This window comes from Mobula hypostoma, chromosome 5 (assembly GCF_963921235.1).
Source record: "Mobula hypostoma chromosome 5, sMobHyp1.1, whole genome shotgun sequence".
Lineage (NCBI taxonomy): Eukaryota > Metazoa > Chordata > Chondrichthyes > Myliobatiformes > Myliobatidae > Mobula > Mobula hypostoma.
In genome coordinates, this window is record NC_086101.1 from 41,186,011 (window position 1) to 41,258,099 (window position 72,089).

Below are 72,089 nucleotides of genomic sequence, written 5' to 3' on the forward strand. Positions count from 1 at the left end.
ATTACCACTCTCTGAATTCTCCCACAAAGCCAATTTCTAATCCAATTTACCAGCTCATCTTGAATGCTGATCAGCTGAACCTTCTTGACCAACCTCCCATGTGGGACCTTGCCAATTTGAATTGACTTTGAGTTGACATTGTTTCTTACATCCTTCACATACATGAGGAGTAAAAATCTTCACGTTACATCTCTGTCAAGTTGTGCAATATGCAATCATAGTAAGTTATAAATAATTAGAACAGTCAATGTAATATAGAAATACACTCAAATCAGCGTGAGTTAATCAGTATGATGGCCTGGTGGGAAAAGACTGTGGGTCCTGGCTTTTATGCTGCAGTATCTTTTCCCAGATGGTAGCAGCTGAAATAGATTGCGATTGAGGTGACTCGGGTCCCCAGTGATCCTTCAGGCCATTTGTACACACCTGTCTTTGTAAATATCCTGAGTCATGGGAAGTTCACAACTACAGATGTGCTGGGCTGTTAAATGCCTTGCTAAAGTCCATGTAGACAAAATCCACTGCCTTGACTGCATCAACTTTCCTGGTAACTTCCTCCAGTCTGTCCTGACTGAGCACTGCTGTTGTCACTTTCCCTAACTGGTAACACCACACCCTCCTCGTTTAACCCCTCCCACTCTGTTGCATCTAAAACAGTTTACCTCTGAATACTGAGTTACCAGTCTTGCCCCTCCTGCAAACAAGTCACACTAATGGTGACAATATCATAAATCCATGTGTTCATATGTTCACCTGCCTTTCCTACAATACATCTTGCCTTAAAATATACACAGCTCAGGACATAGTTGCACCATGCTTAAACTTTTGATTCCAGACATTGTCTGAAGTCTCCACAACATCTCCGTTAACTGTTCTGGAACTCTGGTTTCCATCCCCCTGCAACTCTAGTTTAATACCCCTCCCACCCCTAAACAGCACTGGCAAACCTTCCTGCTCGGATCTTAGTCCCCCTCCAGTTCAGGTGCAAACCATTTTTTCTGTACAGGACCCACTTTCCCTGAAAGGAACCCAATGATCCAAAAGTCTGACTTCCTCCCTCCTAAACCAACTCCATGGCCACATGTTAAACTGAGCGATCTTCCTATTTCTGGCTTCACTAGCATGTGGTATGGGTACCATTCCTGAGATCACAACCCTGGAGCTCCTGTCCTTTAACTTACCACCTAACTCCCTGAACTTACTTTGCAGGACCTCAGTGCTTTTCCAACCTATGTCACTGGCACCGACATGGACCATGACCTCCGGCTACTCAGAATGTTGCGGACTCAATCCGAGATGTCCCGGACCCTGGCACCCGAGAGGCAACATGCCATCCAGAAATCGCATTCTTGTCCCCAGAACCTCCTATCTCTTCCCCTGACTAATGGAGCCCCTATCACCACAGCTCACCTCTTCTCTCCCCCTCGCTTCTGAGTCATCGAGCCGAGCTCAGTGCCAGAGACCTGACTGCTGTGACTTTCCTCTGCTAGGTGATACCACCCCACCCCCAACAGTATCCAAAGTGATATACCTGTTGTTGAGGGGGATGGCTACAGGGGTACTCTGCACCGGATGTTAAATCCCTTTTCCCTTCCTGACTGTCATCTAGTCCCCTGTGTCCGCCACCTTGGGTGTAACTGCCTCTCCATACGTCTTATCTATCATCCCTTGAGCTTCCAAAATGGTCTGTAGTTCATCCAGTTCCAGCTTCAACTCCTTGACATGGAGTATTAGAAGCAACATACATCAAAGTTGCTGGTGAACACAGCAGGCCAGGCAGCATCTATAGGAAGAAGCGCAGTCGACGTTTCAGGCCGAGACCCTTCGTCAGGACTAACTGAAGGAAGAGTGAGTAAGGGATTTGAAAGCTGGAGGGGGAGGGGGAGATGCAAAATGATAGGAGAAGACAGGAGGGGGAGGGATGGAGCTGAGAGCTGGACAGGTGATAGGCAGAAGGGGATATGAGAGGATCATGGGACAGGAGGTCCGGGAAGAAAGACGGGGGGGGGTGACCCAGAGGATGGGCAAGAGGTATATTCAGAGGGACAGAGGGAGAAAAAGGAGAGTGAGAGAAAGAATGTGTGCATTAAAAAGAGTAACAGATGGGGTACGAGGGGGAGGTGGGGCCTAGCGGAAGTTAGAGAAGTCAATGTTCATGCCATCAGGTTGGAGGCTACCCATACGGAATATAAGGTGTTGTTCCTCCAACCTGAGTGTGGCTTCATCTTTACAGTAGAGGAGGCCGTGGATAGACATGTCAGAATGGGAATGGGATGTGGAATTAAAATGTGTGGCCACTGGGAGATCCTGCTTTCTCTGGCGGACAGAGCGTAGATGTTCAGCAAAGCGGTCTCCCAGTCTGCGTCGGGTCTCACCAATATATAAAAGGCCACATCGGGAGCACCGGACGCAGTATATCACCCCAGTCGACTCACAGGTGAAGTGATGCCTCACCTGGAAGGAATGTTTGGGGCCCTGAATGGTGGTAAGGGAGGAAGTGTAAGGGCATGTGTAGCACTTGTTCCGCTTACACGGATAAGTGCCAGGAGGGAGATCAGTGGGGAGGGATGGGGGGGACGAATGGACAAGGGAGTTGTGTAGGGAGCGATCCCTGCGGAATGCAGAGAGAGGGGGGGAGGGAAAGATATGCTTAGTGGTGGGATACCGTTGGAGGTGGCGGAAGTTACGGAGAACAATATGTTGGACCCGGAGGCTGGTGGGGTGGTAGGTGAGGACCAGGGGAACCCTATTCCTAGTGGGGTGGTGGGAGGATGGAGTGAGAGCAGATGTACGTGAAATGGGGGAGATGCGTTTAAGAGCAGAGTTGATAGTGGAGGAAGGGAAGCCCCTTTCTTTAAAAAATGAAGACATCTCCCTCGTCCTAGAATGAAAAGCCTCATCCTGAGAGCAGATGCGGCGGAGACGGAGGAATTGCGAGAAGGGGATGGCGTTTTTGCAAGAGACAGGGTGAGAAGAGGAATAGTCCAGATAGTTGTGAGAGTCAGTAGGCTTATAGTAGACATCAGTGGATAAGCTGTCTCCAGAGACAGAGACAGAAAGATCTAGAAAGGGGAGGGAGGTGTCAGAAATGGACCAGGTAAACTTGAGGGCAGGGTGAAAGTTGGAGGCAAAGTTAATAAAGTCAACGAGTTCTGCATGTGTGTAGGAAGCAGCGCCAATGCAGTCGTCGATGTAGCGAAGGAAAAGTGGGGGACAGATACCAGAATAGGCACGGAACATAGATTGTTCCACAAACCCAACAAAAAAGCAGGCATAGCTAGGACCCATACGGGTGCCCATAGCTACACCTTTAGTTTGGAGGAAATGGGAGGAGCAAAAGGAGAAATTATTAAGAGTAAGGACTAATTCTGCTAGACGGAGCAGAGTGGTGGTAGAGGGGAACTGATTAGGTCTGGAATCCAAAAAGAAGCGTAGAGCTTTGAGACCTTCCTGATGGGGGATGGAAGTATATAGGGACTGGACATCCAAGGTGAAAATAAAGCGGTGGGGGCCAGGGAACTTAAAATCATCGAAAAGTTTTTTGTTGGGTTTGTGGAACAATCTATGTTCCGTGCCTATTCTGGTATCTGTCCCCCACTTTTCCTTCGCTACATCGACGACTGCATTGGCGCTGCTTCCTGCACGCATGCAGAACTCGTTGACTTTATTAACTTTGCCTCCAACTTTCACCCTGCCCTCAAGTTTACCTGGTCCATTTCTGACACCTCCCTCCCCTTTCTAGATCTTTCTGTCTCTGTCTCTGGAGACAGCTTATCCACTGATGTCTACTATAAGCCTACTGACTCTCACAACTATCTGGACTATTCCTCTTCTCACCCTGTCTCTTGCAAAAACGCCATCCCCTTCTCGCAATTCCTCCGTCTCTGCCGCATCTGCTCTCAGGATGAGGCTTTTCATTCTAGGACGAGGGAGATGTCTTCATTTTTTAAAGAAAGGGGCTTCCCTTCCTCCACTATCAACTCTGCTCTTAAATGCATCTCCCCCATTTCACGTACATCTGCTCTCACTCCATCCTCCCACCACCCCACTAGGAATAGGGTTCCCCTGGTCCTCACCTACCACCCCACCAGCCTCCGTGTCCAACATATTATTCTCCGTAACTTCCGCCACCTCCAACGGGATCCCACCACTAAGCATATCTTTCCCTCCCCCCCTCTCTCTGCATTCCGCAGGGATCGCTCCCTACACAACTCCCTTGTCCATTCGTCCCCCCCATCCCTCCCCACTGATCTCCCTCCTGGCACTTATCCGTGTAAGCGGAACAAGTGCTACACATGCCCTTACACTTCCTCCCTTACCACCATTCAGGGCCCCAAACAGTCCTTCCAGGTGAGGCATGACTTCACCTGTGAGTCGACTGGGGTGATATATTGCGTCCGGTGCTGCCGATGTGGCCTTTCTATATATTTGCAAGACCCGAAGCAGACTGGGAGACCGCTTTGCTGAACACCTACGCTCTGTCCGCCAGAGAAAGCAGGATCTCCCAGTGGCCACACATTTTAATTTCACATCCCATTCCCATTCTGACATGTCTATCCACGGCCTCCTCTACTGTAAAGATGAAGCCACACTCAGGTTGGAGGAACAACACCTTATATTCCGTATGGGTAGCCTCCAACCTGATGGCATGAACATTGACTTCTCTAACTTCCGCTAGGCCCCACCTCCCCCTCGTACCCCATCTGTTACTCTTTTTAATGCACACATTCTTTCTCTCACTCTCCTTTTTCTCCCTCTGTCCCTCTGAATATACCTCTTGCCCATCCTCTGGGTCACCCCCCCCCCGTCTTTCTTCCCGGACCTCCTGTCCCATGATCCTCTCGTATCCCCTTCTGCCTATCACCTGTCCAGCTCTCGGCTCCATCCCTCCCCCTCCTGTCTTCTCCTATCATTTTGCATCTCCCCCTCCCCCTCCAGCTTTCAAATCCCTTACTCACTCTTCCTTCAGTTAGTCCTGACGAAGGGTCTCGGCCTGAAACGTCGACTGCGCTTCTTCCTATAGATGCTGCCTGGCCTGCTGCGTTCACCAGCAACTTTGATGTATGTTGCTTGAATTTCCAGCATCTGCAGAATTCCTGTTGTTTGAGTATTAGAAGCTGCAGCTGGGTGCACTTCTTGGAGGTGAAGCCATCAGAGGCACTGGAGGTCTCATTGCCTTTCCATATCCCACAAAAGGAGCATTCAACTATACTGTCTGTTCTAACTGCGTAAATATAAAGAAGGGAAACAATAAATAAACTGGGGGAAAGTCGAACCTAATCTTTTGCCTTCTGTCACTCAAGCCTCTTCTCACCGACGCCTCAAAGAGATAAAGCCGCAACAATCCCCACTCTAACACTCTCCACTCCAACAATGGCTGCCTTATTTTGATTTGTCCACACCAACCAGTCCTGATCGCCGAATGGCTGCTTCTCAGAACACCAAAGTGCCACGATCTGATACCTCATGTACTCATTTGGTGAACCTGAGTGAGCTACATCTTCTCAAACTTCAGATCACTGATTGGCCACTGCTCAAAGAAGTTGCAGAGAAGACTCACCGGGATGCTGCCTGGATAAGAGAACTTGGCTTATGCGGGAAGGTTGAGTGATCTAGAACTTTTCTCTTTGAAAAAAAGAGGAAAGAGAATGAGAGCCAACATGGCAGAGGTGAGTAAGATTATAAAACTGATTATAATACAAGATTAATTATACAGGGCAACAGTGGATAATACCAGAGAACATCCTTTCAAGGTGAGAGGAGTGATGTCAGAGATAGTTTTTTTCACACACAGAGGGGTAAGTGCCTGGAGTGGTGATAGAGGCAGATACATTAAGGGCATTTTGGAGACTCGTAGATCGGCACATGGATGAAAGAATTATGGAGGGCCATATGAAAGGGAAGTGTCAGATTGATCTTCAAGTAGGTTAAAATGTTGGCGTAGCACTGTAGGCCGAAGGCCTGTGCTTTGCTGTACATGTTCTATGTTCTATGATCTATGTTGGTTCTTTAAGGCTGGGAGGGTTGGAACGTAGTGGGATTAAGCTCAAGCTACCTATTAAATGCTCCCGATCGTGTGCGTCTCAAATGGCCTGTAATAACCCAAAGACTAGCTCCTGGCCTTGACGTGTGGCTTAGCTATTAAGCCCAGCAGATCTGTTTCTACTGACAGGAGAAGGCCAAAGGTGGATTACTGGTGCCTTAAATTCAGTCACTTCAGACTAATGGGGCTCATCAGCCGTGTTTGGTAGCTCATCTTGCAGAAGGAAAATTCTGATCTCGAATCTCCGCTCCCTTCCAGCTACACCCACCTAAGGGGAAAGCTTCAGGAGTAAACCCCAAGGAGAAATCTGGAACTAGAATACCTAAGGCAGTCGTACATTGAATTCAGTGATGACTGGCAACTCCTGCAATGTTGCTGGTGACAAACTCTGCTGTTCCTTTGGATTCATCAGCTGTGTGGAGAGGGGAAGTCTGTTACATGGGCAACAGCTTGCTCTCCATATCATAGTGCCCTGGCTTGCATATCACATAAGACAGCTGGGACACAATATCCATGGTTGACCTCCACCACCACTTGTCACAGTGATACACGGCACATTGGGGCTCACTTCCTTAAGATAGACAAAAAGATAAAAGTGGAAATTCTTTTTGAATAATCCACAGGGCCGCATACAGAGGCAGGATTTTCCTAAATGCCTTCACTTTAGTTGCCATGGACACAATGGGGCAAATTCTGTTCAATCATTCTCTATGATTCTGTACATGATTCTACAAAGGTGAGGAAGGCAAAGCTTAAGGACGTACCAGCAGTACAAGTTGCAGTTATTAGGACACAAAATGAACAAAATCTGGCATATTCTAAGAATGAATTAATTTAGATGTGCCCGAGTAAGCTGATAGTGCAGACAACCTGAGTTATGAACTCAATAAAAAGAACCACATTGTGACTTGGAAAATGGGGACAATTCCAAGTGGATTGAGTAAAACAGGCAACCAGAGCTCCTCTAGACTTCTAGGCTCCATGCTTAATGATACAGTGAGAGCACGTAGACAGGTTGGATCACAGGCTAGCTGGATGTCAGTTGCTGTGAAAATGAAACTCGCTGCCTGTGTGGAGGATCCCAATTGCTCCTGAGATAAAGGGCAAGCAGTTGAGGAGATGGCTGCAAGAGCAGGTGGTACCACACTTATGAGAATCAGAAGTGCAGGACGTCTGGACCAAGAAGCATCAAATACTGAATTCTTCCAGTATTTGCCAGGCTACAACTCTGGAGAGAGAAAAATTATGTAAGCATTTCTGGTCCGAGACTAGGAAAATCGGGGGCTATATGGCACGGCGTCCAAGCTGGGCCCTAGTATTCACTTGGCAGAAGCCAAACTGTACTGGGGTCAACTGCAGATTTCTGCAGCATTCATGGACTCAGGATCTGGACCATTTTTTTTGCATGGTTGTATTTTACTGTTATCTTACATGTGCTTGTTATTTTGTATGTGTTAGGTATGCTTTGTACTGGGTATTACCATTGGTACTGTGCTTTGCACCTTGGCCCTAAAGTAGCACTGTCTCATCTGACTATATTCATGGGTATTCATGTATGGCTGAATGTCAATTAAATTTGAATTGAATTGAAGTTAATTGTCAGTAGCAGAAATTGGGAGAGGAATGGTTAGAACATAGGGAGCGTCTGAGAGGGTAATTCCAAAAGAGTTAAGTTGCATTTAGACTAGTAGTTAGGATCAGATTAATATTTGCGGATATTGGTTTTATTATTGTCACGTGTACCAAGGTACAGTGAAAAACATGCCTTGTATACTGTTCATACAGATCGAACCATTACACAGTGCATTAAGATGGGTAAAACATTTATCTATGTAATATGCTGCTAGTGTTAAGGGACATGTCCAGCAAGCCTGACTGAATAGAATAGAAAACCGTAAGTGATAACATCTGCAGAGGAAAGATAGATTGTGATGGAGTTGCCTGGGGAACAAGGGCCCTCCTGGAATGAATACAGAAAATTGTTTTTTTTTATTTCTCATGATTGATTATCCACAAATATTACTGTGATCTGTACTGGTTACATTTAAAAAAAACTGGACTCATGCTGTTTCATTAATAGATTATATTCCTCAGGAAAATAACACCACCCATGGCTTGTTGAAAGAGAGGACACAGGTGCAAGTTATGATATCAGTAAAAAAATTTCTGTACATTTGAATAGGGTGCTCATCTCATCTCCACTTAATCAATCCTAACTCTATTTCCAATACAATTTCCTCTGTCTGCAATAAAGTTGAGCTGTTGTTTACATCATGAATAGGTCACAAGCCTATCAAATAAACATCTGCACAATATTCTGAGAACTAACTGGTTGGTAGGAATGCCAAGCAAAGAGCTTTATCTGAGGACAAGCACAATGATTGGGCTGGATCATGTCGGACTTGGCTCGTTACTTGTTTCCTTTAATAAGGGTCTGTCCACATTCACGCCTCCTTTTAGGCTGCATGTTTCCCATCATCTAACCTACCTGAATTCTGTAGCTGCTCTTTCAGGCAGACCCATTAGAACCCGTAACTTAGCTACAACTAAGGAGCTGTCACTGGCTCATCTCATGGCCTTCTAACAGCTATGGATAGAGCAAAAAGAATTTGAGTTTTTTCTTTGATTTCCATATGAACAAGAACTCCATTGCACCTACATGAAAAATCTGAGGTAATTTCATACTTTTTAATTAAAGATGGAAAATAGAGCTCCAGACTACAGAGAAGAGTGAAGAGTGACCAAAATAAGAGGTTTTTAAAGTTATAGGCCTTGATGGAGTCAACTCACCAAGAGAGTTTCTATCTACATGAGGTAACAAGTTAGACAACATCAGTTTAAGAAATTTTCCATGTAATTACATGGGTAATTGAGATGATATGATGGACTCTTTCTATGGAACTTAACACCACATGAGCTATTGAGGTGAATTATACCTAGTATTTTAACAACAGTTTAAAGGAGATATGTGGGGAAAGGTTTTACACGGAGAGGTAGGTATCTAGAATTGGCTACCAGAGTGGTGTTGGGACCAGATATGATAGTGACATTTAAGGAGGCTATTAGGTAGGCATGTGAACATGCAAGGAATGGAAGGATACAGGTAGTTGAGATTTAGTTTAATTAATACACACAAAATGCTGGAGGAACTCAACAGACCAGACAGTATCTATGGAAAAGAGTAAACAGTCAACGTCTCAGGCTGGGACCTTCCTTCAGAATTTTCTCTTGTTAGAGATTTAGTTTAGTTTGGTACCCTATTTGGCACAGGTATCATGGGATGAATGGCCTACTCCTGTCCTGTACTATGCTCTATGCTGTGATGCTCAGTGACCAAGAATTTTCCACAGAAAGTAAATTAACGGTGATAGTGCTTCTGTACAACAAAAAAACAATTGACTGACAACCAACCAAGCACCAACAACCATAAATATCATCCACTGATATGCAGCATCATGAAGACTGTGTTCATTTAATTCCGATACAGTTACCAATCTTGGTCTGCAATGTAATTTTTGCGAAGCTAACCTCAGCTAGCTCTTTAAGCTGATCCTTGAATCAAAATAACAATGATTTTGTTTTCTTTTACTTACTGCTGAGCTATTTTCCAAAAGGGTCAGGAGTATAATGTGGATCCTTTAAAATGCAAACTTGCAGGTGTCCCTTCAGTTATTACCTTGTCATCAGAATAAAATAGTAATAGCTAATTCAAAGAGAATAGTATCTATAACATGAGTGGCTTTATGACAGATAATTAACTATTACCACATTATCACCTTAGCAACAAGCTAAAGCTATTGTGTGATTATTATCACAGTATAAAAAAAAACAATTGTTTCTGAGAATCTTATATAAGAAATCATTTTGTACTGTTACATTATAAAACTGATTATGAACGTTGGGTCACTATTGTTATCCTTGTGAATTGCCCTGAAAAGAGTCTGTAAATTGGTATTTTTATATCACTGCAGCCAAGAAAGAGGCCATTCAATTTAGTCTTCAGCAACATTGCAGAGTGACCCAGCCAGTTTCAGAGCCAAATTGCCACCTCTGTTTCTCTCTCCACTGAAGCTGATTGGTTTGTTGAGCATTTCTGATTTTATTTGAGATTTCTAGCATCTGTAATATTTTTCAATTTCTGTCAGGGACACTTGTGTGTTAGTATATTCATTGTATTTTGGTGGATACCAGCCTTGCATCCGAATTGACAAGTTTTAGATTCAGAGCACAATTCAACACCAACATTTTGGCCAGAGTATTAATGGGGTGCTGCAGCGTTCACAGTCAAGATGGTGATAGGACGCAACTTTTGTGCAGCTCCAGGGGAATCAACAAATATTCCCATTTAGAATTACTGCAGCTGAAATCCACAATCACAGCCATGGGTACTTCAGTAAGCAACATCATTATAAGATTTTAAAAAATCTATTGATCTTCAAATTCAGTGGACCCCAGACAGCAGCCTCAGGTCGCAAGTGCAGTTCCCTTTCAAGAAAATCCAGGTCATTAATAAAAGTCACAAAAAGTAGAAGTCAGCATGGCTTTGTGAAGGGCAGAACATGTCAAACAAGCCTGATAGAGTTTTTTGAGGAGGTGACCAGGCATATAGATGAAGGTAGTGCAGTGGATGTGATCTACATGGATTTTAGTAAGGCATTTGACAAGGTTCCAAATGGTAGGCTTATTCAGAAAGTCAGAAGGCATGGGATCCAGGGAGGTTTGGCCAGGTGGGTGCAGAATTGGCTTGCGGGCAGAAAGCAGAGGGTCGTGGTGGAGGGAGTACATTCAGACTGGAGGGTTGTGACCAGTGGTGTCCCACAAGTTCTGGGACCTCTATTTTTCGTGATATTTATTAACGACCTGGATGTGAGGGTAGAAGAGTGGGTTGGTAAGTTTGCAGACGACTCAAAGTCTGGTGGTGTTGTGGATAGTGTAGAGGATTATCGAAGATTGCAGAGAGACATTGATAGGATGCAGAAGTGGGCTGAGAAGTGGCAGATGGAGTTCAACCCGGAGAAGTGTGAGGTGGTAAACTTTGGAAGGACAAACTCCAAGGCAGAGTACAAAGTAAATGGCAGGATACTTGGTAGTGTGGAGGAGCAGGGGGATATGGGGGTACATGTCCACAGATCCCTGAAAGTTGCCTCACAGGTAGATAGGGTAGTTAAGAAAGCTTATGGGGTGTTAGCTTTCATAAGTCGAAGGATAGAGTTTAAGAGTCGCGAGGTAATGATGCAGCTCTATAAAACTCTGGTTAGGCCACACTTGGAGTACTGTATCCAGTTCTGGTTGCCTCACTATAGGAAGGATGTGGAAGCATTGGAAAGGGTACAGAGGAGACTTACCAGGATGCTGCCTGATTTAGAGAGTATACATTACGATTAGAGATTAAGGGAGCTAGGGCTTCTCTCTTTGGAGAGAAGGTGGATGAAAGGAGACATGATAGAGGTGTACAAGATATTAAGAGGAATAGATAGAGTGGATAGCCAGGGCCTCTTCCCCAGAGCACCACTGCTCAATATAAGAGGACATGGCTTTAAGGTAAGGGGTGGGAAGTTCAAGGGGGATATTAAAGGAAGGTTTTTTTACTCAGAGAGTGGTTGGTGTGTGGAATGCACTGCCTGAGTCGGTGGTGGAGGCAGATACACTAGTGAAGTTTAAGAGACTACTAGACAGGTATATGGAGGAATTTAAGATGGTGGGGGGTTATATGGGAGGCAGGGTTTAAGGGCCGGCACAACATTGTGGGCCGAAGGGCCTGTACTGTGCTGTACTATTCTATGACTCTATAAAATGGAAATGGGGATGGTGCGCTGGGCTGCAGGTATGATTGAAATGCAAATGCCTCAGACCCTTACTCACGATTATCCAGCTGGTGAATATTTTGTCTCTGGAAAATAAAATTGAAAACCATTCAGTGTAAAGACATGTCAGCTGGGTCTTTTATGGATAGAGGAGGGGGAACTCATCATGATGGTTCTGTCCTGGTCCTGCTCACCTGAACTGGAACATTTAGTGGTCAAGTGACATCCATTTTATCTGCCGAGGGTGTTCTCTGTTATCATCCTGGTAATGGTGTACATTCCACCTCGGGCAACATCAGGCAACACTGGAGGAGCTAAGCTCTGTAATCAGCAGGCACAAAACAGTGCACCCTGATTCCCTCCCTATCATTGCAGGAAGTTTCAACCATGCCAGCTTAAAGATATCTCTGAACAACTTCCACCAGCAGATCATCTGTAGGACCAGAGGAGTTAACACGGTTGACCACTGTTATACCGCCATCAAGAACGCTTTCCTTGCCATCCATACCTACGTTTTAGAAAGTCTGATCACTTGGCTGTTCTTCTGTTCCTGGTGCATAGGCAAAGAATAAAGACCACAGGACCAGTGGTGAAGACCAAGAAGGTATGGTCAAGGGAAGTGAAAGAGTGCTTACAATTCAGCTTTGAGTCAGTGGACTAGACAATATTTAGGGATTCATCTTCAAATCTGAATGAATACACCACAGTTGTCATCGGCTTCATCAAGACCTATGCGGACGAGTGTATGCCTTCAAAAATATACCCAGATATACTCAAACCAAAAGGTATGCATAAACCAGGAGATTCATAGTTTGATAAGGGTTAGATCTGTTGCATTCAAAACCAGTGATCCAGAACTATACAAGAAGTCCAGGAACAAACTAAGGAATGCAAATTTTGGAGAGAAAAACAATTCCGATTGAAGTTAGAGATAGAATCGGATGCACGTCAGTTCTTGCAGGGTTTGCAGGCCATTACTTCCTGCAAAGCAAAACCTAAAATAATGAATGGCTGTGTTGCTTCACTTCCAGATGAGCTAAACACCTTTTAAGCTTGCCTTCAAAGGGAGAATTAAACTACACCTGTGCAAATCCCTGCAGGCATGTGGTTCCCCTGCAATATCTGTCTCGGAGGCTGACGTCAGTATGTCTTTCATGATGGTGAACTCTCACAAGATGTCAGACCCACCTGGTAGGGCACTGTATAACTGGTAGGAATGTACAAGGTTTTCATCTGTCTTTCACTGGTGCAGTCAGAGGTGCCCACTTGCTTCAAAAGGGCAGCAATTATACCAGGTGTGATAACTATACCAGCAATTATCCCCAAGTGTTGGCGTGTGGCCAAATGGTTAAGGCATCAGTCTCGTGATCTGAAGGTCGCTAGTTCGAGCCTCAAGCTGAGGCAGCGTGTTGTGTCCTTGAGCAAGGCACTTAACCACACATTGTTCTGTGACCACATTGGTGCCCTTCCCTTGGACAACGTCGGTGGCATGGAGAGGGGAGACTTGCAGCATAGGTAACTGCTAGTGTTCCGTACAACCTTGCCCAGGCCTGCACCCTGGAAACCTTCCAAGGCGCAAATCCATGGTCTCACGAGACTAACGGATTCCTATATAGAGCTGCCTCAAAGACCACCGCCCAGTGGCACTCATATCTACTGTGATAAACTGCTTTGAGAGGTTGGTCATGGCTAGAATCAACTCCTGCCTAAGCAAGATCCTGAACCTGCTGCAATTTGCCTAATGCCCCAACAGGTCTACACCAGATACCATCTCACTGGATCTCCACTCAGCTGGACAAAAGCAGTACCCATGTCAGGGTGCTGTTTATTGAATACTGCTCAGTGTTCAACACCCTTATCCCCTTAGTACTATTGTAAGGGAAAGAATACTGAGAGCCAGTAACTAGTAAATAGGGATGTGGGTTGTGCTAATGTGATAACAGAACCGCAGACCAAGCCTAGAAGTAGAAACACAGATTGCAGCAGTGATGACGTTCAAGGTTGAGAAGTTTAGTTAATTATGTTGTAAGGCAAAGGAGTTATGTTATAACATGCACCCAATGTTGTAATAGAAAATTGGATTTACTGTTAGACTTGTGGACAATCATTTTATTCTGTAATCAGGACCTTGTCCGTTACTTAATTAAGTCTTCCTGTAACCAACAATCTGTCATCAAAATGTAGTTTTACTGATAATCTTATCAACTGGGAATGTAAAAGCTCAAGAAAATTCATGCTCAAGTAGATCAGCTTTGACTGGTCTCCTGGTGCGCACCAGTTTTTGATAAATCACCTGTAATTCGAACACCAACTTTCAATTTTCTCCTACAATTTTCACTGAGAGCAGGATACTCCACTGGATTGCAACTGATTATGGTTGGATGAATATGTTTGAGGCACCACCCAGTTCGGTTAGGGGATAACCCCATAGTCAACTGCGACTGTAAGTTGTAGTAAAAATAGACCTTAGAGCATGAGGAGTTTGCTGTCTGAGAACGGGGTATTAGGGTGTCTGGGCAACTGGTGGCTGGGGATTATGTGATGTAATTGATTGGCTAACCAACTTTATTTGAGACATAGGCTCGAGGAGCCAGAATTGCAGACACAGTAAGGTAATGTAGGTAACTGGTGGACAGGGTCTGGGTAATTACGGGTTGCAATTAATTTTGGAAATCAATTCACTAACCGACTGTTATTTGAGACACAGGCTTAGGGAGCCGGAATTGCAGACACTGTGAGGTATGGACAAGGTAGAAGAAAGGAAGCTGGAGGAAACCGGAGAATAGTGTGGGAATCAGAAGGATTGCTCATACAGACAGTATCAACCGTAAGTTGATATAAAAATAGTAAAGAATGGATACAATCCAAATGGAACACTCCCTGAACAAATTGCTTGGTGGAAGGCACAAGAGAAGGACCAATATGAAAAGGCCGTAGTAACAGTAACAGTGTTTTTGTGTAATCACCACAGAGTAGCGACTGCCAAACAAACTTAGAACTTCTCCATTTCAGGGTGAACGGTAGATAGTGTGAGTTCACACACGCCGCCCAGAACATAAGACTATAAGATAGGAGCAGAATTAGGACATTTGGCTCATCACTTGTGCTCCAGTATTTCATCATGGCTGATCCAATTTTCCTCTCAGCCCCAATCTCCTGCCTTCGCTCTGTATCCCTTCATGTCTTGACGAATTAAGAATATATCAACCTCTGCCTTAAATATGGATAAAGATTTGGCTTCCACAGCTTCTGGAGGCAAAAAAAAACTCACAGATTCACCACTCTCTAGCTAAACAAATTCCTCCTCATCTTTGTTCTAAAGGACGTCCCTCTATTCTGAGGCTATATTCTCTGGTCTTAGACTCTTCTACTATGATGTAGATTAGGACGATTCAGCTGATGTAGCTGATGAGTATGGGACTTGTAGTAAACATTCACAGCTTCCATCCTATAACACGACAGCAGCGACTGCCTCCAAACTAACACCCCTCCAGGTCGTCAGAAGACTATAGGGAATAGCGCTACATAGTTCACGATGGAAGAACCTTTTACAGCAACAGAGAAGCAAATGTTGCTAAATGAATTACCCACTATCAAATGTACAGGGAATGTGCTTTTTTAGCTAAAGTTTGAAGAATTAAGGCAGGCTCACAATCTGACTCTTGATGATATTACACATCCTTTTAAAGGCTAAAATACCCAGGCAGGTCTGGTCCACATTTCCATACCCAAAATAAAAACTGGCTTAAAGGGAAAAGCAGATCCCCAGAGAACAAACTGACGGACTTTGCTGAGGCAGTTAATGATGCAATATGTAAAAAGCAGGCAAAATCTACCCAAATTACATTAATTAAGAAAGAGCCAAAAGAAAAAGTAAAGGATTATGCTGAGCAAAATTATCAAATATAAGAGCAACATAGTGGCCTACATAGGCCTAAATAGGACAATGACATCTTCCTACAACTTCTGAAAAAAGGCGTGGACTACATCTGAACTAGATAATAAAATTAGGCCTACCAGTTGGCCACACATTTAATCACATACTAAACTGGACAATGAGAGCAGAAGTGGAGGCATAAAACAGGAGAATGTGCAGCCGTAGTGACTGGTGTAGAACAGGACAGACGAGGCGATGCTGAATGCTTCAGGTGAGGAAGAAAAGGACATGTAGCCGGGGATACATCAGGACGAGAGAGAAGGTCAAGTTAAGTGCAGTGGCTGAAAGAAGACAGGCCATAGTCAGGGCAAATGTTGGTTGAAAAGCAGAGAGGAAACGGGACAAGGATCATTGACACAGCAAGCTGAAGACCACCACTTTGCTTTGAGCTGTAGAGTAGTGGGAATTGTTTTCCAAATCCCTGCAGTGGAGTTAAAATGACTAATAGCGGCCCTCGGTGACAAGAGGACCTCAGAATGTTTGTCAATGTGTTGTTAAGGGGCCCAGCAGTGCACTATGTTTGTACACAACACCAATAGCAAATCTTAACTTGCCTGATGTAAGTAAAGCTACAATTGTGGTGGGGATGGAAGGAATATCCATGCTCACTCAATTCAGTGAACTCGTCCCAATACAGATTAAGGGTACCAGTACTACAGTACCTATCTGGATTTGGGACAATCACAAAGGCACCACATTTGGGACAGATCTATTGGAAAGCCTGGGGACCATGACAAAGGCAGGTACAAGGGACATTATTTGGTGCATGAAGACTTGCCCCTGATGGCAGAAGGGGAGTGGTCGAATGGGCGGTGCGGAAGTGTGGGGTATTATTGTTAAAATGTATCTCTGGGTGTGCACCACTAACTAAAGCCTTGTTAAGGTGACACTTATTTGGATAGAAGGCTAATCACACCCAGCCCATAGACAGTACCCCACTAAACTTGAAGCGGAGGCTTCAGTGGTAAAGGTAGTCACAGAACTACAGCAACAAGAAGTGATCTGACAAACGACTTTCCATACAAGTTCCCCGATCTGGCTAGTACCCAAGACAGACTAGTTCTACTGGCTAACCATTGAATATACCTCTCTCTCTAAGCAAATACACCACTCAGGAGTATTTTATAGTGGCAAACCCACCTATCATTTTGAATGGCCTGAGGCCAGAACAGGATACTTTTACTGTCTTAGATATCACAAATGGTTTTTGGTCAATTCCAGTACATCCCGATACTCAGGCTTTTACAGTCTAGGAATAGCAGTGTACTTGGAAAAGGCTGCCTCAGGGTTTCCACAACAGTCCTACCATTTTCCATCGATGTATGGCTAAACTAATCACCTGTGTTCCCCTGGCAGATACCGGTAGCAGTATTCTTCAGTATGTGGATGATATTCTAATTATATCTCTGGGAGAGAAAGAGCGCATCACAGCTCTTTTGAGTACTTTACATGTTATTGAAAATGCGAAACCGAAGATAAACCCCTTCAGGCACAATATGGACAGTGAGAAGTAGTGTATTTGGAACAGAAGATTAGTCAGGGTGAGAAATTAGTAACCAAGGAATCTAAGAAAAAAAGCAAGCAATTCTTTATCTCCCCCGCCCGTACACAGTAAAGGGAATCTGCCAGATTGTAGTTGTAGTTGCAGTTTTGTGGAAAATTACACTGAGCTCGCAGAACCTCTGCAAGCTCTCGTGAGAGGAGGGAAACAGTAGAATGGATGCCAGAGTTAGTTTTGTGTCTGAAACAAACCTTAGCTGCAGCGCCAACTTTGAGCTTGCTGGGCACGAACAGACTGGTCATCTTTTTTGTGACAATTGGGGGGAGTTTTATACAGCTGTTGTATGTCAAGAACTTGGAATCAAGTGGTGCACTGAAGCATATTATTCTGTAAAACAGGACCCGGTAGTGGTGGGAATGTATTGGGTTATGCAAGCAATAGACTGCATGACTTGGGCTATTGGAACATAACTTACTCTAATGGGTCTGATAGTCTTTCACACACCTCACAGCATAGTCACTCTACTCAAGGCAGGGAAGCTATGGCCAGTGTCTGACAGCAGCTGAGCAAAGTGGAAGGCAGACATGAGGAAATCTGCAGATGCTGGAAATTCAAGCAACACACATCAAAGTTGCTGGTGAACGCAGTAGGCCAGGCAGCATCTCTAGAAAGAGGTACAGTCGACACTTCGGGCCGAGACCTTTCGTCAGGACTAACTGAAAGAAGAGCTAGTAAGAGATTTGAAAGTGGGAGGGGGAGGGGGAGATCCAAAATGATGGGAGAAGACAGGAGGGGGAGGGATGTGGCTAAATTCTGCCAGCAGCGTATAACATGTGCCTAGTGTGACACAAGAAAAGCAGTTAAAGTCCAATAAAGGGCTCTGGGAGCAACTTGATACGGACTTCACAGGGCCATTACCCCGGTCTAGCAGTAAACAGTATTGCTTGGTGATGATTGATCACTTCACCAGGTGGGTGGAAGCATTCCCGTGTCGGAATTGCTTCACCGAGACAGCAGTCCGCGTGCTAGCTGAGTAGGAAATACTCGTGTGGGGAGAACTAGCCACTCTCGATACGGATCAGGGAACACAATTTACTGGGAAGGCAATCAAGAGGGCTTACATCATGTTGTTAGGGGTCAGACAGAAATTTCACATTCCATTCCACTCTCAGAGCATGATTGAGAGAATAAATCACACCCTAAAAGTGTGCCCTAAGGAAGGGCCTAATGCAGGCTGTGGAAAGCTGGTCCAGAGTCATCTGAGCAGTGCTGATGAAACTACAACTGAGTACTGCTCATAGGACAGGATTTACTCCTTTTGAATCGATGACAGATCAGACCATGCATCTACTAGAGAATGTGATCATGGGAAGACCGGTGAGCTGCAATGGTAAGGACTGGATTACCCAGTTTATACAGGAGTTGGTCGTTTGTCTGCGTGATCGAAAAGGGGAAGTCACTGACAGACAGAGTGAGGGACTGGGAGAATGAGAATGCCCAGTGAATGGGAACCTGCCAGAAGTGGGAGATGAGGTAGTGGTTAAGGATGTACCAGCAAAACGGAACTACAGCCCAGATAGACAAGACTGTTACAGTAATCTTGACTGGAGAGATGTATACCCTAGTGGAAACTAAGGAACAGCCGAAGTGGAAACACTGATCCCACCTGAAAAAAACAATTTGGGCAGGAATTATTTAACCATATACCATGTGCAAACATACTTCCACAGGAATAGTAAACATAAAACTCAGCCAACTACGCTCAGGGAAATCTGGATAATTGAATATGGCGCACTTTTGAGCTATATCTCGAGAGCAAGTAAAATGCAGAATTTCAGCCGAGGGAATAATTAAGAATGACCAGCTGTGGGTTGTAATGATATGTGGTTCAAAGTGGGGTACTCTGTGAAATGGACATTTGAAAACTGCACAGCGTTTATATAACAGAAAGACAGAGAAGGAAAAGGTTCTTGTGAGAAATGTTTGAGGCCTGCTGCCCCCCCCCCCCACCGTTGGTCAGGGTCACCCATGGATGTTGCATCCCATCTGCCTACGTGATACACTAGCCAGAGGAGGACGATATGGAGAGTAAGCTGTTACCCACGCAGCAAGCTCCCCCTCTCCGTGCAGCTGATGAATCCTAAGGAACAGCAGAGACCGATACAGTTTGGTACCTGTGGTGTCACAGGATTTGCCAGTGAGCATTGAATTCAATGTGGGACTGCCTTAGGGACTCCAGATCCAGCTTTTTCCTTGGGCTTTACTCTCAAAGCCTTCTCCATGAGTATAAGTACAAGAGAGTGGAGATTTGAGATCCGAATAATTGTTCTCCTTGATGAGTTCCCAACCACAGCTGACGAGCCCCATCTGCCCAAAGCAGTTGGTTTTAAGGTGCCACTTTTGTAACCCACTTTTGCCTCTTTATCTGTCAGTTAAAATGGTTCTGCCGGGCTTAGTAGCTAAATCACGTGAAGGCCAGGAGCTGGACTTGATTGTCAGAGGCTATTTGAGACGTACACCATTAGGAGCACTTAATAAATACTGGGAGCTTATACCCAAGACCACCTCTGGCTATGACAACCTTGAGGAACCATAGTGTTGTTTTGGAGCAAATTATTCATTGGGGGTCTTCACAAACACTTTTATATAGCAAAAAAATAAATATGCAGATTAGTTTCTTCTGGAGGAAGTTGAAGGGGATTATGAAACATAAGTACCATTTATGATAGTGACACAGTCAAAGGATTGCACAAGTATGTTGCCTCAGAACCACCACCTGTTCCACACTTCACTGCTGATTTGGAAAAGATTATCTGAGAGGAAAAGGAAGTCATTAAAAACGGGATGCACTTTAAAGAAGGATAACAGATCATTAGAATGGAGCCGAGGTGCTCCTCATTTTGGTATTTGAAATTAGGGTTCGAATGTACTAGTACACTGCTAATTTGACCTATCTCTCATAATATTGTTGTACAGCTGATTGTTCTAATGACAGTTTTTATTTTAGTGTGTGCGCAATGATGGCCTTAGGGGGAATATTATTTAGTTGGCCAAACAAGGATACTGCTAGGATTCTAATCATTAGGCACTATTAGCCATTTTATGCCAAAACCTAGAGGAGGGATTGTAGGAGAAAGAATAGTGACAGCTTGTAACTATTAAGTAGGGATGTGGATTGTGCTAATGTGGTCACAGGGAACAGCAGACAAAGCCAAAAAGTAAAGATTTGGAATGCAGCAGTGACAACATTCAAGACTAAGGAGTTTCTTTAATTCTGTTATAGTATGCATCCATTGTTGTAATAGAATATTGGATTTACTGTTAGACTCATGGACACTCATTTTACTCTGTAATCAGGACCTAGTCCGTTACTTAATTAAGTCTTCCTGTAGCCACCATTCTGTTACCCAATGTAGATTTACTGCTAATCTCATCAACTGAGAATCTCAAAGCTCAACCAAATACATGCTCGGGTATATCAGCTTTGACCAGTCTCCTGATGTGCATCAGTTTTTAGTAAAACATCAGCTACTTCAGACAAGACTCCATGTGATCTTCCAGTTTGTTCTTACAGTATTAATCACCAAGTTCCAAAATCTGGGCCTCTGTACATCCCTTTGCAACTGGATCTTTGACTTCCTTACTGGGAGACCACAGTCAGTACGGATTGGAAATAACATCTCCTCACTGACAATCAACACTGGTACACCTCAAGGATGCATGCTTCTCCCACTGCCCTAGTCTCTCTACCCCCACAACTGCAAGGCTAGGCACAGCTCAAACACCATCTATAAATTTGCCGATGACAAACCAATGTTGACTGGATTTCAAATGGTGATGAGGAGATGTATAGAAATGAGATACAGTACTGTGCAGAAGTCTTAGGCACATGTAAAAAAATACTGTAAAGTGAAGTTGCTTTCAAAAATAAGGAAATGAAAAGTTGCTATCAAAAAAAATTACTAGAAAGAGCAGTAAACAATAAGAACCAAATAAAATCATTATTTGGCATAACCACCTTAGCCTTTAAAGCTGCTTCAATTCTCTTAGGTACACTATTGTGCACTTTTATAAGAAAATCAGCAGGTAGGTTGTTCCAAGAATCTTGGAGAATTTGCCACAGTTCTTCTGCAGACATTGGCTATCTTGCTTTTCTCTGTCCTTGATGTTGAGATGAGGACTCTGTGGAGGTCATACCATCTGAAACTATATTAAAATTCTAGGGTGCCAAAGACTCTTGCAGATCAGCTGGATGAGTTGTGTTGCAATAACAACCTTGCACTCAACGTCAGTAAGACCAAGAAATTGATTATGGACTTCACAAAAGGGAAGTTGAGGGGAAATCATTCTCATCGAGAGACCAGCAGTGGATAGGGGGAGCAGTTTCAAGTTCCTGAGTGTCAAGATCTCTGAGGATCTATCCTAAGCCCAACTCATTGATGCAATAGTGGTTATATTTCACTAGGAGTTTGAGGAGGCTTGGTCTGTCACCAAAGGCTCTCGCAAATTTCTATAGATCGACCATAGAGAACGTTCTCACTGGTTGCATCACCAACTGGTATGGAGGTTCCACTGCACAGAATCAGAAATAAGTTGCAGGAAGTAACAATTTTAGCCAACTCTATCATGAGTATTAGCCTCCCCAGCATAGAAGACATTTGCAAAAAGCGATGCCTCAAAATGGTAGCATCTGTCATTTACATGTAGTGTAATATACTGTACATGTTAGTGTGGCGGGATGGAAATACATCTCTACCAAAGGAGGTGTAAGGAAACCCTTCCTTTCTGTAGCCACACAAAGCCATGTGAGCAGGTTGTAGATGGTCATATGAGAAGCTGGTCCATATCACAAGTCCAGGTTATGTGATCACCAATGCCAGTCAAATAGTCTCTGAAGAGTATTGATAATGGCTTGGGTTACCCATCTTGTAAAAACACTGTCAGAAGGCAGCATTGGCAAACCACTTCTGTAGAAAAATTTGTAAAGTACCATCATACAATCATGGTTAAGATGATGATCAACCTTATCATATGACATGGCGCATACTGAATATATATAATATATTTAAAAAATTAAGTTGCCCACAATTTCCTTAACTCCCATCTACTCATCACCCCTCCTGATCTGGATTGTTCTATCAACTGCCAGCTCTTGCTCCACTTGTTCTCCTTACTTCCTTATACAGCTATTTCCCCTCTACTTGTTCAGTCCAGATCGAGGGTCTTGATTCAAAGTGTTGACTCTTTATTTCCCTCCACAGTTGCTGCCTGACCCATTGAGTATTTGTATATTTTCTCCATTCCAACTGTCTCTGCGCAAGACAATTACACAAAGTCTTTCTGAACTTGTTTGCAGTGATCCTCTTTCTAATCTTTTGTCACCTCATGAAAATATGCTTATGAGACCGCACATCAAGTAATTAATTTTGCATTAAGTATAGAGCAAGAAGTACAAAAATGATTCTTGATGTACAACTTTGTGTCAATTTCCAGCTCAGCTGGCAAACTTCCATCAATCTTTGTCCTCATTAATCAATTTCTTATTCGTATTTAAAATGCTAAGTAGTTTAGGAGAAAAATTCAACAACTGTTTTCCAGCTAACCTGCTATAACATTGCCAGATAAACTCTGGATAAATTAAATCTTTTTCTTATTATTGCTGCAACTAGGAGGGAAATGTTTAGAGTGAGAGGGAAAGAATTAGAAGGGACCTGAGGGACAATTTTTTATGCGTGGTGAGTATATGGAATGACTGCAAGAGGGTATGGTTGAGACAGACACAATGGATTCATTTCAGAAGTACCTGATAGGAGCATGTAGGGGCAGGGTTTAAAGGGATATGTGATGAACATAGGACATTGGAACTGGTGGGTGCATAGCATGGTCACACTAATTATTTGGGACAATGAATCTATATCAGCTGTATTGTTCTATGATAATAGATTTCATGAGTTGATTCAAAGCCATTAGTCACAAGGTTCCCAGTTTAATTAATAAAAATTTGTTTGCCAAGTTTCAGTGCCTGGAGGTCCACAAAACTGATAATTATTTCCCAACCAAAAAAAAAATGCAGGAAACACTCAGCAGGGCAGATAGCATATGTGGAGAGAGGAAAACAGACTTAACATTTCAGATTCATGACTTTCATCAGAACTGGATAAAGTTTGTAGCCTAAAACATCCAGTATATGTCCAAAGGTACATAGAATCATGAAGGGAATTGAATTAACTTTATTTCTTACATCTTTTACATACACAAGGAGTAAAAATAATTTTGTTACATCACCAACTAAATGTGCCATGTGCAATCATAGTAATTTCTAATAAATAGAACAGTCAATGTAATATAGACTACACACAAATCAGTGTGAGTTCATCAGTCTGTTGGCCTGGTGGAAGAAGTTGTACTGGAGTTTGTTTGTCCTGGCTTTTATGCTGTGGTACCACTTCCTGGATGGTAGCAGCTGGAATAGATTGTGGTTGGGATGTGTTGGATCCCCAATGATCCCACGGGCCCTTTTTACACACCTTTCCTTGTAAATGTCCTGAATCATGGGAAGTTCACAACTACAGATGCGCTGGGCTGTCCGCACCACTCTCTGCAGAGTCCAGCGATTAAGGGAGGTACAGTTCCCATACCAGGCAGTGATGCAGCCAGTCAGGATGCTCTCAATTGTGCCCCTGTAGGAAGTTCTTAAGGTCTAGGAGCCCATACCAAACTTCCTCAACCGTCTGAGGTGAAAGAGGTGCTGTTGTGCCTTTTTCACCACACAGCTGGTGTGCACAGACCAGATGAGGTCCTTGGTGATGTGGATGAACCTGAAGCTGTTTACCCTCTCAACCCCAGATCCATTGAAGTCAATAGGGTTTAGCCCATCCCCATTCCTCCTGTAATCCACAACCAGCTCCTTCGTTTTTGCGACATTGAGGGAGACGGTTGTTGTCATAACACCACTGCGTCAGAGAGATGACTTCTTCCCTGTAGGCCACCTCGTTATTGCTTGAGACTAGGGCAATCAATGTAGTGTCGTCGGCAAATTTAATTAGCAGATTGCAGCTGTGAGTGGAGATACAGTCATGGGTATACAAGGAGTAAAGGAGGGGACTCAGCACGCAGCCCTAAGGGGCTCCAGTATTGAGAGTCAGAAGAAAAAGAGACAAGGAAATGTATGTATTAGAGTGGTGGTGAGAAGGAGTTCAATTACAAAAGGTGGAAGGGAAGTAGGGTGATAATAGCAGAAGTAAGGAAATTTCCCACCAGCCACTCCCTATCTTATGATACTTTCTGCTTTGGAGATCCAAATCATGCACATCTTCCTCTTCCCTTCCAAATATCCAAACACTCAAGAAGTTCCTTCATATGGAACAATAATTCAGTTGCATAGCTCCAGTCTTACGTACAACTGACCCCTCTGTTGGGCTGGTTCTGTAACTAAATTCTGTCCTCACAGAATTCACAAACTTCTACCCAAAAAATAAGATATACCATATAAAATTCACCAAATTGATAGATATGAAAAATATAAATGAAGAAACACAAGATTTATTTTTTCAACACGACTTAGCTTTCAGAACAGCACAGAAGATATGGCTTTGCATTATAGAGAGTAAAGATTTGGACAACTTTTTCGGAATGCAAATGAAGCTACCACCTGTAGCATTGGAGTGGTGTTACCAGTCCATTGTGATTTGGACACAGTTGTTATCTCTGTATCAGCATACATGACCTGTGATTGTGACAAATTACACACTCAAATTATAATTCCCCCCTCATAAATATAAGGAAAAATCTCTGCAGATACTAGAAATCTGAAGTAAAATTTTCCACAGATGCTCCCTAGCCTATTGAATCTTTCCAGCTTCTTCAATTTTGGAAATCATTCTCTGACCATTCCAGCAACTCAACTGATTTGTCTCAACCTTACCATTGTTACTGTCTTTATCATCCCTTCACTCACCTTCTTTGCCACTTAAATTGTATTTTATCTCTCTCATTTGATCTCCATAAGATCATAAGACAGGAGCAGAATTAGGCCAAATGGCACATCGAGTCTGCTTTGCCATTCAATCCTGGCTGACTTTTTTTCCCATCCTCAGCCAGCCCCACTCCCCGGCCCTCGACCTGTAACCTTTGATTCCATGTCCAATCAAGAATCTATCAATCTCTGCCTTAAATACATCAGCTGTCCTCCACAGCTGTCTGTGGTAACAAATTCCACAAATTCACCACCCTCTGGCAAAACAAATTTCTTCGCATCTCTGTTTTAAATGGACAACCTCCTACCCTGTGGCTGTGCCCTCTTGTCCTAGATTCCCCCACCATGGGAAACATCATTTTCATATCTACGCTGTCTAGGCCCCTCAATATTCAAAAGGTTTAAATGAGATTCCCCCCCGCCCCCACCTCATCCTTCTAAATTCCTGCGAGTACAGACCCAGAGCTATCGAATGTTCCTCGTATGATAATCCTTTCATTCCTAGAATTATTCTTGTGAACCTCCTCTGAAGCCTCTCCAAAGCCAACACATCATTTCTTAGATATTCATAATATCCAAGGTGAGGCCTCACCAGTGCCTTATAAAGTTTCAGCATTGCATCGTTGCTCTTGTATTTAGACCTTTTGAAATGAATGCTAACATTGCATTTGTCTTCCTCACAGACTTTGTATACACGGGTTTTTAGTTTGACGCCTTCTTTTATTTCCTTAGTTATCCAAGGCTGACTCTCCCCACCCTTACTGTCCTTGCTTTTAACTGAATATTACTTTTGTTGAGCAGGGTAAAAAATCTCTTTGGAAATCTTCCACTGTTCCTCAACCGTCCCAACATATACCGGTAGTCTGTGTTCCCAGTCTACACTAGCCAAATCCTCCCTCTACCCATTGTAGTGTCTATTGTTTGTGCATAGTACGCTGGTTTTAGATAGAACTTTTGCGCCCTCCATTTGAATGAGAAGCTCAGTCATACTGTGATCACTCTTTCCAAGAGAATCCCTAACTACAAGATCACTAACTTTACCTGTCTCATTGCACAGGGCCAGATCTAGGATAGCACATTCCTTTGTAGGTTCAGTAACATGCTGTTCAAGAAAGCCATCATGGATGCATTCTGTGAAGTCCTCGTCAAGACTGCCTCGACCAACTTGATTCACCCAATCTATGTGCAAGTTAAAGTCCCCCATGTTAACTGCTGTTCCATTCTCACATGCCTCAGATATTTCTCTGTTTATTGCCTGTGCCACTGTAATGTTATTATTCAATGACTGATAGACAACTCCCACCAGTGATTTTTTTTCTCTTTATTATTCCTAATCTCTACCCAGATGGATTCAACATTCTGCTCCTTAGAGCTTATATTATCTCTCACTATCGCCCTGATCTCCCATGACTATCATAACACTGCCCTTTTAATGCGCCCTTTCTATTTCCTGTTATAATCTGCGGTCCAGATCCCAGCAACTGTTGGGAAACCTGTATATAACAGCCATCAGGGTCCTTTAACTCTTTCAGTTTCTTAACTCAACCCACAAGGCTTCCACATCTTTCTACTGATTTGATGCCACTATTTACCCGCAGAGCCACACCATCCTCTCTGCCTACCTTCCGATACAACGTGTAACCTTGGACATCCAGCTTCCAACTCCAACCGTCCTTCGGCCACAATTCAGCGATGGCCACAACATCATACCCTTCAATCTGTAATAGTGCAACAAGATCATCCACCTTATTTCTTATACTCCATGCATTGAGATGTAACATTTTGAGTACTGTATTTGCTACCATTTTTGTTCCTGCATCCCTAATGCACTGACACTCACCCTGCTGGCTGCAGTTATGTGCTATCATCTGCCTGCCCGTTCTCACGGTCTGACTGCATGCTATCTTGGCTTTTTCACTCTTACTCCTATCCTGAGTCCCTTCACTCCGTTTCCCACGTCCCCGACAAATTAGTTTAAACCCTCCCCAACAGCTGCGAGAATATTGGTTCCCCATCGGGTTCAGGTGCAACCCATCACTTTAGAACAGGTCGTACCTCCTCCAGATATGTGCAGCAATCCAGAAATTACTACCCAGGAGTTTTAATGTCAGATTTCCAGCAGCTGCATTTGTTATATAGATATATATTTAGAAAGAAACATCAGGAACTGGAGAGAAAATGCGAGTGTCACCAGCAGAACTGAAATGGCTGCGTGCTGACTAAGAAAATGCTGAGGGCAAGGAGTCCCCTGTAAAAATTGCATTTGAATTTATGCTTTGTTAAATATTTTTGAGATCTGTTAAAGGTAATTTAATTATAAACAAAATATCAAAAATGTTTTAAAATAATTTCATTAAAGCATTTAGAAATTATTTAAGATATAAGAGTAGAGTAAAATAAATAGGCAAAAAGCATGTGCAATGCTACTTTCACAAGCTGAGATATAACTACTGAAAGAGGTCAAACCCTGGGTCTGGTTGATGTGGGTACTGAATGGTGCATTCTTACAAAATACTGGGTAATTGCTGCAAGATCAGACTTAGATTGTTGGATTCCATGTGGAGCACTGTGACAGAGCTAGTGACAGATGTGGGAACATCTGTCACTGGGTCCCAGATGCACTGTGCGCTCGCATAGCTTCAAGAGGTACTTTCACCCTGATGGTTGAACAAAGAAGCTACTCAGCCACAGCCAGGAAGATTTACCCCACTGAAGAAGATGAGGATGAACCACAAGGATATAACCATATATCAATTACAGCACGGAAACAGGCCAACTCGGACCTTTTAGTCCGTGCCAAACTGTTACCCTATCCTAGTCCCACCGACCTGCACTCAGCCCATAACCCTCCATTCCTTTCCTGTCCATATATCTATCCAATTTAACTTTAAATGATGACATAGAACCTGCCTCAACCACTTCTGCTGGAAGCTCGTTCCACACAGCTACCACTCTCTGAGTAAAGAAGTTCCCCCTCACGTTACCCCTAAACTTTTGTCCTCTAATTCTCAACCCATGTCCTCTTGTTTGAATCTTCCCCACTCTCAATGGAAAAAGTCTATCCACGTCAACTCTATCAATCTCCCTCATAATTTTAAACACCTCTATCAAGTCCCCCCTCAACCTTCTACGCTCCAAAGATAAAGACCTAACTTGTTCAACCTTTCTCTGTAACTTAGGAGATAAAACCCAGGTAACATTTTAGTAAACCTCCTCTGTACTCTCTCAATTTTATTGACATCTTTCCTATAATTCGGTAACCAGAACTGTACACAATACTCCAGATTTGGCCTTACCAATGCCTTATACAAATTCAACATTACATCCCAACTCCTATACTCAATGCTCTGATTAATAAAGTCGAGCAAACCAAAAGCTTCCTTCACCACCCTATCCACATGAGATTCCATCTTCAGGGAACTATGCACCATTATTCCTAGATCCCTCTGTTCTAAAGTATTCTTTATTGCCCTACCATTTACCATGTATGTCCTATCTTGATTAGTTCTACCAAAATGTAGCACCTCACATTTTTTAGCATTAAACTCCATCTGCCATCTTTCAGCCCACTCTTCTAACTGTCCTAAAGCTCTCTGCAAGTTTTGAAAACCTACCTCATCATCCACAACACCACCTATCTTAGCATCATCTGCATACTTACTAATCCAATTTACCATCCCATTATCCAGATCATTAATATATATTACAAACAACATTGGACCCAGTACAGATCCCTGAGGCACACTGCTACACACCGTCCTCTAATCTGACACACAGTTATCCACCACTACTCTTTGGCATCTCCCAACTTGGCAGGATACTTGGTAGTGTGGAGGAGCAGAGGGATCTCGGGGAACATGTCCACAGATCCCTGAAAGTTGCCTCACAGGTGGGTAAGGTAGTTAAGAAAGCTTATATGAAAGTTAGCTTTCATAAATCGAGGGATAGAGTTTAAGAGTCGCGAAGTAATGATGCAGCTCTATAACACTCTGGTTAGGCCACACTTGGAGTACTGTGTCCAGTTCTGGTCACCTCACTATAGAAAGGATGTGGAAGCATTGGAAAGGGTACAGAGGAGATTTACCAGGATGCTGCCTGGTTTGGAAAGTATGCATTATGATCAGAGATTAAGGGAGCTAGGGCTTTACTCCTTGGAGAGAAGGAGGATGAGACGAGACATGATAGAGGTGTACAAGATAATAAGAGGAATAGATAGAGTAGATAGCCAGCGCCTCTTCCCCAGGGCACCACTGCTCAATACAAGAGGACATATTTTTAAGGTAAGGGGTGGGAAGTTCAAGGGGGATATTAGAGGAAGGTTTTTTACTCAGTGGTTTGTGCGTGGAATGCACTGCCTGAGTCAGTGGTGGAGGCAGATACACTAGTGAGGTTTAAGAGACTACTAGACAGGTATATGGAAGAATTTAAGGTGGGGGCTTATATGGGAGGCAAGGTTTGAGGGTCGGCACAACATTGTGGGCCGAAGGGCCTGTACTGTGCTGTATTATTCTATGTTCTATGTAGCCACTGCTGAATCCATGTTACTACTTCCATTTTAATGCCTAACGATTGAACCTTCCTAACTAACCTTCTGTGTGGAACCTTGTCAAAGGCCTTACTGAAGTCCATATAGACAACATCCACCGTTTTACCCTCGTCAACTTTCTTAGTAACCTCTTCAAAAAATTCAATAAGATTTGTCAAATATGACCTTCCACGCACAAATCCATGTTGACTGTTCCTAATCAGACCCTGTCTAACCAGAAAATTATATATACCATCTCTAAGAATACTTTCCATCAATTTACCCACCACAAACGTCAAACTCACAGGCCAATATTTGCCAGGTTTACTCTTAGAACCCTTTTTAAACAATGGAACCACATGAGCAATACGCCAATCCTCTGGCACCGTATCCGTTTCTAATGACATTTGAAATATTTCTGTCAGAGCCCCTGCTATTTCTACACTAACTTCCCTCAAAATCCTAGGGAATATCTTGTCCGGACCCGGAGACTTATCCACTTTTATATTCCTTAAAAGTACCAGTACTTCCTCTTCTTTAACTGTCATACTTTCCATAACTACCCTACTTGTTTCCTTTACCTGACACAGTTCAATATTCTCCTCCTTAGTGAATACTGAAGAAAAGAAACTGTTCAAAGGGGAAGGGGAGAAGCCCAGAGAATGGGCAAGGGGTATAGTGAGAGGGACAGAGGGAGAAAAAGGAGAGAGAGGAAGAGAAAGTGTGTATATAAATAAATAATGGATGGGGTACGAGGGGGAAGTGAGGCATTAGCGGAAGTTTGAGAAGTCAATATTCATGCCATCAGGTTGGAGTCTACCCAGATGGAATAAGGTGTTGTTCCTCAAATCTGAGTGTGGCTTCATCTTTACAGTAGAGGAGGCCGTGGATAGACATATCAGAATGGGAATGGGATGTGGAATTAAAATGTGTGGCCACTAGGAGATCCTACTTTCTCTGGCGGACAGAGCGTAGGAGTTCAGCGAAATGATCTCTCAGTCTGCTTTGGGTCTCACCAATATATAGAAGGCCACATCGGGAGCACTGGACACAGTATATCACCCCAGCCAACTGTCTGGGGCCCTGAATGGTAGTGAGGGAGGAAGTGTAAGGGCATGTGTAGCACTTGTTCCGCTTCCAAGGATAAGTGCCAGCAGGGAGATCGGTGGGGAGGGATTGGGGGGGGGGTACGAATGGACAAGGGAGTCACGTAGGGAGAGATCCTTGCGGAAAGCAGAGACAGGGGAGGGAAAGCTGTGCTTAGTGGTGGGATCCCTTGGAGGTGGCGGAAGTTACGGAGAATTATATGTTGGACCCGGAGGCTTGTGGGGTGGTAGGTGAGGACAAGGGGAACCCTATTCCTAGTGGGGTGGCGGGAGGATGGAGTGAGAGCAGATGTGCGTGAAATGGGGGAGATGCGTTTGAGAGCAGAGTTGATGGTGGAGGAAGGGAAGCCCCTTTCTTCAAAAAAGGAGGACATTGCCTTCGTCCTGGAATGAAAAGCCCCATCCTCAGAGCAGATGTGGCGGAGACGGAGGAATTATGAGAAGGGGATGGCATTCTTGCAAGAGACAGGGTGAGAAGAGGAATAGTCCAGATAGCTGTGAGAGTCAGTAGGCTTATAGTAGACATCAGTAGATAAGCTGACACCAGAGAAAGAGACAGAAAGATCTAGAAAGGGGAGGGAGGTGTCGGAAATGGACCAGGTAAACTTGAGGGCAGGGTGTCTAGGCAGACCCATTGTCTCAGCTTGCTCCTGCCCCACCAAACTCATTTCTGCATACCTTGACACTGTTTTATCCCCCCTTGTTCAATCCCTCCCTACCTATGTTCGTGACACTTCTCACGCTCTTAAACTTTTCGATGATTTTAAGTTCCCTGGCCCCCACTGCTTTATTTTCACCATGGATGACCAGTTCCTATATACTTCCATCCCACATCAGGAAGGTCTCAAAGCTCTCCACTTCTTTTTGGATTCCAAACGTAACCAGTTCCCCTCTATCACCACTCTGATCCGTCTAGTGGAATTAGTCCTTGCTCTTAATAATTTCTCCTTTGGCTCCTCCCACTTCCTCCAAACTAAAGGTGTAGCTATGGGCACCCGTATGGGTCCTAGCTATGCCTGCCTTTTTGTTGGCTTTGTGGAACAATCTATTTTGGTATAGAATATAGAACATTGAACAGTACATCACAGGGGTGGGCCCTCTGATCTATGATGTTGTGCTGCACTACTTCAGCAAATGACACTTAGTCCCTACTGCCCACATAGTGTCCATATCACTCTATTCTCTGAATGTTTAAGAGCCTTTCTGAGAGCCTCTTAAACATCACTGTTGTGTTTGCCTCCACTATCACTTCTAGAAGTACATTCCAGACATCCACCACTCTGTGTAAAAAAAAAGAATGCTCGTCTTGCACATCCCCTTTGAACTCACTTACACACCTTAAATGCATACTGTCTCATATTATATATTTCAATCCTGAGAAAAAGATTACAGGCTGTCTACTCTACGTATGTCTCTCATAATCTGTCTCAGATCACCCCTTGCCTTCTACTGCTCCAGAGAAAAACACCCTGGTTTTCAAAGCTCTCCTCATAGCACATGCCCTCTAATCCTCCTGCACCTACTCTAAAGCCTCTGCATCCCTCCTATAATGGGGCAACCAGAAACACATATGCAGTGGTACATCCTAGTTTCCCAACTTGCGGTCCATGGACCCTTCAATTAATGGTAAGGCTCCATGCCATAAAAAAGGTTGGGAACCCCTGATCCAGATGCAGGCTATACAGTGTTTTATCTAGCTGCTACACAGGCTATATTATAGCAGAATCCACTCAGACCCTACCAACAATCACAGCTCCAGTCCTTAAAAGAAAATATTGCTTCACTCCTTGTTAATCTGATTTGCTGTTTTATTTTTAAGGATGCTCTAAAAATGTATAAAGGGGATTCCTGAGCTCAGGACAGAGGGAATTGACAGTAATGGCTGATACAAGTCACTACTATGAAAGAGGTCAGTTGTATGCACAGCAAATTAAATGGAGAACACCTTTACCTTTCAAACCAACAGCAAAAAAAAGTCATTCCACTGTACAAAGATAATCTCTGGCCTTGTATGTTATGGTGACCTAGATACCATAATGTCATCTCTGAGAAGCAACCCCTGTGATAGGTTGCAAGACTGCATTCAATACATTTAAATGCTAGAGAGGGGAAAAAGTTATGACTCTGCCATATTTATCTTTCTGGACTATGCATTACTCAAGTTCCACAATGAAAACTAGAGTCACTGTAATCCTGTGTTTCCTGTGCCAAACACTTTCCAAAAGGCAATGAAAACATCACTTACTATTTTTCTTTTGTAGTGTACACAAATACTTCTTTCACTGCAAGCCATCAGCAATTATAATTTGAAGAGCAGGGTCAAAGGAAAATGATTCTTCAAGGTGAAAATGTTGCATCAACTATTTCCTGCTTTCCCGTCATATAGATTCACTCATTGCAACAGAAGTTTAGAATCCCTCGGCACGAAGGGAGTAAAATAATTGTAACTGGCAAGTAATTTTCAGTGTGGTCGGATAAATAGTAGAAGAATAAACTGATTAGATTGCTGCCTTATGGTGAATTCCTCGTAGCCAATATTTCACAGTGTGCATAAGTGTTCCTATTTAGTATGGTCTGGATGAGAAAATTCAAGCAATCTCACAATGGATGAGGTGTATGCTTTGCCAGCAGACTTGGAAAGTCCACATGAAAATAATCATCTTGTGGATTTTACAGCTGGTCTTTGATCTTTGGAAACAAAGATTAGAAGCAATGCACTTGCTCCGCTGCTAAACCAAATCAATTCTTATATTAAAGATGTGGAATCACAATGATATTGCAAGTAGTGCACACGGAAAATCTACAGAAACTTGGTGGATGAGGCAAAAGAAATTGAAGTTCTTTTTTTTTGGCTTGGATTTAGTTTGCAGAGACAGCATTGCATTTCCTTTATGTGTTATCTATAACTCAGTAGGAAGCAATCTTGCTCTAGAGTCAGAACTGTTCTGAACACAAATTGCACTCTGAAATGCATGTGTAATATCTCAGCAAAATATTCCAGAACAAAGTTGAAGGAATTCTGTATTGTCAAATAAGGTGACTCTAGGCCAAATCCCCAATCAGGTTCTGAATTTTTTCTCAAGTGGTCCTAAATGTTCTCCTGGTGTGGTGGTGAAGAAGGAAAAAAGGAGCCTACCCTATTATCCTGTCCAACATCAATCCTTCAACCTGGATCACTTGTGTGTTGCAGTGCAAAGTGGTCAGAGTAGTCATAGCATTGCTATACAGGGATAACCATTAGGGTTCTGCAAGTTGCTTCAAGAACTGAATGGTTGAAGGGAAGTAGCAGTTGCTGAAACTAGTTGTGTGGGACTTAAGACTTCTGTACTTTCTTCTCAGTGGCAGCTGTGAGAAGACGTCACGGCCTGGAAGGTGGGATCATTGATGATAGGTGTATCTGGCTGAAACAGTACATCTATCGAAGTTTTTGTCATCTAAACACTTGAAAACTTCAATAGATGTACTGCAGAGGGCATTCTGACAGAATTAATCATGGTATGTGGGTGAGGGAAGCTACTGCACAAGACTGAAAGAAGATAGAGGAAGTTGTAAAATTAGTCAGCCCCATCTTGGGTACTAGCCTCCATAGTATCCAAGACATCTTCAAGGAGTGATGCCTCAGGAAGACAGTGTTCATTACTAAGGACCCCCATCACCCAGGACATACCCTCCTCTCATTGTTACCATCCAGGAAGGAGGCACAAAACCCTGAAGGCACGCACTCAGTGATTCAGAAACTGCTTCTTCCCCTCTGCCATCTGATTCCTAAATGGACATTGAACCCATGAACACTACCTCACTTTTTTTGTATTATTTCTGTTTTGCACTATTTTTAATCTAACTATGTAATATACAGTACATATATATATATATTTACTATAATTGATTTATTTTTTTTTCTTTCTACATTATCATGTATTGCATTGAACTGCTGCTGCTAAGTTAACAAATGTCATGTCACATGCCAATGATAGAAAACCTGATTCTGATTCTGATTGATGTTGCTTTTCTAAGGTAGCATCTCAAGTAGATATGATCAATATTGGGGAGGGATGTGCCAGAGATATATTGGGCTAAGTCTACTACCTCGGCATTTCTTACATTCCTGCACATTCGTATTGCCAAATCAGGCCATCATGCATAAAGGACAACCACACTTCTTTTCACCACTCAGAATTTCCCTTTGATTGGATTGCAACTATCAGTCCACTGAGCTAAAATTCCAGGGTAGTGGAGAGAATAATAATCTACTTCCTTGCTGCATAAATTACATTTTTATACAGGTCATAACGTAACGTACCATGTGATGTCTCCATGTGGTGAAGCATTTCATAGTTGAAAGTAACAAGGGGATAAACTCAGCCCAACTATGGTTGTGTTAGTTATGATTACCAATGTCTGAAAGGAAAAAGTCTGAGCTCCTCAGTTGTGGGGTGAGGAGCTGGCATTACATCAGTGCTTGTTCAATAGATACAGCTGCACCGAAACAGACCCTTTAGTCCAACTGCTCTATTCCAACCAAAGTGTCCCACCTTAGCTAGTTGCGTTTGCTTGTATTTAACCTATATCCCTCTAAACCTTTCATATTTGGTACTAGAGCAATATATACAGATTTTCTTTGAGAACTGGGGCTGAGATTGTTGATGGGAGGCTGAGTGGAGGAAGCTAAGAGTTATGAGACTTCATGTTACATCCATGGAATAGCCGACAGATGTTGCAGCTGTATAAAATTCTGTCTAACACATACAAAGTACTGGAGGATCTCAGCAGGTCAGGCAGCATCTATAGAGGGAATGAGTGATCGCTGTTTCAGTTAGGGACATTGTTCAAGGTTTCCAGCATGTGTGGAATCTCTTGTGTCTCTGCAAAACGTACTCCAAGTGTCTTTTAAATGTTAGTATACCGGCCTCGAGCACTTCCTCTGGCAATTCATTCCATGTACAAACCCCTCTTTGAGGGACAATATTATTACTCAGGTTCCTATGAACTCTCTCCTCTTTCACCTTGAAAATGTGCACTCTGGATCTTAATTCCCCAGCCTTGGGATAAAGACTGTGCATCTCCATGTGCCTCATGATTTTATACATCTCTATAAAATCACCCTTCATTCGCCTACATTTCAAAGAGGAAAATCCTAACCTGCTCAACTTTTCTCCATAACTTGGTCTCTCAAATCCCAACAACATCTACAATAAATCTTCTCTGCACATTTCTCAGCTTCATAAGCTTTCCTTTGGACTACACTGGTGAGGCCAAGAGGAGGATCTTGACGAATGGGCATCTTAGGATTTCCATACCTTCTGCCTAGGCTTCTGATGATGACCATCATCACCCATTGTCCTTCAAAACAGTCGGATGCCAACCACCACTCTTTCCTGCTTAATGGTACCAGGGTCACAACTGAACAGTGACAGGCATCCAAATTTCAGCAAGCCAACTCCACAGAGTAAGGCTAGCTGCCGCTGTGCCTTTAAGGCTCAGAGTGCCAATTACTGCCAATTACTTACCCTTACCAGCAGTGGGCCCCAGGGACATGGCATGCAGGCCCACCACTGTGTGGGCATGCCCTGGCACCCATCAACCACTGTCCCAGCTATGGGCAAATAGCCCTACTGCCTTGTGGTAAGTCTGCTGAGACAAGGCTAAAGGAGCACACCCTGACAGAAAACCAATGCACTGGCGGCGCGCAATAGACGGGCCTTAACAGGCCAAGGACCCGGCGGCCAAGATGTAGGACCGGTTGTCCTGGGATCACCCTTGTCACCAGGATTTACCTCATCATGGTGAAGATCGTGTTACTGGGGATGGCACACCCCTGTGGCACTTTAAAATCTTCCTTGCACGGGTATCCACCTCTGACCACGGTGAACAATACCTGAACCTTACATATGGTTGAAGTCTGACGGCAATGGGGCGTCTGGCAACGGGAGCAGGTACAAATGGACTGGGAGCTCCTAGTCAGAACCCTGCATGGCAGCGGCCCAGGGTATTTGGTCACTAGCAGCTGGAACTGAGTGGCAGCTGTTTTCAGCAGACCCCTGTGCGACTGAGAAGCCCTATTTAGGGACTGCACTGCTCACCCCAATTGGGGAAGGGCCTAAAAATTGCCCATTCAATCACTCACCACTCATCTGGATAGGTTACTGCGCCTATCGGGTTATTCCACTACTGCAGTCAAAATAAGAAACAATACAACCTAAAACTGGCAACATAGAATGTAAGGACTCTCCTGGACTCGTACGGCATCTCTGACAGACCTCACCGGAGAACAGCCTTAATCACTGCTGAGCTGAGGTGCTACAACATCGACATTGCTGCCCTGAGTGAGAACAGGCTCCTGGATGAAGGCTCTTTAACAGAGGAAGGGATGGGTTACACCTTCTTCTGGAAAGGTTTCCCCCCAGGTGGACAACATCTCCACAGAGTAGGATTAGCCATCAAGGACACCTTTCTACCAAGTCTTACAGAAACACCTGTTGGCATTAGTGAATGACTAATGACCCCCCGTATCCCCCGGCAAACAAAGGTCATTCCACGCTTCTCAGAGCCTATGCACCAACTTTGCCATCTGAGAATGAGGCCAAGGAGGGCCTTTATCAGACATTGGATGAAGCTCTTTGCTGGATCCCTAAGAATGATAAGATCCTTTTGCTTGGGGACTTCAACACTAGGGTGGGACAGAACAACAGGATATGGAGTGGAGTGCTAGGTAGGCAAGGTATTCGCAAGGTGAATGCAAATGGCATGAGACTACTTACTCTTTGCTCTGAGCATAACCTTACCATATCCAACACCATCTTCCAGCAGAAGGCAAAATATAAGACCTCGTGGATGCACCCTCGCTCTAAACAATGGTACATGATCGACTTCATCATTGTGAGATGTAGTGACATCAAGGATGTTCTCATCACCCGTGCCATAAGAGGTTCAGAGTGCTGGACTGACCACCATATGATTGTGGCCAAGCTCCACATGAAAGTGTGTCCCCCCTCGCGGCTGCAAAAACCCCATAAAAAGTGGCTAAATTGCAACCGCTTGAGAAACACAGAAGCAGGAAGTGAATTTCAATGCATCCTAGCTGAAAATCTAAGGGAGCTTGTACCTTGCCTGAGCTCAGAAGATACCATGGAACAACAGTGGACCTATATCAGCTCAGCGCTCTGTGAGGCAGCAGCCCAATCCATCAGCCATAAGAGCAGGAACCACCAAGACTGGTTTGACGATAACTCAGACACCATCCACAACTTTCTTAAGGACATGCACAAAGCACACCAGGCAACTTTAGGCAACCCATCATCCACCAGCATCAGGCAACATTGGCAGGCAGCTTGGAGGAAAGTGCAAAAGGCGATACGGGCCATACAAAATGAGTGGTGGACTGAAAAGGCACATGAAATCCAGTTCTTTGCCGATAATAATGACGTACATTATTTTCACAATGTTGTCAAAACCATCTACGGCCCAATAAATCGATGCATTATGCCCCTGAAAACAGCAGATGGTCTAACACTTCTGAAGAATCAGAATATCATTCTGCTGAGGTGGGCTGAGCATTTTAACACCCTGCTTAATCAGGACTCTGACGCGGACCCCACCATCCTTGACGAACTGCCTGAACTTCCTCCTATCCACAACCTCAGTCTACCACCAGCCTTCCAGGAGGTTCTATCAGCTGTCCATTCCCTTAAGAATGACAAGTCCCCTGAAACTGACGATAACCCTGCTGAGTTACTGAAGAACAGAGGGTACATGTGTATGCGCACCGTCTACCAGTACGTCACCAAGGCCTGAACTGATGAGAACATTCCACAGCAATGGAGAAATGCAAACATCATTGTCATTTATAAGAACAAGGGTGACAAGGCCATCTGTGGCAATAGTAGGGGCATATCACTCCTTTGTTGCTGGAAAGGTCCTGGCTAAGGTGATGCTTCAGAGACTCATCAGCAACATCACTGAGTCAATGCTGCCTGAATTGCAGTGTGGATTTAGGAAGAACAGGAGCACGATCAACATGATCTTTACAGCCTGGCAGCTTCAGAAAAAGTCCTGGGAGCAACATCAGGACCTGTTTATGGCCTTTGTTGACCTCTCCAAAGCATTCGACACTGTGCAAAGAGAGCTCTTATGGGATGTCCTCCTCAGGTTTGGCTGTCCCAATAAATTTGTTAACATCCTCTGCCAGTTCCACGATGGGATGACTGCTTGGGTGACCATAGGAGGACAAGAGTCCGAGCCCTTCCTTGTACACACAGGGGTGAGGCAGGGGTGTGTACTAGCACCAGTGCTCTTTAACATCTTCCTCTTGTGTGTTACCAAGCTTCTCCACAACGAGATCAAACACAGCAGCGGTGTGGCAGTGGACGTCAGATTAGATGTCAACCTCTTTGATATCAGGAGGTTTCACGCATACCTCTTTGATATCAGGAGGTTTCACGCATCACCAAACTCCATAGAGAGCGGGTGCTGGAGCTGCAGTTTGCAAATGACTGTGCTCTTGTGTCCCATACTCCGGAGGATCTTCAGACTCTCCTTGCTGTGGCCGTGAGAGCGTACAGCAGGATGGGGCTGACTGTTAATACCACCAAGACAGAAGTGGTTTGCCAATTGAGTACTAGTGTCCCACTCACTCTACCTGCTTTCACTGTTGGTGATGAAAAGCTGTCAGTAGTGACATCTTTCAAATATCTGGGAAGCATTCTCTCTGAGGATAGCAGCATTGGCAACGACATCCAGAGCCACATTAAACATGTATCAGCTGCCTTTGGGAGACTTCAGCGTAGAGTCTTTCAGAACCGGAGCCTTCGTCCCTCCACAAAGGTGCAAACCCCTCCTCTTCTGTAATCTGTACAGATTCCAGAAAGTTGATGCCGCTTTGCCTCACATCTGTAGATTTTGTGTCCATCCCCCAAGTAAATACAGATGCAAAAAATCCATTTAAGATCCTCCCCATCTCTTTTGGCTCTACACATAGATTGCTATTCTGATCTTCCAGAAGACCAATTTTGTCCCTTGCAATCCTTTTGCTCTTAACATATTTGTACAACCTCTTGGGATTCTCCTTCACCTTGTCTGCTGGAGCAACTTCATGCCTTCCTTTAGCCCTCCTGATTTATTTCTTAAGTGTTCTCTTGGATTTCTTATACTCTCATTTGTTCCTATCTTCCAATACCTGCTATCCATCTTGCATTTTTTTCTTAACCAGAGTCTCAATATCTCTTGAAAACCAAGGTTACCTAAACCTGTTATCTTTACCTTTTATTCTGACTGACACATACAAGCTTTGTACTTTCAAAATTTCACATTTGAAGACCTCCCACTTACCAAGTACATCTATGCCAGAAAACAGCCTGTCCCAAACCACACTTGCTTTCTGATACCACCAAAATCGGCCTTTCTTCAATTTCAAATCTCAACCCCCAGACCAGACCTATTTTATTTTCCATATTTACTTTGAAACTAATGTCATTATGATCATTAGATACAAAGTGTTCCCCAACACAAACTTTTGTCACCTACCCTGTCTCATTTCCTAATAGGCATGTATTGCATTACTGAGCATGAAATCGCTCTTAAACCACCTTTCAACTACTCTCCAGCTACCCGTTTTTATAACATGATGCAAAAAATGTCTTAATATTAAATTACAAAGATTCCTTTATTCTCTAATTCATTCTCTAATTTGAATTTTCATTAAATAATGCAGAAAACCTGTTCCTCTGAAATGATAACAGTGCATCAGCTCGATCAGAGGTCAGATCTGCTGCTTAACCCATATCCACCTCCATTTGTAGTTGATCGCTTATGTTGACGGGTTGCAAAGACGAAATTAGTATTGCCACATTTTAAATACCATCCAAAGAGAAAAGAAAGGGATCTTTAGAAGGTTTTTGGAATACTTCATTTTACAAGGTTGTGTTTTAACCTTCTGTAGAAACAGTGCTGTGATATAAATGTCATAATTGTAAATATTCCAGGAACTAGTGTAGAATTTAATTCACATTTATCACTGTGGCTCCAGTTTCTTTAATATCTGTCAAGCAAATATCAAAGTTTTTTTTAGGCTAAACTAATACATTATTAAAATCATTGCAAAGTAAATGTTCTTTTGAATTACTTTTACATGAGTGGAGAATTTTTTTTTCTTGAACTTGAATTTCAGATCACTAAGATAGCAATTTCACCACAATACTTGTCTATCTTCCTGTTGTTAAAAGGGAAAACTTGGCAAATATCCTTTTAATGGAAATTTCCCCGTTAGTTTATGACCAGTCTCCATGAATTCTTTGGCCATGTCTGCGAAGTGCCATATATATCAACACTTTGGTCCCCTTGTACTTGATTAAATGCTTTAGAGTTTGTCTCCCCTTTGGTTAAAATGAATGTTGATTCACCATTCTGCATCTTTTACTGTTGACAGTATCTGTTGCTGAAGATAGAGCAGCGTCCCTTGGGGAAAGTTTAGTTTATTGATTGTCTAGCTGTTACATTCAGTTCTTAGGAACGATGAGTAAGGGTTATATTTTTCATTTGAGAAGGATATTGCAAATGTCTTACAAAGAATTGAAGCACAAATAGCCTGCATGGCAGCAGACATGATATTGGTGTTTAAGAGGCAAATGAACAGGGAATGGCGGGACATGGACCACATGCAGGCAGATAGGTTTAGCTTAGTTAGACATCATGGGCTGAATGGCCTGGTCTTTCCTGATCTACGTGCATCAACAAACTTAACTCATGTCATATTAAGTGTTGAATGGGAGAGAATATAGCTGGGTTTCTGCCCATTGTAAAATGGAGGTATTGGTGAAGTAAATTATAATGAGAAATTGATGGTTCAGATTGAGGCCCTTCAACCAGATGATGACCAAGAAGGAGTGATCCCATTTCCTAGCTCCCGGTCCAATGCTCTTTAAGTTACTGCCATTCAGGACCCAATTCAGGGCTGTTTAAATGGTGGTACAAGAGAATGCAGATTCCATAATTTGGAGTAACAGACAGGATACTGGAAGGAACTTAGTGGGTCAAACAGCAACTGTGGAGGGAAAGAAATAGTCAACATTTCAGATCAAGATGCAACATCAGGACTACAATGGAGTGAATGACTGCCTCCACCATCTTCAGAGAGTAAGTTCTGACCTACAACACTCACAGAGTGAACATTTCCTTTGTCAGCTCTCCTCCAATCCTTCCCTGCATTAACTTAAATAGAAACTCCTTGATAATTGACTTGCCTGCTAGAGTTATGAGTTTTTTTTCCCCATTTATCAAAGAAGAAAGTCCCAACCTGCTCAACCTCTCTTCATAACTCAATCCCACTTACCTCAGTTAAATCTTCACTCATTCTCTTTTATTGCAAAGCAGATAACTCCAGGCTGGATGATCTCATTTCACTTTATCATATTTCCTTACATCATGGATGGGGGGGGGGGGTATTCTGAAACAAATTCTTTGGCAACTACAACATTAGCACAGTTAGATTCTCAAAAAATTTCTGCCTGCCAATTTTATCTTTATTCCAGCATAACCTCCTATCACCACACGGATTTCCTTTTTAGTCTCTGCCAGCTTTCAAAGCAATCCTATCAATCCCATTCCCTCATTTATCTCTCTTACCTTCCCATCAACTTCCCGTGCCAATTCACCCACCAGCCATCCACATACTGAGTAACCCATCTAACACACCTTTTGTGTAGGGGGGAAAAAGCCAAAGCAGTCATGGAAAACCCACATAGTTACAGGGAGAACATGCAAACTATACCCAGCAAAGGTCGGGCTCGAACTCGGGTCTCTGGAGCAATGATGCTGCAGCACCTCCTTTTCCCATCAATGACATTGATATTGGTTTATTATCACATGTACCAAAATAGAGTGAAATACTTGTCCTATGGACAATGTTGTATCATTGGAGGAACATTGTATCATTTCTTAATGCATGCATTTCTAAATGACAATAAACGAGGACTGAGTGTTCTTATAATCTAATCTAATGTATCGTTTACGCAGATCATATTATTCCATGGTGCATTGAGGTAGAACAAGATATAACAACACCAATGCAGAATGAAGAGCAAAATCCACAAGGAGGCTGCAGCTGAGGTAAATGAAGAATTGGAAGATCATAATGAGGTAGATTGTGAGGTCAAGAATCCAGCCTATTTTACAAGAAGTCCAGTCAAGAGTCTGACAACAGTGGGATAGAATCTGTCCTCAAACCTAGAGGTACACGTTTTCAGGCTCTTGTATCTTTGGCCCAGTGTGAGAGGGGAGAACATTGAATGTTTGGCGTGGTTGGGGACTGAACGCATCATGCTGCAGATACATGTACAAGGGTTATAGTGAGGTAAACTGGGAGATTAAAAGTTCATCTTTAGCAATATGAGAGATTCATTTGAGAAACTGGTAACCTCATGGATCATCTCTATACACCTTCCAATGCTATTGCATCTTGTCTATATTTTGGTGACCTCACTGTATTCTAAGTAATATTTTATATAACTTTCATATCTCCCTTGTGAATGTGCCTTGGCCGATAAGGCATCCTATATGGTTTTTTTAGCACATACCTTCATAATCACAAGACATCTCCAGACCAAATGAGTCACACTTGATAACCATGGAGTTACTTTTAGTAGGTGTGTGGGCTGGTAAAATAGTCCAATAAATGGTCCAGATTAAACAGAAGTGAACTGTTAGGTTATTGCGTCACTCAAGTCAAACTCCCACTTTGTGAGTTGACTCAGTTAAGGGGGTTGTTTAATTATTGTTCCTTAGTAACCTTTCCTTCCTTTCTGTTGTGAGTTTTACTCCATCTCATCAAGCCCTTGCATAAAATAACATAGAAATAACAAAAGTGAATTCTTTGGCAAGCACAAAGTAAACAGAACTAAATCCCCACAAAAGTTTTCACCAGCCAATTTGAGCTCAATGTATTAGCGTAACCTCCAATTCCAATCTCCCCATGGACGTAACTGAAATTCTCCTTGAAACTAATTCAGATAAAGCTGGAAATGCTGGAACTATTCTGCAACCTTAGAAGAAGAACCAGAGTTAATACTTTATTCCTTTGCCTGGAAAGTTAAATCTGCTTCTCTCTCCAGAGATCCCTCCTGACCTGTTGAGAATCTCCAGCATTTTTAACGCTGTTTTAATTTCAGGTTTCCAGCAGCTACAGTTTTTTTTCATTACCACATGCATGCATACTACTCTCTGGATAAAGATGTTCCTTTTGAATCTATTTCTGAACTTATAGTAATAAGGTAGAAATGAGTAACAGGGCACTAGGGAGTGCAATGGAACAGAGGGATCAAGAAGTAAACACAAAATAATCTGCAGATGCTGGGATCAAAGCAACACTCACAACACGCTGGAGGAACTCAGCAGGTTGGGCAGCATCTGTGAAAAAGATCGGTCGACGTTTCAGGCTGGAACCCTTCGTCAACCGATCTTTTCCATGGATGCTGCCCGACCTGCTGAGTTCCTCCAGCGTGTTGTGGGATCAAGAAGTAGAAGTCTATAGTTCATTCAAAGTGGTATCACAGGTAGACAGAGTGGTAAAAAGGGTGTTTACCACTTTATGGTTATGTTTATTTATTTATTATGTTTATAACACTTTATTGTTATGTTTTGTAACTCCAGAAACTAATCAAAAGAAAAACGCAAGAACAGAGAAATGGGTCAGCATAGTTTTAGTTTCCCTTTCTTTAGTGAGGCTGTCACACATGATATGGTGGCGTAATGATGTGTGCCATTCACTAGTCTGTGAGCCAGGACCCCAAATTTGAGCCACTGGTACCATCTGGGGGGAATAATTCTTCCAGCGATTTTTGGCAAAGTATACACCCCTAGTGCTAGAAAATATGTGATAGTATTGCAGCGGTGGTATCTTTCTGGGGGACTGGGATTTGCACCTCCATGCTATAAGAACCATGATCCCATGGTGCTTTGCCTATGATAAGATGAATTATGCCAGGCACCTGTCCCCTTACTTTGCTCAGATGATGAACCTCCTAGAGAAGAATCCTTCTGTGTATGATGCCTTCAAGACAGGCCAATTCTCCGTGCAGCTGTCAAGTAACAACCCCTTTGGGCAGATCCCTGTGGACCAGGCTATTGAAGCCACAGTGAACAAAGACACAGACTCCTGGAGGCACATCACAGAATCAGCCTGAATGCTGGAGCTATCAAGCGTTACTACGTAACAGCTGAGAACCGCAGTACATTCCTGGGACAGTTAAGGGAGACGGTGCAAGGCAACAAATCAGAGCTTTGTCATGCGGAGCTACAGCGGCCAAGAATCCAGAAAGATGAGGAAGCTGTTTCAGCAGTGGTTAGCCTCATACATGAATGGATCAACCCACTTGCAAAGGCAGCCCCCAAGGACATTGCCTCCGACCTGATGAAGGCATATGAGATTGGTGAGCAATGCTACGCAACCTTCAAGGATGAGAGACTAGAGGAAGACCCACCAGCAAAGAAATTCCATGACCCAGTGAAAACCAACAAGCTGAAAACATTCAGTGATATGTGTAAGAAGAGAGAAGTGAAATCAAATGGGAGGGCGATCACCTTGAAAGCAGACAGGTCTTTATCTGGACATATCATAGTGATGGCACAAGGGCGCAGTCTATGTATGGAAGATATCCTTTCCCATCCCTTTGGGCCATTGCCCTGGGCTCTGTTCAGACCAGAAGAATCGCTGAGAAAGACAAATAAAGCTACTTTAGCCACAACCTTGCAGAAAAATGTAGCAATAGAAGAGCATCTCCCAGGAAACTCTGCTACACTGGTTGATGGAATGAACTTGGTCCAAAGAGTGAAAAGTGATCAAGTTACTTTCAGAAATGTTTCCACAACAATTCTGGGTATGGCTCTGAGGGAAGGCAGTCAGAGAAGCAGAAGAGATGTTGTGTTCGACACATACAAGGAGAACTCTATCAAGAATAGTGAAAGATCTAGTGAAAGAAATAGTGAAATAGTGAAGAGACTGGTCATGAGTTGCAAGGTATCACAGGCACACAGATGGTGAGGAAGTGGAGGAGCTTCCTGACCAAAGTCAGTAACAAAAATAGTCTCATTAGCTTCATAGTCCATGAATGGAGGAAGGCGACGTACAGATCAAAGCTACAGGAGAAGATTCTGTATGCATCTGTGAATGACAAGTGTTACAGAATCACATCTCAAGACAGTGATGAGGTGTCAGCTCTTCAGTGTCAACAAGAAGAAGCAGATGGTCGCCTACTTCTCCATGCTGCCCATGCCACAAGAGAGGGATACCAATCTGTAGTGATCTGCTCAGAAGACACAGATGTCTTTATCATGTCTTTAGCATCTTGTGACAAGATTGAGGCCCCATTGTTGCAGAAATGTGGCACCAGAACCCATACAAGGCTTGTAGACATCAGGAAGGTTGCTGCCACTGTTGGCATAGAGGTTTGTAGGGTTCTCATCGGGTTGCACGCATATACAGGATGTGACACTGTAAGCACTTTTGCAGGCAAAGGGAAGACAAGTGCCCCAAAACTTCTGACCAGCAACAGGGAAACGCTTAGAGTTGAGTCAGGAATGGAACCTCTCCCCAGAACTGATGGACAACCTGGAGGCATTTACATGTCTCCTGTATGCCCCAAAAGCATCGACCACCAAGGTCAATGAGCTCAGGTATCAGCTTTTCTGTGCCAAAAATGGTGCAATCGAAAGTCATCAACTCCCACCACGCAAGGACTGCTCAACAAAACATGCACAGCGAGCCAACTACCAGGCTGGTATATGGAGAAGATGTTTGGAGAAGGACCCACAAGTGCCAAGCCCTGTTGGCAGAGGATGGAAGATGGAGAGAGAAGAGGAAGCTGAACAGTTGGTGGTGCACTGGATGGAAGGCCAGCCAGCACCCGATGCCATCCTGAATCTACTGACCTGTAACTGTCCAAAAAAATGTTCACTCCCAAGATGTATGTGTGTTGCAAATGGCCTCATGTGTACTGACATGTGTAGACTGGCAGATTGAAGAACCAGGCATCCACCTCAGAGAGTGCGGAAAGTTCAGATGAAGATGTGGAAGACGTGGAAGACTTGGAAAGTTATTATGATTATTAATAGGTTATGAAAGTATGGAAAACAAAGTATGGAAAGAAGTATCTGATTAAGTTATTCATTTTACAACCAAATGGGGCCTAGGTTATGGCTCTGCGGAACCCCACATTTGAATTATTGTTCTGTAATTCTATATGCTATGACAAAAACTTAAGATTGTTTTGATTTGATACAACAATATGGAAAATATCATGACATTGATAAAGCTCCAGAAATCTCTCCAAATGAGGTTTTTTACATTTTGGGGGTGGGGTAACATTTTCTGCTGTTCTGATGTTAATATGGAATATATACAAAAAGTGATTACTTATTTGAAATAATAAAGCTACCACTGGTGCAATGTTATCACATGTTTTCTAACTCTAGAGATGTATACCTTGCCAAAAATCACTAGAAGCATTATTCCCCTCAGATGGTACCGACCAACCCTACTGGCTCACGGACTACACCTGCTTCATTCATATAACCCATAATGAACAATGAAAACATCAAGGAATGCTTAAGCAAACAGTATATTTTAAATATTACCTATATATTACTGAAAGATTAAATATGCTACATTCTTTCCTGCTTAGCTAAAAACTCCAACTCAATATAGAATGCCCCTCAAATGTAATATATATAATACAACTACTATAAAGACATTCACAGCATAGTAAATTCCAAATTGACCCATTCAGGCCTAAAAATTGAATCGCTGTTGGAGATTCCTTATACTTTTGGGTCTGATTCAGTGTCAGTGAGAATTATGTGCAGGACACAGAGGCCAGTGGGGTGGTAGGTGAGGACAGGAGGGACCCTATCCCTGGTGGGGTGGTGGGAGGGTGGGGTGAAGGCAGATATGCGCGGAATGGAAGAGATGCAGGTGAAGGCGGCATTGATGTGGTGGAGGAAGGAAAGCCCCTTTCTTTGAAGGAGGAGGACGTCTCATTAGTTCTGGAATGAATAGCCTTATTGCTCTGACTTCTCATCTTTTCTTATAGTCCTGATGAAGGATCTTTGCCTGAAATATCAACTGTTTACTCTTTTCCATAGATGCTGCCTAGCCTGCTGAGTTCCTTCAGCATTTTGAATGTTTTAGGAAGAGAAGGAAAACTCTGTTCTCAAACTTCCGGTGCCTTACAGCTGTACCTACTCATGCGGAAGGCTTTAGGAGTAAACCCCGAGGAGAAACCCAGAGCTGTAGTCCCTAAGGCAGTGCTACTTTGAGCTCAACGCTGACTGGCAACCCCTATGGCGCTGCTGGTGCCAAACAGTATCAGTCTGTGCCATTCCTTTGAATTCATCAGCTGAGTGGAGAGAGGGAGACTGCTGCATGAATGACTGCTTGCTCTCCATATCAGTACTGGCCTGGCTAGTGTATTGGCTTGCTTATTACCTAGATATCTTGGACACAAAATCCATGGTCAACCCTGATCAATGGAGACCCTCACCCACTGACAGGTAATAACACAGTACAAAATAAGTACCCTGCTGATTCAACTACCTATGAATCTTAGTGAAATTTGCAATCAGTTCCTCAGTGAAATTTTCAATGGAATACAAGCATTTCTTGAGTCATATAGCATGGAAACAAGGCCTCAGTCTTCCAAGTCCATGCCAAACATCAAGTGCTCATTTACTCCAACCCTACACTTATTGCCTTTCATTCTCCCTGCATGACTACAACCCACCCCCCCTACACATTTCACCTCTCATCCGCGTAATTTATAGCGGCCAGTCAACCTACCACACACACACACACATCTTGGGAATTAGGATTAAACTGGAACACGTAGAGAAAATCTATGGAGCCACAGGGAGAATATGTAAATGAAACATGGTACCTGAGGTCAGGATTGGACTCAGCTTGTTGGATTTTTCCGACAGCAGCATTACTAGCAACACCTCTGTGCAAATAAAATCCATGTACAGTAAAAAAAATCCAATAATCCATTACCCAATTGGTTAAAAAGAGTTTGGGAGCTTTCAGATTTTTTTTTTTGGCAGGCGACAATCAGCGTGGGGCCAATAAAATGAGAGGAAGTACAAGTGAAGCAGCCATTATGTGAGTGGGGCATTGTTAAAGTGGTCCAGCTTTGGCTCAACAGGAGAATAGGCTTGGACAAGCACAGGCAGACATTCTAAGTAAGTAAGCAAGATAATTTCTAGTAAGCTATTTTTTCTGTTTGTACACAGATAATGCACTGAGAAAGGGTCCGGAGATCCACGTGTGAGATATGGGAAAATTGGGAGACCCCCAGTCGCCCTAATAACTACACCTGCATGAAGTGCATCGAGCTACAACTCCTTGGAGAACAGGCGAAGGAGCGAGAACTGCAGATGGATGACCTACAGCTCATACGTGAAAATGGAGATGTGATAGATAGCAGCCACACTTTGTGCATTTCTGTGATATTCTGGTGCTGCTGCAACTTATTTTCTGCTACTTATCTATTTAATACTGTTTTTCTATTACTGTCTTGTTTTTATCTACTGCTTTATTTAATTACCTGAGAGGAAGCCAAACAGAGTTTTATTGTACCTGTGTATAAGGACAATAAAGATTATTCAATTCAATCCAATACAGGGAGGTAGTCACCCCTAAGTTGCAGGAAGCAGGTATCTGGGTGATGGTCTGAAAAGGGAAAAGGAATAGGCAGACAGTGCTGAGTATCTCTGTGCCCATTCCCCTCAATATTAAGTATGCTGCTTTGAATACTGTTCGGGGGGGGGGGCGTGGGGGAGACCTATCATGGGGAAGATGCAGTGACTAGGTTTCTGGCTCTGAGTCTGGTTCTGAAGGGAAGGGGAAAGAAGAGGAGAACAGTACAGGAAAAATACTGGCATGTATAAAATATTGGCCGACTGGCCAGAGGCAAAGTGTGGGAGTAAAGGGGGCCTTTTCTGGTTGGCTACTGGTTACCAGAGGTGGACTGCAGGAGTTGGTGTTGGGACTACTTCTTTTCACTTTGTATGTCAATGACTTAATAAAGGAATTAATGGCTTTTTTGGCCAAGTATGCAGAAGATACAATGATTTGTGGAGGGGCAGGAAATGTTGAGAAAGCAGGGTATCTGCAGAAAGAATCAGACAGATGATTTTTTTCAGGAAGTACCTGAAAAATTTACTAAAGACAACACTCTACTTGAAGCATTCTGCCTAATGCAAATTGAAAATCTCTCTATTATGGCAGAGATGATTGAAAGGGAAACAAGAAAAGACCCCGCACTATCTCAGGTGATATGGCAACCTAAAATGGCTGGATATGCAACAGAAATTCCAGTTCCCCCATGTTTTCAGCACCAGATGAACCTGCTCTTGATGAGCATTGCCTAAAGTGGGGATTGAGAGTTGATGTACCATCCAAACTGAGATCAAAGTGTTGGAGGAGCTACAAGCCGTCATATAGTCCTGGTCAAAATGAAATAATTGGCTTGAAGTTTTGTCTGGTGGCCTGGGATAGATCAGTAGATCAAACAGCTTGTTTGGAATGCCAAGATAAAGTCCAGAAGATGCCAAGAGAAGGCCTCTCCATCCCTGGAAATGGTCTGCATTGCCCTGGCAGAGGATTCATGTGGTTTTGCCGGACCATTCAAGGGCACAAATTTCTTGGAAGTTGTGAATGCAGCTACAAAGCTGCCAGAGTGCTCCCAATAGCCTTCACTATAGCCTCACATACTTCTCAAGACTGGGGTGATCCAGAACAGTTAGTCAGTGACAATGAACCATGGCTTATTGCAAAAGAGTTTCATTCCTGAAAATGAATAGAATAAGACATTTTGCATCTACACCGCATGACCCAACTATAAATGGCTTCTTTGAGAGGCTTATCCAGAGTCTAAAGAACATACTGCAGCAATGTCAGAAGGATGCACCGCACTGATCTCCCTCCTGGCACTTATTCTTGCAACCAGATTGAGTGCCATACGTGCCCCAACACCACCTCCCTCACTACCATTCAGTGCCCCGCCCCCAACAGGCCTTCCAGGTGAGCCGACAGTTCACCTGTGAGTCTGTGGTGGTCATTTACTGTATCTAGTGCTCCCTGTGTGGGCTCCTGCATATTGGTGAGACCTGGCATAGATTGGGAGACCACTTCAATGAGCACCTATGCTCCGTCCACCAGGAGAAGAGGGATCTCCCAGTAGCCACCCATTTCAATTCACCTTCCCATTCCCATTCTGACATGTCTATTCATGGCCTCCTCTACTGCCATGCTGAGGCCACACTCATGTTGGAAGGAGCAGCACCTGATATTCCGTCTGGGTAGCCTCCAACCCAATGGAATGAACATCAATTTCTCAAACTTCTGTTAATTGCCTTCCTTCACCATTCCCGTTTTCCTCTATCACCTTATCTCCTTACCTGCCCATCACCTCTCTCTGGTGCTCCTCATCCTTCCTTTTCTTCCTTGGTCTTCTACCTTCTCCTAACAGATCCCCCCTTCTCCAGCCATTTATCTCTTTCACCAATCAACTCAGTTCTTTACTTCAGCACACTCCCCTCTCCGGGTTTCAACTATTACCAACTACTATGTAGTTCTTCCTCCTCTCCCTCTACTTTATTATTCTGACTACTCATCTCTTTTTCCAGTCCCAATGAAGAGTCTTGGCCTGCAACATCGACTATTTACTCTTTTCCATAGATGCTGCCTGGCCTGCTAATTTCCTCCAGTATTTTGCATGCGTTGTTTGGAATTCCAGCATCTTCAGATTTTTTTGTGTTTTTCCTTCTCCTAGATGAGCTGACAACCACAAATGATAAGGTCAATCTGTCAGAAGTGACTGGTTTTAAGGCACCAGTGACCCAACTTTGCCCCTTCTCCTGTCAGTAGAAACAGTTCCACCAGACTTAGTAGCCAAGCCACACATGAAGGCCAGGAGCTGGACTTGGTTGTCAGTGACTATTTGAGATGCACACTATTGAAAGCATTTAATAAGTATTGGGAACTTATCTCCACTACCACCCCTGGCTATGACAACCTTGAGTAACCTTAAGGAACTATCAGCAGTGTCTATTTATACTTTAGAAGTTGAAGCTTTCATCACATTTACCATTTTCTGGTAAACAAACAACTTTTCTATAGAAGGAAATAATATTTTAACATACCAAAGGTTTGATCTGTAGGGAAATAAATGCAAGGATGGACGGCTGAGGTTTTAGAAAACACTTGTCAGACCAAATTTGGATTATTGCAAGCAATTCTGTGCCCTTATCAAAGGAAAGATGTGCTGGCCCTGGAGAGGGTCCAGAGGAAGTTTCACAGAAGTGATCCTTTGAATGAAAGGGTTAACATATGGAGAAAGGATTAACATATGGAGAGAGTATGATATATCTGGACCAATAGAAGGATGAAAAGTATTTCACTGAAATCCACTGAATACTGAAAGGGCTGGATAGTTTGGGGGAGATGATGTAGTAGAAGAGTTCAGGATCAGAGGGTACAGATTTAGAATAAAATGATGTCCCTTTCAAACTGTGATAAGGAAGACTTCTTTCAGCCAGTTGGTAGTATATCAGTGGAATGTGATGTCACAGACGGTAGTGGAAGCCAAGTCATTTGTGTCTATGAGGCAGAGATTGATAGGTGTTGATTGGTTAAGTTGTTAAGGGTTATGTTAGATGGCAGAAGAATGGGGCTGAGATAAAAGAACAGTCATGATTGAATGTCAGAACAGACTCAATGGGCTGAATGGCCTATTTATGGTTTTAATATGTGTGCAAGTGACACTCCTTGCTTGTCCATATTTTGGGGGGTTATGAGCCAGAGTTAGGGGTTCATGTTTCCAAGGTATCATCATCTGGCTTGACAGGGGTTCTGAGATGCCTGTTGCTCTGTTGCAGAATGAAGGCAAATTGTTTTCTCCTTCAAGTCTGACATTGGCCATAATAGCACAGACTGGATGGGCTAAAGTGCTTCCTGTACTAAAATGGTTCTGTCAGTCCGTGTGTGCAATCCTACGCAGCTATAAACTGGATCTCCATGCTATCTCATTTAGTGATTGTCAGTAATGTAGAATGCAGTAATAGGAAGGGAATGTCCATTATAAGATCAAAGTTATTACTACACAGTAATTCTTTGATAATTAAGTCATAAAATCGCAATAATTCAGACATACCTTGTAGAATTAGGTGATGTATTGCTTTTTGGTCACATAATTCTCCAATAAGATCATGTCTCTTCTCTAAAGCAAATTGATTCTGTCAAGGAAGTGATACTCAGCTCCTCAAAAATATCTCTCTGGAGGAATGAACACTTTACCAGGGAATCACAGGAAAAGGAGCCAAGAATCACTGACAGGTAAGTTGCCAGCTAGGAATGGAAAATATATGTTTATTATTGTCAGTTTATATTTTGCACTCAGATAAGCTGATAACATGGTTGCAAGTACCATGGATCTGCACTCAGCTTTTAATGATACAGCTCTCTTATTTCTGACAATATATTCCAGTGTGAACATTTATGGTTATGTATCTGAAATAGCAAAACATTGTATAACATCTCAGTAAAGCTCTGGTTACAAGCTCTGTGTAAATAAATCATGGTAATTCAGTACAGTTATTTCAAACATTACAAAGACTTACAGTATAACAATGTACTTCAATTTAACATCCACTTTGTGTTGTCACTAACACACCCAAAAGATAAGATTATAATAAAGTTTAGTGACCAGATTTCAGTGTGTTTGTTTACAAGACGCACACCTGGACAATCCTGCTACTTAGTGTTAAATTAATCTGAATTGAAGATGAAATTAAGAAATAATCAGGTCCATGAGTCTGGAGTCACATTTTAGCCAGAGTAAGTTTGTCTCTTCCTTGATTTCCTTCCCTGAAGAATATTAGTAAGTGAAATAAATTGTTCTAAAAGTCCAGTTCTGAAAGTCAGCTTTTCTTTGTAATTGCAAGTTTTAATGAGTTAAAGTTCCCCAGCTCCTCTGATGGGATTCAAACTCAAATCCCTAGCTCAGTGTTCATGGATCCATGCTACCATGGTACAGTACCACCAGAATGTTATCTAGAGGCTCAGTGGGCCAGGCAACATCTGAAAAGAATGGAAAAGAATAAACAGTCGACTTTTTGGGCTGAGACCCAACATCAATCCCGGGGAAGGGTCTCAGTCCGAAACGCCCGACTGTTTACTCTTTTCTATAGATGTTTCCTGGCCTTCTGACTCCCTCCAGCATTTTGTTGTGATGCTTTGGATTTCCAGAATCTGCAGATTTTCTCTGGTATGTTATCCAGTTCTTTATTAATTCAAAGACAATAATTGTACCATGTCACAGGAATTTTGAACATAAGAAATAGGAGTAGAAATAGATCATACCAACTCTTTAACCTGTCCATTCTAAAAGCTCTTAAACATAACTTTTATCATCAAGAAGAACTCACCTGCAGGTTCACCTCCAAGTTGCTTATTGTCCTGACTTGGAAACAACTATTTCCTTATTGTATTTTGGATCTCACCCTGTTGGCATAGCCTTCAACAGCACCTAACTGACCACCACACATTATGATTTTACTTTCACAACTTTTTTTTTTAAGTTACCACAATGTTGTGAATAAGAAATCTACTGTCCTTGAATTTATTGTACACCCTAATTTAATCTGAAATATCAATCAAAGCAAAACACAGCACTGATGGAATATATGCTAACCATATTCGTAGATCTGGAGTCACACACAAGCTCCACTGGCTAAGATCAGCAGAAACCCTCACTTAATTGTTGTTTCTTATCACTCCCCACTGTGCAAGCATAATAATGTTGTATCCTTAAGGAAAATTCGGGCTGAAGAAGGATAGTTACAGAAAGACTAATTCCATTTCCTTGACCTGTTTTTCCTTTGGCCTTCAGGTCATTTGGGGGTTTCACAATGGAGAAACAAAGCAAAGATGATGCAATGCAAACTGTACACAGTACAGCATTTCCTTTTTCTCAAAATCTGCAGAATATCAAAAAAATAAATTCAAGTTGGAAAATGCAGTTACTAAACCCGGAGGCTGGTTTAAGCAGTTAGAATATGCTATGTCAGCCTTGGTTGACTGGTTGTCTATATTGTCACTTTTCATTCATTCTTTTACTAGATCTAGGCACTGCTGATCAGCCCAGCATTTATTACCCATGCTATCTGGATGCATCACAGCTTGGTCTAGCAACTGTATTTCCTGGGACTACAAGAAGCTGCAGAGAATTGTGGGCACATCTCAGTATATCATGGAAACCAGCCTCCCTTCCAGGAACTCTGTCTATGCTTCTTGCTGCCTCAGTAAAGCTCTAAGCATAATCAAAGACCACACCCATGTCAGATATTCTCTCTTTTCTCCCTCCCACTGACCAAAGAGATAAAGCCCAGAACCACAGGCTCAAGGTCAGCTTCTATCCGGCTGTTATAAGACTATTGAAGAATCTTATTTTACGACAGAATAAACTCTTGACCTCTCAATCAACCTCATTATGGCCTTGCAACTTATTGTCTGCCTGCACTGCACTCTCTCTGTGACTATAACACTTCCCCATTCTGTTATTGCTTTTCCATGTGCTACCTCAGTGTACTGATGTGATGAAAAGATCTGTCTGGACTGCATGCAAAACAAAGTTTTTCACTGTACAACAGTTCATGTGACAGTAAAAATCAATTTACCAATTCTTTACTTTCCATCTCCAATATCTCCTGGCAAGTATTTTTCTCAGAGATAGTCACTAATCCATAGAGAGATAGGTAACGCTTATACGTTGCCATTAACATCCATTGTAGGATACCCTGAAGACAACCAAAGCAGTGCTTACCCTCAGGAGATTTTATTTTAGCAACCAAATCTCTGCAACTGATGAAGATTGAGAGGCAGCATTGATGCGTAGACAGGAGTGCTGCTAACTGGGTCATAGCTAACAAGACTGAAAAAGTTAATGCTACATTTATACTCTAGTACTGAATCCAGTTCTGGGAACAGAATAAATTAGAGGTGAAGTATTCAGTTGAAAGTGAAGATGAGATTTACTGGAATGACTTCAGGGATGAGGAACTTTAGTTATATGGACAAAATGGAAAAGCTTCAGTTGTTCTCCTTAGAGCAGAGGGGTTTGAGAGAGGATTAGAGGAGATCTGAGGAAAGTGTTTCACAACTTCCAGTAAGGTGGTGGCACATACAAACACGGCAGCCTCTTGGGGGCCAAGCAAAGGTGTTTTCTTCTCTGTAAAATGTTTTTTATGATCCAAAGACAATTCTACTCCAAGAACATTGGATACTGCAGAACTACTCCATCAGTGAGCTGCCCGTTGATCAGATTAGCCAGACTGGTGATGGCGGTGGAGCCAGCAGAGATGTTGAAGAGCAGAAGGCCGGTTGTGATGTTGGAGAAGGAGCCAGCCGAGGTGTCGAAGGGGCCATCTGAGGCCAGGATGATGGAGAAAGATTTGGCTGAGGTGTCAATGGAGCTGGTGAGATATCAGAGACGTCTGCTGGTGTGTCTGAGAAGTCGGTTTGGGTGCAGAGGAACTTACCTAGCTGCAGACAATGTTGCTGCCCACTACGCGGAAGCATCGAAGTTGGTGCAGTGTTATCATGGGAGATTGTCTGGGACATCTCATTTGCCATCATAATACACTGTTGGACAATAATAGTGTAAGTCGCTGCATGCCTGTTACCTTTCTTGGTGAAGGGACAGGAAACACGGGGGCTATGTAGCCTCATTGTAGCGAGAACTAAGCCTCAAGGCTCAGGTTACTGCAGTACAGGTGAGAGATGTGGAAGCATTTACTCAGTGGTGTCCAAGCTCGGCTGGGGCCTGGCCTCTCCCATTCGTGCTGCCCTCCCATGTTTGAGCGGTGGAATGACAGTCTGGATTGAGTGTGCCTACATACTGCCAGGAGACTGGACCATCAATTGCCGGACATTGTTGCTCAAGGTCTTGGGCTATATATAGGTTTTGTTTTTCTCAAGTGAAGATGCTTATTTGCTCATTATTTTGAATTATGCTATTTGCTGTTTTTAAATGTTTGCTTGTTATTTTAAATGTTTTGCACCATGGCCCCAGACGAATACTGTCTCGTTCAGCTGTATGTATGTATGGTTTCAATGATAAGTAAACGTGATTTGACTAGAGGAAGCGTCAAAAACCAAGAAATATAAAATGTAGATGATTGACAAAAGACCAAAAAGTGACTTGATGTAAACCTTTATTGCACAGCAAGACGTCAGGGTCCAGAATCCATTGCCTGGAGTAGCAGAGACAGATTTAATGGATCTGGATTAGTAAATGAAAGGAAATAAACTGTAGGATCATCAGAAAGAGGGTAGGGGAGTAGGACCAGTTGGAATACATAGAGCCAGTCTAGAGCTAATGGGCTGAATGGCTGCCTTCCATGCTGAGACTTTTCAGTGATTCTGCAAATGACACATCAAGATAAACAAAGTCCTAAGGTCATCAAACCTGTGTTGCCTGTCAACTACCCAAGAGCATCCAGTGTCTTTCCCAGAACCCAGTCAACAGATGAAGTTCAGGTTCAGCTAATATCCTGTACATTTATCATTCATTCCATAATGGGAACTTAAGACTCTGACAAGCCCGAATGTCAATGACTTTCATTCTTTCTCAAACTAAGCGGCTAAACAGCTAGCACGTGACACAAAAAGTAGAGGCGAGTAACTGACCAGTTCTCATTTAAAAACCCCATTGACAGAATCCTTCAATGGAGATTGTACACAATGGTGCAAACCTTTCACATGAGGTGCATTGGATTCACTTGTTCTAATCGCACTCCATCAAAGCATTGATCAGGAGCATGGTTCTCCAGAAATAGAGTCACGAAGAGCCATTGCACAAAAATAAGACCTTCAGCCCATCTAATACATGCCAGCCTGGTCATCTAGCTAATCCCATTTCAAGTCAAGTTGCTTTTTATTGTCATTTCATAGAACATAGAATAGTACAGCACATTACAGGTCCTTCGGCCCACAATGTTGTGCCGACCCTCAAACCTTGCCTCCTATATAACCCCACCACCTTAAATTCCTCCATATGCCTGTCTAGTAGTCTCTTAAACTTCATGAGTGTATCTGCCTCCACCAATGACTCAGGCAGTGCATTCCACGCACCAACCACTCTCTGAGTAAAAAACCTTCCTCTAATATCCCCCTTGAACTTCCCACCCCTTACTTTAAAGCCATGTCCCCTTGTATCGAGCAGTGGTGCCCTGGGGAAGAGGTGCTGGCTATCCACTCTACCTATTCCTCTTATTATCTTGTACACCTCTATCATATCTCCTCTCATCCTCCTCCTCTCCAAAGAGTAAAGCCCGAGCTCCCTTAATTTCTGATCATAATGCATACTCTCTAAACCAGGCAGCATCCTGGTAAATCTTCTCTGTACCTTTTCCAATGCTTCCACATCCTTCCTATAGTGAGGCGACCAGAACTGGACACAGTATTCCAATTGTGGCCTAACCAGAGTTTTATAGAGCTGCATCATTACATCGCGACTCTTAAACTCTATCCCTCGACTTATGAAAGCTAACACCCCATAAGCTTTCTTAACTACACGATCTACCTGTGAGGCAGTTTTCAGGGATCTGTGGACATGTACCCCCAGATCCCTCTGCTCCTCCACACTACCAAGTATCCTGTCATTTACTTTGTACTGTCTTGGAGTTTGTCCTTCCAAAGTGTACCACCTCACACTTCTCCAGGTTGAACTTCATCTGCCACTTCTCAGCCCACTTCTGCATCCTATCAATATCTCTCTGCAATCTTCAACAATCCTCTACACTATCTACAACACCACCAAACTTTGTGTCGTCTGCAAACTTGCCAACCCACCCTTCTACCCCCACATCCAGGTCGTTAATAAAAATCATGAAAAGTAGAGGTCCCAGAACTTGTGGGACACCACTGGTCACAACCCTCCAGTCTGAATGTTCTCCCTCCACCACGACCCTCTGCCTTCTCCAGGCAAGCCAATTCTGAATCCACCTGGCCAAACTTCCCTGGATCCCATGCCTTCCGACTTTCTGAATAAGCCTACAGTGTGGAATCTTGTCAAATGCCTTTCTAAAATACATATACATGACATCCACTGCACTACCCTCATCTATATGCCTGGTCACCTCCTCAAAGAACTCTATCAGGCTTGTTAGACACGGTCTGCCCTTCACAAAGCCATGCTGACTGTCCCTGATCAGACCATGATTCTCTAAATGCCCATAGATCCAATCTCTAAGAATCTTTTCCAACAGCTTTTCCACCACAGATGTAAGGTTCACTGGTCTATAATTACCCGGACTATCCCTACTACCTTTTTTGAACAAGGGGACAACATTTGCCTCCATCCAATCCTCCGGTACCATTCCCGTGGACAACGTGGACATAAAGATCCTAGCCAGAGGCTCAGCAATCTCTTCCCTCACCTCGTGGAGCAGCCTGGGGAATATTCCATCAGGCCCCTGGCACTTATCTGTCCTAAAGTATTTTAACAGCTCCAACACATCCTCTCCCTTAACATCAACATGCTCCAAAACATCAATTTCACTCATATTGTCTTCACCATCATCAAGTTCCCTCTCATTGGTGAACACCGAAGAGAAGTATTCATTGAGGACCTCGCTCACTTCCACAGCCTCCAGGCACATCTTCCCACCTTTATCTCTAATTGGTCCTACCTTCGCTCCTGTCATCCTTTTTTTCTTCACATAATTGAAGAATGCCTTGGAGTTTTCCTTTACCCTACACACCAAGGCCTTCTCATGCCCCCTTCTTGCTCTTCTCAGCCCCTTCTTAAACTCCTTTCTTGCTTCCCTATATTTCTCAATAGACCCATCTGATCCTTGCTTCCTAAACCTCAATGTAGGCTGCCTTCTTCCACCTGACTAGATTTTCCACCTCAATTGTCACCCATGGTTCCTTCACCCTACCATTCTTTATCTTCCTCACCGGGACAAATATATCTCTAACATCCTGCAAGACATCTCTAAGCATCGTCCTCATGTCCATAGTACATTTCCCTGTACCATCCCAATTCACACCCGCAAGCTCTAGCCTTACAGCATCATAATTTGCCTTTCCCCAATTAAAAATTTTCCTGTCCTCTCTGATTCTATCCTTTTCCATGATAATGCTAAAGGCCAGGGAATGGTGGTCACTGTCCCCCAGATGCTCACCCACTGAGAGATCTGTGACCTGACCCGGTTCATTACCTAGTACTAGATCTAGTATGGCATTCCCCCTAGTCGGCCTGTCCACATACTGTGACAGGAATCCATCCTGGACATACTTAACAAACTCTGCCCCATCTAAACCCTTGGAACTAATCAGGTGCCAATCAATATTAGGGAAGTTAAAGTCACCCATAATAACAGCCCTATTATTTTTGCACCTTTCCAAAATCTGCCTCCCAATCTGCTCCTCTGTATCTCTGTTGCTACCAGGGTCCTATAAAATACCCCCAGAAGAGTAACTGCTCCCTTCCTGTTCCTAACTTCCACCCATACTGACTCAAAAGAGGATCCTGCTACATTACACACCCTTTCTACAGCTGTAATAGTATCCTTGACCAGTAATGCCACCCCTCCTCCCCTTTCCCCCCCTCTCTATCCCTTTTAAAGCACTGAAATCCAGGAATATTGAGAATCCATTCCTGCCCTGGTGCCAGCCAAGTCTCTGTAATGGCCACTACATCATAATTCCATGTATGTATCCAAGCTCTCAGTTCATCACCTTTGTTCCTGATGCTTCTTTCATTGAGGTACACACACTTCAGCCCTTCTACCTTACTGTCTTTACACCGTTTATTCTGCTTCTGTTTCCTCAAAGCCTCTCTATATGTTAGATCTGGCTTTACTCCATGCACTCCTTTCACTGCTCTATCGCTCTGGGTCCCATCCCCCTCTCAAATTAGTTTCAACCCTCCCGAACCATGCTAGCAAACCTACCTGCAAGGATCTAGCTCCCCCTTGATTTTGACCATAAGCTGCTGGTACAGTACATAGTAAAATGAAACAATGTTCCTCCAGGACCATGGTGCTACATGAAGCAACACAAAACTACACTAAACTCAGTGAGACAACACAAGGCTACACTAGTCTACGTAAAACAACACAAAAATTACACTAGACTACCGACCTACACAGGACTACATAAAGTCCACAAAACAGTGCAGCGCAGTACGATAAATAATAAACAAGACAATAGGCACAGTAGTGGACAAATTACAATATAATAAATGATATAGGTGTCAGTCTAGACTCTGGGTATTAAGAAGTCTGATGGCTTGGGGGAAGAAACTGTTGCACATTCTGGTCGTGAGAGCCCAAAAGCATCAGTACCTTTTGCCAGATGGCAGGAGGGAGAAGAGTTTGTATGAGGGGTGTGTGGGGTTCTTCATAATGCTGTTGGCTTTACAGGTGCAGCGTGTGGTGTAAATGTCTGTAATGGCGGGAAGAGACACCCCAGTGATCTTCTCAGCAGACCTCACTATCCGCTGCAGGGTCTTGCAATCCGAGATGGTGCAATTCCTGAACCAGGCAGTGATGCAGCTGCTCAGGATGCTCTCAATACAACCTCTGTAGAATGTGGTGAGGATGTGGGGTGGGAGATGGACTTTTCTCAGCCTTCGCAGAAAGTAGAGACGCTGCTGGGCTTTCTTGGCTATGGAGTTGGTGTTGAGGGACCAGGTGAGATTCTCCACCAGATGAAAACCAAGAAATTTGGTGCTCTTAATGATCTCTACGGGGGAGTTGTTGATGTTCAGCGGAGAGTGGTCATTCTGTGTCCTCCTGAAGTCAACAACAATCTCTTTTGTTTTGTTCACATTCAGAGACAGGTTGTTGGCTCTGCACCAGTCGATTAGCCACTGCACCTCCTCTCTGTATGCTGACTCATCGTTCTTGCCAATGAGACCCACCACGGTCGTGTCATCGGCAAACTTGATGATGTGGTTCGAGCTGTGTATTGCTGCACAGTCGTGGGTCAGTAGAGTGAACAACAGTGGACTGAGCACACAGCCCTGGGGTGACCCCGTGCTCAGTGTGATGGTGTTGGAGATGCTGCTCCCGTTCCGGACTGACTGAGGTCTCCCAGTCAGGAAGTCTAGGATCCAGTTATAGAGAGAGGTGTTCAGGCCCAGCTGCTTCAGCTTTCCAATCAGGTGCTAGTCACTGACGCTGTGTACTCCTCTAAGTTGGTGGAGTCGCCATCGGTTGCAACCTCCCCGAACATGTGCCAGTTAGTGTGCTCAAAGCAGTCTTGAGCAGAGATGGCTCCTGCTGGCTAGGTTTTCACCTGCTTCTGAACAGGTCTGGAGCACCTGACGAGTTGTCTGTATGCTGGGATTAGCATAACAGAGATATGGTCTGAGTAACCGAGGTGGGAGGGGGCTCCGCCCAGTAAACATTGGGGATGTTTGTGTAAATAAGCCCCAATGCGTTCGTCCCTCTCGTTGCAAAGTCCACATGCTGATGGAATTTACCTGCACCCTGCCCATAGCCTTCAATATCCCTCACATCCATGTATCAATCCAAACCTTTTAAATGTTACAGTTCAACATGGATCTACTATTTCCAATGGCAGCTCATCCCACTCTCACACCACCCTCTGAACAAGTTTTTCCCAATTCCCCTTAAATATTTCACCCTTCACTATGAAGTCTAGTTCCGATCCCGTCCAATTTGAGTGGAAAGCGCCTATTTGCATACATCCTATCAATATCCTGGTAAGATTTCTCTTCATTTTCTTGTTCCCCAGGGAACAATGTCCTAACCTATTCCACATTTCCCTATAGCTCAGGTCCTGCAGTCCCAGCAACATCTATGCAAACTTTCAGAAATCTGGCACCTTCAGACAGAAGTGTGATAGAATATAGTCTTCCAGTCATCCAGCACCCTTACCAGCTGAGTATGGTGGGCGACATCGCTCTGAGTGCCACACATCACCCCCACCCCCCCCGCCCGTTTCCAAAACACATAGCTAATTTGGCATTTGACTGCAGAAGCAGGTTTCTCAAAAACCAGCCACCCCTCCAAAGACTCTGTTGGCACTTCCCAGTGTCTCAGGAAATCAACCAGCCTAATCAAGTGCCTCTCCCACCTCGTTACTTCTCTCCGCTCCTGTAATGCAAAATATACAAAAGCTTAAAAGCAGATATCACTCGGTACAAAGGCAGCTTTTCTGCCATTGTTATCAGACTCTTGAAAAAGCCTCTCATATGCTAAAAAAAGAACACTTGATCTATTAACGCACCTTATCATGGCCTATGCACTTTACCTGTCTATCTGCACTGCACTTACTCTGTAATTGTAACATTATATACTGCATTCTCTTTTTCTTTTTCCTTTTACTACCTTAATGTCCTTATCATCTGTCTGGATAGCACATAAGCGAAACCATTTCACTATCTCAGTCCATGTAATCGTTACCAATTTTCTTCTGTCCTGCAGGATGAAGCAGTCTGTGGACGTCCACTTCTGATAAACCATATCTCCATGGTGCCAAATGTTGCATTCCCACCCCCTCCTATCCCTACAATGCCTGGAGATAAATCTACACTGAAGCAGCTTCAATAACTCAGTGATAAAAACTGGCCTGGCCAAACAAATTGTGTTACCATTGCGGCAGGGGCTCACATACACCAACCAAATGCAGATTTAAAAGCAAGACTTGCAGAAAATGAAACAAAGTAGGACAAGGGGGGAAAGTCAAGAAGACATCAAACAGCGAGTCCTTTGTTTGCATTTTCGGAAACAGCTCTATTTCTATCTTTGATATCTTTTTTTTCCCTTTTCAAGGTTCTTTTGAAGACCCTGACCTGGAGTTACACTTCGGTTCTTTGCGGGAATAGGGCCCATGCTCAGGGCCTCACGACCGGCTGCTTTTGGATCTCCCAAGGATGCGGCCTGGAAGACTAGCGTGCCTTCAGGGTCTGAATTTTCGTGGATCTGGAGACGTGCTGATTCTAGGCCGGAGCTTCTGACTGAGGCGTCGCGGGAGAACACGGAACATCGGGAGCAGCGTGTTAGCTGCCGGGGGATTGCGTGTCCAGAGAGCTGCACCTTTCTGGGACCAACTCTCTGGGTGCAGGACACGGAAAACACCATGCAACAGACTTTTAACATCGTAAATCAGTGAGTTGTTTGTTATGTCTCCCCTCTCACTATGAAACAGGGCACCTCTTTTTCCCCTTATTAGGGAGAGAGTGAGCCTGTGGTATGTCGAATACTGGGCAAATGAGTAGTCTTTGGGGTACTGAAAGTCTGTGACTTTGCTGTTGCTTTGCTGTATGCTTGAGTGCTCGGTGGAGGGCGCTGATGCTGTTTTGCTGGTGGGGTTGGGGGGTGGGGGGTGGGGTCGTTGCCTTCTTTCTGCTTGTGCGTGGGAGGGGGGAGCTGGGGAGCTTTGGGGTTCTAATGTTTAACTGTCATTCATTATTTGGGGCACTCCTTTGTTTCTGTGGATGTTTACGAAGACAAAGAATTTCAGGATGTATATTGTATACATTTCTCTGTCAGTAAATGTACCGATTGAAGCCTATTGAAATACACAGAGAACATGTTGGGCAGACGAAAATAAATGGACTGCGCAGGGAAGAGAAGCTAAAAAGTCAAGTTGTAGTTTCAAAAAGAGCACTTGTCTACGTGCTATTGATGAAAAATCTGATAATGATGAGAGTGACTAGGACTGAGTAGCCTTGAGATTTACATTGTGAAAACTAACAATTGACAAGCAATATGGCTCACACCAGAAGTGAAAGGCAAATTAATTAAAATAGAATTGGAATTAGACACTATTTCAGCTGTTTCAGTCATTCCACAAAATGAGTTTGAATAGTATTTCAAAGGTACCAAGCTGAAGCCTGCAGATATCCAATTAAGAACGTGTACTCGAGAAAAGATTACTCCTGTGGGAATGACATTTGTAAGTGTAAAATACAACAACCAACAGACCACATTGAGCTTGCATGTGGTGACAACAGAAGGACCAGCATTGTGGAAGCATGACTGGCTGAGACATCTATCACTTGATTGAAGATCCATCCACCATTTGCATGCCACATTCCCGACAATAAATTTAGCAGAAAATGAATTAAGAAAGGTAGTAGATAATGTCACAACTGTCCACATGCTGAACACCATGAACCGTTGCCCAACTGAAAACAAACAGGAAATGCTGCCAACCTTTGTGCCTTTAGCTGGAAAGCATATTGGACCCAGGATGGAGCATGCTGCTCAGAGGAATTGGGAAAGTGATGAAAGCAGTGGTCTGACTACAACAGTTTTTGTAGGCAACGTATCTGAGAAAGCTTCTGATACATTAATCAGGCAGTTGATTGTACATTGTGCCAATGTTCTAAGCTGAAAGAGAGCTCAAGGAGCTTTAGGAAATTTACAAGCATTTTTGGCTTTTGTTGAGTAGAAAGGACTAGAATCTACTCTATGTGTTATAACCTTCAAGTGCAAGACAAAAAACTGCTTGTGAAAGTAGATGCAAAAACTAAAGACCAGCTGAATGAATGGAAGGGCAAAAAGCAAAATGTCAGTGGAGATATGAAAACAGAGGATTTGTCAGATGATGCTATGGATGCAGAGACCAAAGGAGAGATCAGATCGTAAAGGCGGCAATAGAAGGATTGATAAGAGAATAATCCAGTGAACTAAACCACCTACCTAAGATCAAGATGCACAAATGAGAAGATGAAAAAGATGGAGAGAAGGAATGTGAGAAAAAAGAGAAAGAGATTGAAGTAGATCCAAAGATTTAAAAAGGAAAAGAAAGGAGTCCCGAGCTGGTGGACCCACTTCCTGCAGTCTCAGAGTCAACTCCTACAACCACCTCAGAGGAGGCCTCAGAACCTGAGATTGTTTTCACAGCCACAAGTCTAACTTGTGGAGCAGATTCATTCACCTTGTCAGGACGAACGTTATCCCACAAGAGTAAGAAAGCATACACAGCAATGAAATCTGTCAGTTTGAACATGATGATTTAAAATTTACTATGCTGTGGATGTCTGTATAGTAGTTGTATTATATAGTATACTGTGTATATAGTTCAGATGCATTCTATACTGAGTTGGAATTTATAGCTAAGCAGAGAGGAGTGATGTGTATTTAATATTGCACTAATATTTGAATAATTTTGTGTTCTTGTGTATGTATATACATATGTGTGTATGTATATGTGTGTATATATATATATATCTGTGAAAGTTGGATTAAGCTTTCTTGAACATTTAGATTATTAGATTAGATTATGAGGACAGTCCTCTTTTATTGTCATTTAGTAATGCATGCATTAAGAAATGATACAATGTTCCTCCAGAATGATATCACAGAAACACAAGACAAACAGAGACTTAAAAAACTGACAAAAAACGCATAATTATAACATATAGTTACAACAGTGCAAAGCAATACCATAATTTGATAAAGAACAGACCATGGGCACGGTAAAAAAAAGTCTCAAAGTCTCTTGTAAGTCCGATCATCTCACGCAGACAGTAGAGGGAAGAGAAACTGTCTTCCTGCCATGAACCTCCAGCGCCGCAAATTTGCCAATGCAGCACCCTGGATGCACCCGATCACAGCCGACTCTTGAGTCCGTCCAAAAACTTCGAGCCTCCGACCAGCCCTCTGACACCGAGCACCGAGCACCATCTCTGCCGAGCGCTTCGACCCTGGCCCCGGTAACAGGCAATAGGCAAAGCCAAGGATTTGGGGCCTTTCCCTCCGGAGATTCTCGATTGCACAGCAGCAATGGCAGCGAGGCAGGCATTTCAGAAGTTTCTCCAGATGTTCCTCCGTGCTTCTCACGTCTGTCTCCATCAAATCAGGATTGTGCATGGTACCTATTTAACAAATACGATATCATTTCGGAGCCGCTGCGCGCGGTGTGTGGCACCGCCATCTTCCCCTCCCCACCTTACTTAATTTACTTATAACCCATAATTACTTACTTAAATAAGTAATTATGGGTTACAAGTATCTATATATATTAATTGCATATGTCAACATGCTACCACGTTATATGAGCATACCTCACTTAAAGTAAAGACAAAGTTAAACCTGTATTCACGGTCTCCTGTGTTTCAGTTGACTTATTTAAAGTGTCAAAGTTACAAAACATAACAAAGGCTTTCTTCCAGACCATAGGGGCTCATCAAAGGTATACCAGCTGAACAGAGTTGCTCAATGTTCAAGCAATTTCCAATGGAAAAGCCTTAACAGGATTATTTTCTTACCACAAGTTGATGATGAAATTCATGACTGCTTTCAGAGAACCAGCACTGCCTTTGGTCAGCTGAGAAAAAGGGTGTTTCAAGGTCATGATATCAAACCCAGCCCCAAACTCAAAATTGAACAGGCAACTGTGATCCCTGCCCTTAGGCATCTTTTTGAGATTTTGATTATCCATGGCAGGAACCTTGAGGCACTGGAGAGATAACACAAAACCCTTCAAACCCACTGCAAGGATAAGCAAAGAAATGTCAGAGGTCTTTTCCAGTAATAAGACACTGGTTACATGTAATTAGCTCTATTGGGCTGACTACATCATTGGCATGCCTGACAATACGCTCTCAAAATGGATACTCTGTTCCAAGCTGTGTATAAGGAAGAACTTACCATTGAGCTGGAGCAGAACATTCATAGAGCATGGAACAGCACAGTACAGGAATAGGATCTGTACTGGATTAAATGAAGTCTCTCTGCCCACACAAGATCCGTATCCCTCATTCCCTGCTGTTCCATCCATCTCTGTTATAGTAAACACTGGCAACAACTCAGCCCAGGTGCAGTGGAATGGCAGACCCTGTCACCATTAGCACTAGCAATGACGCAACCCCGGTGCGGAGGAACGGCAGACTCCCTTGTAGAGATGCAATCAAGAGGTTATACAAAGGAATACCAACAGGGCATCAGTGGCATGAAAGAGTGATACCACGAGACAAAACATTCTCAACACAAGGACTCTGCCAACAGCACTAAACGAGAGTCCACTTTAAACAGAATGCAGAAATTCCATGCCAGTCACAATTAACTTAGAGACTATAAGACATAGGAGCAGGATCAGGCCATTTGGCCCATTGATTCTGCTCCACCATTCCATCATTGCTGATCCTTTTCTCCCCCCTCCTCAGCCCCCCGCACTGGCCTTCTTCCCATCACCTTTGATGCTGTGGCCAATCAAGAAACTATCAATCTCCACCTTAAGTATACCCAATGACCTGGTCTCCACAGCTGCTTGTGGTAACAAGTTCCACAAATTCTCCATCTTTGTCTCAAGAAATTTCTTTGCATCTCTTTTAAATGGACACCTCTCTATCCTGAGGTTGTGCCCTCTTGTCCTAAACTCCTTCACCATGGGAAACATCTTTTCCACATCTACTCTGTCTAGGTATTTCAACATTCAAAACATTTCAATGAGATCCCCCCTCATCATCCTAAGTTCCAGTGAGAGCAGACCCAGACCTATCAAATATTCCTCATATGATTATGCTTTAATTCCCGGAATCCTCCTTCTGACCCTCTGAACTCTCTCCAATGCCAGCACATCTTTTCTTACATAAGGGGCCCAAAACTGTTCACTGTACCCAAGGTGAAGCCTCACCAGTGCCTTATAAAGCCATAAAGCCTCAGCATCACATCCCTGCTCTTATATTCTCGACCTCTTGATATGAATGTGAATATTGCATTTGCTTTCCTCATACCAACAAAACCTGTAAGCTAACCTTTAGTTTGCTGTTGGTTCTGACAACCAAGCTCTACTTTCCACCAATCACCTTAAAATTATGCCTTCTTGTATTAGTCATTTCACCATGGGAAAAGGCATCGGCTGTCCATTCTATCTATGCCTCTTATCATATTACAGACTTCTATCAAGTTACCTCTCATCCTCCTTTGCTCTAAAGAGGAAAGTGTTAGCTCGCTCAGTTTTTCCCTCATAAAACATGCTCTCTCATCCAGACAGCATCCTGGTAAATGCCTGCACCCTCTCCAAAACCAGCATCCTTTCTATAATGAGGTGACCAGAACTGAACACAATAAAGGGTGGCAATTTCAGTTTTTCAAAAATGGGGCTGTGCTAGTTGCATAAGACTATCATAGGAAGGTACAGTATGTATTTGGCTTCTTAGTTCAGTGAGTTATGGAGCATTCTAAAGGCAGTGGTGTATCCAGGACCACAATGAGGGCATCTGTCTCCAGCATACTTCCACACTGCAGTGCGCAGGCACCAAAATATGGAAAATGCTGACGTCTACACTGCAGCTGGTCAATGGCTTTCTAGCTACACTTAACTGTCAGCACAACCTAGCACATTGTTCATTAGAAGAAACAATTCAATTAATTTTAAACACAAAATAATCTGCAGATGCTGGGATCAAAGCAACACTCAATACTGATCTTTCAACTGAACCTACAAGCATTCTTCAGATCCTTCCCCCTCCTTCTTTGTTCAGTCCTGACAAAGGGTTTCGGCCCAAAACGTCGACTGCACCTCTTTCTAGAGATGCTGCCTGGCCTGCTGCATTCACCAGCAACTTTAATGTGTGTAGCTAACCTTTAGGGTGTTCTGCACAAAGACTCCATAATCCTTTTGCATCTCAGATTTTTGGATTTTCCCCCCATTTAGAAAATAGATTGCACATTAATTTCTACTACTAAAGTGCATGACCGTGCATTTTCCAACATTGTCTTTCATCTGCCACTTTCTTGCTTATTTTCCTAATCTGTCTAAGCCCTTCGGCAGCCTTTCTTTCTCCTCAACCTGCCCCTCCACCAATCTTCATACCATCTACAAACTCAGCAAAATCTTCCACAGGGAAGACTGATGCAAAATACTCATTTAGTTAATTTTCCATCTCCTTGGCCCTTGCTATTATTTCTTCAGCCTTATTTTCTAGTGATCCTACAGCCACTCTCATCTATTATTTTTTTATATAATTGAAAAAGTTTTTTCTATACACTTTGATATAGCTTGTTAGATTGCTTTCATTTCAACTTTTCCCTCCTAATGATTCTCATAGTGCTTTCTGTAAGTTTTTGAAAGCTTCCTAATCCTGACGAAGGGTCTCGGCCTGAAACGTCGACTGTACCTCTTCCTAGAGATGCTGCCTGGCCTGCTGCGTTCACCAGCAACTTTGATGTGTGTTCCTCTATCTCCCATTAATTTTTGCTTTGTTGTATGCCCTCTCTTTTGCTTTTACATTAGTTTTGGCTTTCCTTGTCAGCCATGGTTGTACTATTTTGCCATTTGAGTATTTCTTTGTTTTTGGAATACGTCTGTCCTGGACTTTCTTCATTTTTTCTCAGAGAATCAAGCCATTGCTGATCTGCTGTCATCCTTGCCAGCATTTCCTTTCAATTTACTTTGGTCAGCTCTTGTCTCATACTACTGCAATTTCCTTTACTCCACTGAAATACTGATACACCAGACTTTACTATCTCCCTATCAAATTTCAAGTTGAATTCAATCATATTGTGATCACTGCTTCCTGGTGGTTCCTTTTCATTAAGCTCCTTAATTGCCTCTGATTCACTGTATAACACCCAATCTAGTATCTAGAATACTAGAATTCCCTGTTCTCAAGACAAACTGCTCTAAAAAGCCATCTCATAGTTGTTCAACAAATTCAGTCCCTGGTAATGCATTACCAACCTAACTTTCCCAATTTACATGCATGTTAAAATCTCCTATGACTGGCATAACATTGCCTTTTGACATACATTTTCTATTTACCACTGTAATCTGTAGTCCACATCCCAGCTACTGTTTGGAGGCCTGCAAATAACTGCCATCAGGGTCCTGTTACCCTTGCAGTTTCTTAACTCAGCCCACAAGGATTCAACATCTTCCAATCCTATGTCACATCTTTCTACTAATTTGATGCCATTCTTTACCAGCAGAGGCATGCCACCCCCTCTGTTGACCTTCCTATCCCTCCAATACATTATATAACTTTTTACATTCAGCTCCCAGCTACAACCATCCTTCAGACACGAAACAGTAAAGGCCGCAACATCATACCTGACAATCTGTAAAAGTACCACAAGATCATCCACCTTATTTCTTATATTCCTTGCATTGAGATACAGTATAACACTTTGAGCACTGTATTTGCTAGCCTTCTTGATTCTGCATCCCTAATGCACTGATACTCACCCTGCTGGCTGCAATTCTGCCCTGCCCTTCCCGACAGTCTGACTGCACACTATCTTTGTCTTTTTACCATCCATCCTAACTTGACCCCTTTCACTTTGGTTCCCATCTGCCTCCCCAACAGCTCTAACAACCTGCCCGTGAGAATATCGGTCCCCCTCTGGTTCAGGTGCAACTCAGCCCTTACGTACTTCGCCCCCCAGGAGAGATCCCAATGATCCAGGAACCTGAAGCCTTGCCCCCTGCACCAGCTTCTCAGCCACGCATTCATCTGCCAAATCATCCTGTTTCTACCTTCACTGGCACATAACACAGGTAGCAATCCAGAAATTACCCTGGAGGTGCTGTTTCTCAGCTTTCCGCCTCGTTCTCTGTATTTTCTCTTCAGGACCACTTTGCTTTTACTTCCAATGTCGTAAGTGCCAGTATGCACCAAGACATCTGGCTGCTCTCCCTCCCCCTCCAAAATGCTGTGACGTGATCCAATACGTCCCTGATCCAGGCGTCTGGAAGGCAACATACCATCCGGGTGTCCCATTCACATCCACAGAATCTCCTCTGACTCCTATCACTACCTCTCCCTTCTTCTCCCCCTTTCCCTTCTGCACAACAGTGCCAGTAACCTCGTCTCTGCGGCATTTCCCCTGCGAGGTCATTCCCCACAACAGTATCCAAACCAGTACACTTATTATTGAGGGGAATATCCACAGGGGTGCTCTGTGCTAACTGCCTATGCACCTTCCTATTTCTTCTCCTGACAGTCACCCAGCTATCCCCTTCCTGCAACTTAGAAGTGACTACTTCCCTGTATCTCCAATCGATGATTTCCTCACTCTCCCGTACAAGCCAAAGGTAATCCAGCTGCAGCTCCAGATCCTTAACATGGTCTTCAATGAGTTGCAGCTGGTTGCACTATGCAGACATAGTTTCCTGGGAGACTCTGGGTCTCCCAGGACTCCAGCTTCCGGCATGAAGAAACGCAATG

General features: G+C 43.4%; 1 long non-coding RNA gene across 1 annotated transcript; it reads left to right on the forward strand.

Moving 5' to 3' along the window:
- Nucleotides 1–18,571: 18,571 nt before the first annotated feature.
- On the forward strand, nucleotides 18,572–49,576 carry LOC134346193 (uncharacterized). Its single transcript, XR_010017855.1, has 3 exons — nucleotides 18,572–18,675; nucleotides 42,898–42,990; nucleotides 49,162–49,576. It is a non-coding gene; the product is annotated as an uncharacterized LOC134346193 (long non-coding RNA).
- The last annotated feature ends 22,513 nt before the right edge of the window (nucleotides 49,577–72,089 follow it).